We start from the raw sequence: 71,806 nt of genomic DNA, 5'->3' as shown, positions 1-71,806 counted from the left end.
GCAGAATTGAGTTCCATTTTTGAACGGGCACATGTGCTACCTTTTTTATTTCGGCAGCTAGTCCTTTTATTGTCTCTCCATAATCATCTATTTCCATGCAACACTCGGATTCATTGTATTTACCGCATACTCCTCCTTCCTCGGCTAACAAATAATCGAGAGCTAATCTGTTTTGGTACACAAAGGCTCTCATTTGTGAATGTTGTTTCGCTAGGAGTTCTAGGGCCTCCGAGGTGTGGTTGGAAACCACTTCTACTACCGCTTGTAACCTGATAAGTCTGTTGAGAAGGTAAATGGGAGTCCTGTAACCCCAACTGCCATCGTTTGCCCAAGTGGCAGGCCCATAATACTTAATGATCCTTTCGGCAGGCCATTCTTCTTCTTTCCATTTCTGACTGCCTCCTGCCATGGGTAGTTCCCGTTTTAATTCCCTTTTTTGTCTATTTAATGTTTCAAAGAGGGGAGCTCCCAGCAATTTACTTTCTGTTCTGGGTAGAGTAAAGAAAAAGGGTCTAATTATTCCGAGAGTGCAAGACCCCTTCCATTTCTTAGGTAGCTCACTATATGCTTTTTTGCCACATAACCAGTAAATGCCATCGGGAGCTTCCCAGCCTTTGTTTGTTCTTGCCGGATCATCCCAATATTCTTTCAGGCCTTCTAGTGCTTGGAAGGGATTGGCCCCGGAGCTTTTGTACCAACATAGTTCAATTATTTCAACCCATTCGCAGTGATTACCCCGGGTGTGACTCCAATAGCCCGCGGGTGGTTCAGGTTGCCAAGTTTTTGATTTACTGTCAGAATTCACTGTGAGTGTGCTTACACACGGGGTATAGCCTACTAAATCAGTGAATTCTTTTCCTTCTCTGCTAATGCAGACGGTACCGATTATCCTTTGGTCTATAACCCATCCCTCTGGTCTTCGTTTTGTTTTTGACATTTTAGAGCCTTCCCATTTTAGGAGTTGCTCTGGGGTGAGTCCCTCTCCCTTCGAAGGCCACCTTTCAGCCGATTTTAAACCGCCACAGATCCAACAGTTAGATAGACCTAATTCTGTGGCTATTTCTTGCATTAGGTCTATGAAAAGATTCTGGTTGGGGGCTGGCAATCCCCAATTGCTGTATTGTCTCTCTAATTACTCATAGTGCTCACTAAGAGAGTTAAGCCTCTCTTGTTCTAGTCTCTTTTTCCGAATTTCCACTTCTCGCCTCTTTAATTCTAGGGTTAGTTGTTTTATTTTGTTTTTGGGGTCCATCCCTTCCTCATCTCTGGAGAAGCAGAACACTTGGTCGAATTGCAAACATACTCGGTCATCATCACTTTTTAACAAATCAAGAATTATCGGTTCATTACTAAAGGAGGCTTTCTCTTCATGTTTTAAATTTTTACTTTCTCAATACACTTTTCCCCCCTATGGTACACATTTTTAAGTTTGCTTTATTGTAACATAAAGGGTTGACTTTATAATATGCTAAAAAGGGTGGATTGTCTTTTTCCTCCTATCCAGACAGTTTTGTTACATTGGCTGCAGATTGGAATTGGAGGGAGCATTCCCACTTCTCTCCTATACCTGAAGTGGGTAGCTTTAGTTTTTCTTCTCATAGGAGTTTTAGACTGCCCGTCCTTAAAACTTGCCCTTGAGTGATAACACCAGACCTCCCCCTTTAGTTCACAGAGATTATACCGAGTGCCGTTGGATAAACAAAACCCCTTTTGTTGTTCTGGAGGACAGTCAATTATTTGTCCGGCATCTGTGGCAGTCTGACACTGCTCACACTTCCCTAGGGGACGCTCCCCCAGAGGTACTTCGGGACTCATTCCCTTGGTCAAGCACATGGCTAGATTCAGGACTATCAGGATTCCCCACCGGTGTATCCCTCTGCCTTGCCCTTCGCCCATATAAAAATATACGGCGGGGATTACCATCTTCTCAGCAGCAAGGATATTCTTCAGGGGCCCTTGTAGTCCTTATGGCGTACCTTCTTTTGAAAGCAGCCCACCGAGACGACTTAATCGTGTCTGTCCTGCACGGTACCTTTACTGTCTTTCGGCACTTGATTTCCAAAGCTTCTGCCTTGGAGTCTAGCTTCCCCCTTATTCCTTTTTGAAAAAGTAGGAACCACTCAGGAGAGTCGAGTTCTAACAACCCCGCCCTGGTGGCAAGTATTAAGAGACGGCTAGTCAAACCCTGTTCTTTTTCTAGACACTTTGTACACAATCCCTTAGGTTTGTACCCTCCTCAACAGTGGGTTACCCAAATCTGGTTACAATAAGCGCACTTAAAATGTATAAACGGAAAACAATCACACTCAGGGTTGATACAACTTATCTGGTCGTCACTGGTCATTTGTGGTGACGCTGAAGTCTAATTTTCAGTTCTCCCGGAGGGGTGGTGACTTTCCACTTGGAGGTGTCGTATTCCTTGACTTTTTTTACTCGAGATGCATGTGTCCAACTTCTCTCTGCGGTCCGGACAGCTGTGTCTGTGGTCAGGAGAACCAGGAAAGGTCCTTCCCAATGGGGGGTGAGGGGAAGCTCCTTCCAAGCTTTGACGAGGACTTTATCCCCAGGCTGTATCTGGTGTATTGCGAATCCCAGAGTGGCGCTTTGGGGGATCAGTCCTCGTTTTCGCAATTCTTGTAAATTTTTGTTGATAGCAATGAGATATGGTTGTATTTGCACATCCTCCACTTGAGGGTGTCCTACTGGCATTCCATGTTTGTATGGCATCCCATACAACATTTCAAAAGGGGACAGACCCGTTTCAGAATGGGGCATTGTTCTAATATTTAGCAAAGCAAGGGGGAGACACTTAATCCATGACATTTTCGTCTCTATCATGAGTTTAGACAATTGGGATTTAAGTGTTTGGTTCATTCTTTCCACCTGCCCTGAACTCTGAGGATGCCAGGGAGTGTGGTATTGCCACCTAATACCCAGGGCCTCTGAAATTTGTTTTATAATTTTTGAAGTGAAATGAGTTCCTTGATCCGAATCAATACAATCCACTATCCCATACCTAGGGATGATTTCTTCTAATAGAATTTTTGATATTGTTTGGGCTGTAGCCCTTGCCCTGGGAAAGGCTTCTACCCAGTGCGTTAGTTTGTCAACTATTACTAATAAGAATTTATATCTACCGATTTTTGGTAATTCGGTGAAGTCCACCTGGATCCTCTCAAATGGTCTGTATGAGAGAGGACGCCCTCCCCAAACAGTTTGTTTGGAGTTGGATCTATTCACTTTTTGGCAAACCACACACCCCTGTACCTCTTGCTTGGCAATTTCAAAAATCCCCTTGCACCCGAAAAATTTCAGGAACTGATCGGCTAGTGCCCGAGTTCCCCAATGGGTCTGTTTGTGTAGTCTTTGTAATACTCTCCTTGCCGCTCCCTTCGGGATTAGTTCCCTCCCATCAGGTAACCACCATTTTCCCTGTTTCATGACTCCCCCTATTTTCTTGAATTCTTCAATCTCTTTCTCTGAAGGGAGCATGGGGATTTCAGGCGATTCCTCCGGAGTCACCTCGGGAATACTTACGGTGAGCAGAGCTGCTCGTTTTGCCTCTTTATCGGCTAGGTTGTTACCTCGGGTTTGAAACTGCAACCCTGTCTGGTGTCCTTTTACATGGACAACTGATATTTCTTTCGGTTCTCGGACAGCCTCTAGAATCTGTCGGATTATTTCCCCATGAATTAGGTCTTTTTCTTTAGTATTTATCAGACCTCTTTCTTCCCAAATTTTCCCAAAAGTGTGTACCACACCGAAAGCATACCGTGAATCTGTGTATATGGTCCCTCTCCTTCCTTTCAACCTCTGGAGGGCTCTCAGGAGAGCATAGAGCTCACAAGCTTGTGCAGACCAGCTTGCTTTCAAAGGACCAGATTCTACAACCTCCCCGGATGCACCATTTATTATCGCATATCCCGATTTTCTTTTTTCCCTCAATAATTTTCGAAGATCCATCTACAAACCACTTCTCTCCCCCTTCCAACTCCTGATCCTCTAAGTCCGGTCTTATTCTGGTCTGCAGCTCCACGATCTCAGAACAATCATGTACTAATTTCTCTAGAGGTTCACCGAATAAAAACTGAGCAGGATTTTGTGCAGAAGTGGTTTTCAATTCTAAACCGGGTGAGCTGATTAAGATGGCTTCATATTTTAGAAGCCTGGAATCAGTCAGCCACTTCTCTGCTTTTTGCTGCAATATGTTTCTCACATCGTGGGGAGTGTAAACTACCAGGGGAGCCCCAAAAGTTATTTTCTTCGCTTCTCCCACTAACAGAGCCACTGCTACAATTGCTTGTAAAAACGTAGGCCAACCCCGACTGACTGGATCTAAGATTTTTGAAAGAAACCCTATAGGCTTCCTTTTGCCTGCCTATTCCTGAGTCAGGACTCCCTGTGCTGTTTGTCCACTCACATCCACAAACAACTGGAATTCTTTATTCATATCTGGTAGAGTTAGTACCGGGGCAGTCATAAGAACAGTTTTCAATTTCTGGAAATTAGACTCATCCTGTTCAGTCCACTTCAGCCTGTCAGTGTTTAATCTTTCATACAAAAACTTCACTTTTTCACTGAAACACTCAATCCACTGCCTGCAATATCCCAAGAGCCCTAGAATTTGTCTAATTTGCCTTTTTGTTTTTGGTGCAGGCAATGCAAGGATGCCTGCTACCCTCTGTGGGTCCAATTTTTTTTTTTCCCTTGAGATATCTAATGTCCGAGGTATTTTTTTTCAGGCTCTGTGAATTGCAGCTTGGATTTTGAGACTTTCAAACCTTTCTTTCCTAGAAAGTTTAACAAGGCAATAGTGCTTTTCCTCACGCTCTCTTCAGTCGGTCCAGCTATTAGCAAGTCATCTACATACTGCAAAAGCTTTGTCCTGTCCTCAAGAGCAAATTGGGTTAACATTTGTTCTAAAGCTTGTCCGAAAAGGTTCGGAGACTCCACGAACCCCTGGGGGAGGACCATCCACCTTAGCTGTTGCTTACGGTTTGTATCTGGGTCCTCCCACTGAAATGCAAAATAATCTCTACTCCTTTCATCCAGAGGGCAAGTCCAAAAAGCATCTTTCAAATCAATCACACTATACCACACATCTTCTGGTGAGAGTCTATTTAGTAAAGTATAGGGGTTGGCCACCACCGGGAATCTAGTCCGGGTCCTAGCGTTTACCGCTCATAGGTCCTGGACCAATCGGAAGCTGCCATCCGTCTTCTTTACAGCCAGGATGGGGGTGTTGTGTTGAGACATGCAAGGTTCTAAAGTACCCCCTTTTAGGAGGTCATCAATTATTTGTTTCAACCCCCTTCTCCCCTCCATCGGGATGGGATATTGTTTAACCCTTATAGGGTCCTCAGAGTTCTCGATTTCTATTTTGATAGGTTTGATATCTAGCTTTCTTACCTCTCCCTTTGAATGCTATACTTCAGGCTTTATTTTCTCCTCATCTTTAGGAGTCAACTTAAATATTTTCACCACCAATTCAGAATTTTTAATCATGATATTAATTCTTAAAGCGACAGTCATGTCCCTTCCCAACAAATTGTAATCTGCTTCTTCCACTAATAGTAAATTCCCTAAGCAAATTTTATTTTCAGATTCTATTTCCACATCTTTTATTACAGGCACTTCAAAGGGGTCTCCCTTTGCACCGATTACAAAAACTTTTTCTCTGCTAGCCACACATCCGTATGGCAATTTCTGCAGGGTACTTCTCTCTGCCCCAGTATCCACAAGAAAGCTTACCTCCTGTCGTTGGGGTCCCACTTTTAATTTTATCAAGGGCTCCTTGGATGTTCCGGTCCCCAAATTAAAGAGCTCCTGACACCCCTAATCTTCCTGAAAAATTTTCTCGTCTTTTATTCTTTGTTTACAATTCCGCTGAACGTGTCCTACCTTTTTACAGTAGTAGCATTCAGGGGGTTCTCTCCTTGGGGCCGGGGCTGCTCGGTGAGAACCTCGACCTTTTCCGGGTAGTGTTTTAAACTTACCCTGCATCTGCTCTTGTTTCTGGACCTCTTTCACTGCAGTTACTAAAACTTTAGCTTGCAATTTCTGCTTCTCATCTTCTCTCTTCATGTATACTTTTTGAGCTTCCCTTAGGAGCTCCTGGAGGCTTTTATCTTGCCACCCCCTTGATCTTTTCTAATTTTCTCCTAATGTCCTCCCAAGATTTAGCAACGAATTGTGTTTTTAACAGAACCTCCCCCACAGGAGAGTTCGGGTCAGTCCCAGAGTAAATCTGTAAACTTCGCCGTAATCTCTCGATCCATTCAGTGGGTGGTTCCTCTTTCCCTTGACACTCTCCAAAAACTTTGCTAATATTCTGGCCCCTAGGGACCCCTTCTCTTATACCTTGTACAATTATGCTCCTTAAATCCATCATGTTCCATCTGCCTTCCTCCGTCTGTGCATTCCAGCTCGGGCTTACGCTAGGCCATTTCTGGTTACCTGGCATCCCCTGTGGATTGCGTCTGTCTCAGTCTCTGATACCGGCTTGTTTAATCATCTCTCTTTCCTCCTGATTAAACAATGATCTCAGGATTGCCATAAGATCGTCAAAGGTATAAATACTACTCCCTAAAAATTCGTCTAACCTCTCAGCCACACCAAAAGGATCATCCAACAACCGCCCCATCTCTTTTTTAAATGCCCTTACATCTCCAGAGTTAAGGGGTACATTCACAAAACCGATCACTCCCGGGGCCGTCGGTACTTCCCTAAGAGGGAACAACCGGTGCCCCTCTTCACTCTCTCCCCATTCATTATCCATCATTCTCGCTCTCAAACGGGTTCTACTTGTGGGAGGGGAGTTGGTGATTGTGGGTTGCCTCCCCGTTATCAATTGTGGGAACTCCGCCGCCACCCGGCTGATGGGAGGGATCCCCTCCATTGTATGGGAGGGTCCCGGTTGTGGCGGCTGGACCAGCAAGGACGGATAGAGTGACCCCCAGCCTTGTGCAGGAGAAACCTCCGAAGAGGCTACTGTGGCTACGGTGTTTGCAGGCGGGGAAAGGGGAAGGGCTGCCGGCATCGCTGCCGGCCCCGAGTCTCCCGCTTGAGACACACGTATCTCAGTGGGTTGGTCTCGGGGGCCCAAGGGTGCTGAAGGCACCACTTGATCTACAGAGGAAGGTCCCGCCGGTCTATGATATGGGGGTGGTAAGTGGTCGAGGGGTTCCCAGGACTCAGCTCTCGACTCACGTTTTTCTTTTTGTTTTATTGGGAATAGCCCTACTCTGACGTTTACTCAGAGCTTAGCATATTCCCTCTCCTCAGGATCTGAGGGGACCTTGTTCTCCACATAGGAGAATAACTTATTACACGTCCATTTTTCAAATGTGCCTAACACTGGCCAAGTGAGATGACTTCTCAACTCCTGTCCTCCCCAAACCTCCATACAATAATGTATCAATTTTGCCTTTGATTTCCCCTTCCTCTGGGGACAATCTTCCCAGTGTTTTAGCATCCACCCCAAGGGACTTTCCAGTGGGATGTCTGGTGATTCCTCCCCCTGATCGGAGGAATTTTTCCCTGTGCTTCTTCTTTGAAGCTTACTCTTTTTCTGCCCCATACTTCGCAAATATATATAATTTCCTACCTGTCTTCGACTTTTCCGTGAGTCGATATCAGTTTCTGCGTTGTGTACTTACTCTAGGAATCAAAATTTTGCCGATACTCACCCTTCAGCGAGCTGAGCTGAGGTCTCTTGTAATCGGTACTTTTGATCCTCTTCCGGACCTCTACCTGGGTCCGTTAACTAAAAGGGTTTACCAGTTCCCGAGCTCGACAGGACGTATCCTTCCCCTTTTAGTTCCTTGCGATCAGTCCCCCGAGACACCCTTTGGCCTCAGGTTTTTACAAGTGTGTGTCGAGAAAAAAAAGCTTTCACTCTGGATCGCTTCCTTCGCGGCCGGCCAATTCCCTCGCGGGAGGATGGAAACGCGGCCTTGAAGTCCACACTCGCCCCGTGATCAGATCACGTCTCACACACTTGCCCGATCGCCCACTCAACCAGCAGTACTTACAGCTATTTTCCTGCGTGGGTGTCTTTGTGCACAATAGACGTTTTACGAGCAAAACAAGCCGCGGCTTCCCGAAGGCTCCGTGCCTTCCCGAGCTCTCCGATCCGGATCCTTTTCCTTTTTATTGTGGTTTTTATCTCAGCCTAAATTTGGTTCGGACGTCGGAACGAGCTACGGGGGCTCTCAACTCACCAGGCCGCCAAAATCAGCGGGGGTACCCGTCCTGGGCAGTGAGATTCCCCGCAGTTTCTCCGATCCGAGTTCACGGCACCAATCTGTTATAAATACAAAGGCAAATTTAGGTTAAATAAAAGAACAGTTTATTATAAAACAATTTTTATAATAAAAATAAACAACGAGGAAAAACCACAATAAAATAAACAGCGCAGCGCTGGGTGGACAGGGGTCTATACCCAAAGGTATAGGTGTTCCCAAATCCATGAAGGAGGGTAGACTGTCCGGGGTTTTTATAGGGATTTTGTGTCCTGAGGACAAAACTCTGAGCAGTTACTTTTCAACAAAGAGTTTAGATGGTTGGTTGAATGAATTTCCTGGAACCGTGGAACTGAATCAATAGACGACTGGGCAGAGTCCTCTCGTATGTAAAAGTTCTGAGTGCTTCTTGATTGTATCTTCAGTTTTGGCTCTCAGAGTGAAGTATCCAAGTCCGGTGTGGAGTCGACAGATATCTCGGCTGGGCTTCCACTTATTGTCCGGCCTGATTGCATCTTCAGTCGGGGTTTGCAGGGAGGGGTGCCCAGGTGCGGTGTGGAGTCGATGGCCATCTCGGCCTGGCTCCTTTCTTTGTTTGGCTTAATCGTTCGTGTCCTGCTTTTTCTTTCAGGCTGATGAACGTCGCCTAGGGTCGTTACCGCCTGAATGGGTAGTTACTGCTGGGTTTGGGGAAATTCTTCGGCCACACTATATTTTATATACTTTTTACATTGTTACAAATCTAGTTATATACTTATTTATTCTTTCACGAATTTTTTATCCAAGGTTACATTTATCACAGTCCCCCGCCTAATAATTTATCACATTTAAAATTCGTGTTATTTCATTCATTTCTAGTGAGGGAGAACTGCGTAGTTTTAACTATATTTGTCTTATTCCCAGTCTGTAAGTGAATTCTCACAGTATTCTTGAGAAGGTTTGTTTTTATTTTCAAATTTCTTTAAGGCTTCAACTGCCTTCTGGTTCTCTCTTTTCTCCTCTAACTTCATTAGTTTAGAGAAAAGAGTGGGTTTCCCTGGTGCTTTTTCTGGGTCAATTGGAAGAGTGGCAATTTGCATTCCTTGCACAACAGAATGAATCAACCTGATGAAGCAAGGAATCAAACACGGGAGAAAGATGATTCCGGCAATTGAACAAGATATAAAGAACACTAACTTTTTCCACCAAGCCCCCTGTCCAAATATCTGGTCCCACCAGGAGGCTTGCAGAATTGAGTTCCATTTTTGAACGGGCACATGTGCTACCTTTTTTATTTCGGCAGCTAGTCCTTTTATTGTCTCTCCATAATCATCTATTTCCATGCAACACTCGGATTCATTGTATTTACCGCATACTCCTCCTTCCTCGGCTAACAAATAATCGAGAGCTAATCTGTTTTGGTACACAAAGGCTCTCATTTGTGAATGTTGTTTCGCTAGGAGTTCTAGGGCCTCCGAGGTGTGGTTGGAAACCACTTCTACTACCGCTTGTAACCTGATAAGTCTGTTGAGAAGGTAAATGGGAGTCCTGTAACCCCAACTGCCATCGTTTGCCCAAGTGGCAGGCCCATAATACTTAATGATCCTTTCGGCAGGCCATTCTTCTTCTTTCCATTTCTGACTGCCTCCTGCCATGGGTAGTTCCCGTTTTAATTCCCTTTTTTGTCTATTTAATGTTTCAAAGAGGGGAGCTCCCAGCAATTTACTTTCTGTTCTGGGTAGAGTAAAGAAAAAGGGTCTAATTATTCCGAGAGTGCAAGACCCCTTCCATTTCTTAGGTAGTTCACTATATGCTTTTTTGCCACATAACCAGTAAATGCCATCGGGAGCTTCCCAGCCTTTGTTTGTTCTTGCCGGATCATCCCAATATTCTTTCAGGCCTTCTAGTGCTTGGAAGGGATTGGCCCCGGAGCTTTTGTACCAACATAGTTCAATTATTTCAACCCATTCGCAGTGATTACCCCGGGTGTGACTCCAATAGCCCGCGGGTGGTTCAGGTTGCCAAGTTTTTGATTTACTGTCAGAATTCACTGTGAGTGTGCTTACACACGGGGTATAGCCTACTAAATCAGTGAATTCTTTTCCTTCTCTGCTAATGCAGACGGTACCGATTATCCTTTGGTCTATAACCCATCCCTCTGGTCTTCGTTTTGTTTTTGACATTTTAGAGCCTTCCCATTTTAGGAGTTGCTCTGGGGTGAGTCCCTCTCCCTTCGAAGGCCACCTTTCAGCCGATTTTAAACCGCCACAGATCCAACAGTTAGATAGACCTAATTCTGTGGCTATTTCTTGCATTAGGTCTATGAAAAGATTCTGGTTGGGGGCTGGCAATCCCCAATTGCTGTATTGTCTCTCTAATTACTCATAGTGCTCACTAAGAGAGTTAAGCCTCTCTTGTTCTAGTCTCCTTTTTTCCGAATTTCCACTTCTCGCCTCTTTAATTCTAGGGTTAGTTGTTTTATTTTGTTTTCGGGGTCCATCCCTTCCTCATCTCTGGAGAAGCAGAACACTTGGTCGAATTGCAAACATACTCGGTCATCATCACTTTTTAACAAATCAAGAATTATCGGTTCATTACTAAAGGAGGCTTTCTCTTCATGTTTTAAATTTTTACTTTCTCAATACACTTTCCCCCCTATGGTACACATTTTTAAGTTTGCTTTATTGTAACATAAAGGGTTGACTTTATAATATGCTAAAAAGGTGGATTGTCTTTTTCCTCCTATCCAGACAGTTTTGTTACATTGGCTGCAGATTGGAATTGGAGGGAGCATTCCCACTTCTCTCCTATACCTGAAGTGGGTAGCTTTAGTTTTTCTTCTCATAGGAGTTTTAGACTGCCCGTCCTTAAAACTTGCCCTTGAGTGATAACACCAGACCTCCCCCTTTAATTCACAAAGATTATACTGAGTGCCGTTAGACAAACAACGTTCCGGAGGACAGTTAATTATTCGTCTGGTATCCGTGGCAGTCCGATACTGCTCACACCTCTCCAGGAGACGCTCCCCCGGATGTACCTCGGGAATCATTCCCTCGGCCAAGCACACGGCTAGACTCAGGACAGTCAGGATTCCCCACCGGTGTATCCCTCTGCCTTGCCCTTCGCCCGTATAGAAATATACGGCGGGGATTACCATCTTCTCGGCAGCAAGGATATTCTTCAGGGGCCCTTGTAGTCCTGATGGCGTACCTTCTCTTGAAAGTAGCCCGCCGAGACGACTTAATCTTGTCTGTCCTGCACGGTACCTTGACTGTTCTTTTGGCACTCGATTTCTAAAGCTTCTGCCTTGGAGTCTAGTTTACCTCTAATCCCCTTTTGAAAAAGCAGGTACCACTCAGGAGAGTCAAGTTCTAAAAACTCGGCCCGGGTGACAAGTATTAAGAAACGGCTAATCTCCTCCTGTTCTTTAGTCAGACAATCGGTACACAATTCCTTAGGCTTGTACTCTCCCCAACAGTGGGTTACCCAAATTTGTTTACAATAAGCACATTTAAAATGTATAAATGGAAAACAATCACAGTTTGCGTTGATGTAACTTATCTGGTCTGCAGCTCTACGATCTCAGAACAATCATGTGCTAATTTTTCTGAATAGAAACTGAGCAGGATTTTGTGCAGAAGTGGTTTTCAATTTCAAACCGGGTGAGCTGATTAAGATGGCTTCATATTTTAGAAGCCTAGAATCAGTCAGCCACTTCTCTGCTTTTTGCTGCAATATGTTTCTCACATCGTGGGGAGTGTAAACTACCAGGGGAGCCCCAAAAGTTATTTTCTTCGCTTCTCCCACTAACAGGGCCACTGCTACAATTGCTTGTAAACACGTAGGCCAACCCCGACTAACAGGATCTAAGATTTTTGAAAGAAACCCTATAGGCTTCCTTTTGCCTGCCCATTCCTGAGTCAGGACTCCCTGTGCTGTTTGTCCACTCACATCCACAAACAACTGGAATTCTTTATTTGTATCTGGTAGAGTTAGTACGGGGGCAGTCATAAGAACAGTTTTCAATTTCTGGAAATTAGACTCATCCTGTTCAGTCCACTTCAGCCTGTCAGTGTTCAATCTTTCATACAAAAACTTCACTTTTTCACTGAAACCCTCAATCCACTGCCTGCAATATCCCAAGAGCCCTAGAATTTGTCTAATTTGCCTTTTTGTTTTTGGTGCAGGCAATGCAAGGATGCCTGCTACCCTCTCTGGGTCCAATTTTTTTTTTCCCTTGAGATATCCAATGTCCGAGGTATTTTATTTCGGGCTCTGTGAATTGCAGCTTGGATTTTGAGACTTTCAAACCCTTCTTTCCTAGAAAGTTTAACAAGGCAATAGTGCTTTTCCTCACGCTCTCTTCAGTCGGTCCAGCTATTAGCAAGTCATCTACATACTGCAAAAGCTTTGTCCTGTCCTCAAGAGCAAATTGGGTTAACAATTGTTCTAAAGCTTGCCCGAAAAGGCTCGGAGACTCCACAAACGCCTGGGGGAGGACCGTCCACCTTAGCTGTTGCTTATGGTTTGTATCTGGGTCCTCCCACTGAAATGCAAAATAACCTCTACTCCTTTCATTCAGAGGGCAAGTCCAAAAAGCATCTTTCAAATCAATCACACTATACCACACATCCTCCGGTGAGAGTCTATTTAGTAAAGTATAGGGGTTGGCCACCACCGGGAATCTAGTCCGGGTCCTAGCGTTTACCGCTCATAGGTCCTGGACCAATCGGAAACTGCCATCCGTCTTCCTTACAGCCAGGATGGGAGTGTTATGTTGAGACATGCAAGGTTCTAAAGTACCTCCTTTTAGGAGGTCATCAATTATTTGTTTCAACCCCCTTCTCCCCTCCATCGGGATGGGATATTGTTTAACCCTTATAGGGTCCTCAGGGTTCTCGATTTCTATTTTGATAGGTTTGATATCTAGCTTTCCTACCTCTCCCTTTGAATGCCATACTTCAGGGTTTATTTTCTCCTCATCTTTAGGAGTCAACTTAAATATTTTCACCACCAATTCAGAATTTTTAATCATGATATTAATTCTTAAAGCGACAATCATGTCCCTTCCCAACAAATTGTAATCTGCTTCTTCCACTAATAGTAAATTCCCTAAGCAAATTTTATTTTCAGATTCTATTTCCACATCTTTTATTACAGGCACTTCAAAGGGGTCTCCCTTTGCACCGATTACAAAAACTTTTTCTCTGCCAGCCACACATCCATATGGCAATTTCTGCAGGGTACTTCTCTCTGCCCCAGTATCCACAAGAAAACTTACCTCCTGTCGTTGGGGTCCCACTTTTAATTTTATCAAGGGCTCCTTGGATGTTCCGGTCCCCAAATTAAAGAGCTCCTGACACCCCTAATCTTCCTGAAAAATTTTCTCGTCTTTTATTCTTTGTTTACAATTCCGCTGAACGTGTCCTACCTTTTTACAGTAGTAGCATTCAGGGGGTTCTCTCCGTGGGGCCGGGGCTGCCCGGTGAGAACCTCGACCTTTTCCGGGCAGTGTTTTAAACTTACCCTGCATCTGCTCTTGTTTCTGGACCTCTTTCACTACAGTTACTAAAACCTTAGCTTGCAATTTCTGCTTCTCATCTTCTCTCCTCATGTATACTTTTTGAGCTTCCCTTAGGAGCTCCGGGAGGCTTTTATCTTGCCACCCCTCGATCTTTTCTAATTTTCTCCTAATGTCCTCCCAAGATTTAGCAAGGAATTGTGTTTTTAACAGAACCTCCCCCACAGGAGAGTTCGGGTCAGTCTCAGAATAAATCTGTAAACTTCGCTGTAATCTCTCGATCCATTCAGTGGGTGGTTCCTCTTTCCCTTGACACTCTCCAAAAACTTTGCTAATATTCTGGCCCCTAGGGACCGCTTCTCTTATACCTTGTATAATCATGCTCCTTAAATCCATCATGTTCCGTCTGCCTTCCTCCGTCTGTGCATTCCAGCTCGGGCTTACGCTAGGCCATTTCTGGTTACCTGGCATCCCCTGTGGATTGCGTCTGTCTCAGTCTCTGATACCGGCTTGTTTAATCATCTCTCTTTCCTCCTGATTAAACAATGATCTTAGGATTGCCATAAGATCGCCAAAGGTATAAATACTACTCCCTAAAAATTCGTCTAACCTCTCAGCCACACCAAAAGGATCATCCAACAACCGCCCCATCTCTTTCTTAAATGCCCTTACATCTCCAGAGTTAAGGGGTACATTCACAAAACCGATCACTTCCGGGGCCGTCGGTACTTCCCTAAGAGGGAGCAAGCGGTGCCCCTCTTCACTCTCTCCCCATTCATTATCCATCATTCTCGCTCTCAAACGGGTTCTACTTGCGGGAGGGGAGTTGGTGATTGTGGGTTGCCTCCCCGTTATCAATTGTGGGAACTCCGCCGCCACCCGGTTGACGGGAGGGATCCCCTCCGTTATATTGGAGGGTCCCGGTTGTGGCGGCTGGACCGGCAAGGACGGATAGGGTGATCCCCAGCCTTGTGCAGGAGAAACCTCCGAAGAGGCTACTGTGGCTACGGTGTTTGCAGGCGGGGAAAGGGGAAGGGCTGCCGGCATCGCTGCTGGCACCGAGTCTCCCGCTTGAGACACATGTATCTCAGTGGGTTGGTCTCGGGGGCCCAAGGGTGCTGAAGGCACCACTTGATCTACAGAGGAAGGTCCCGCCGGTCTATGATATGGGGGTGGTAAGTGGTCGAGGGGTTCCCAGGACTCAGCTCTCGACTCATCTTTTTCTTTTTGTTTCATTGGGAATAGCCCTACTCTGACGTTTACCCAGAGCTTAGCATATTCCCTCTCCTCAGGATCTGAGGGGACCTTGTTCTCCACATAGGAGAATAACTTATTACACGTCCATTTTTCAAATGTGCCTAACACTGGCTAAGTGAGGTGACTTCTCAACTCCTGTCCTCCCCAAACCTCCATACAATAATGTATCAATTTTGCCTTTGATTTCCCCTTCCTCTGGGGACAATCTTCCCAGTGTTTTAGCATCCACCCCAAGGGACTTTCCAGTGGGATGTCTGGTGATTCCTCCCCCTGATCGGAGGAATTTTTCCCTGTGCTTCTTCTTTGAAGCTTACTCTTTTTCTGCCCCATACTTCGCAAATATATATAATTTCCTACCTGTCTTCGACTTTTCCGTGAGTCGGTATCAGTTTCTGCGTTGTGTACTTACTCTAGGAATCAAAATTTTGCCGATACTCACCCTTCAGCGAGCTGAGCTGAGGTCTCTTGTAATCGGTACTTTTGATCCTCTTCCGGACTTGTACCTGGGTCCGTTAACTAAAAGGGTTTACCAGTTCCCGAGCTCGACAGGACGTATCCTTCCCCTTTTAGTTCCTTGCGATCAGTCCCCCAAGACACCCTTTGGCCTCAGGTTTTTACAAGTGTGTGTCGAGAAAAAAAAGCTTTCACTCTGGATCGCTTCCTTCGCGGCCGGCCAATTCCCTCGCAGGAGGATGGAAACGCGGCCTTGAAGTCCACACTCGCCCCGTGATCAGATCACGTCTCACACACTCGCCCGATCGCCCACTCAACCAGCAGTACTTACAGCTATTTTCCTGAGTGGGTGTCTTTGTGCACAACAGACTTTTTACGAGCAAAACAAGCCGCGGCTTCCCGAAGGCTCCGTGCCTTCCCGAGCTCTCCGATCCGGATCCTTTTCCTTTTTATTGTGGTTTTTATCTCAGCCTAAATTTGGTTCGGACGTCGGAACGAGCTACGGTGGCTCTCAACTCACCAGGCCGCCAAAATCAGCGGGGGTACCCGTCCTGGGCAGTGAGATTCCCCGCAGTTTCTCCGATCCGAGTCAAGGCACCAATCTGTTATAAATGCAATGGCAAAATAGGGTTAATACAAAAAGGGATTTATTATAAAACAATTTTAATCACAAACAACGAGAGAAAAAAAACACAATAAATCAGCGCAGCGCTGGATGGACAGGGAGACGTCTATACCCGGAGGTACAGATTTACCCAAATCTACAAAGGAGGGTAGACTGTCCGGGGTTTTTAAAGGGATTTTGTGTCCTGAGGCCAAAACTCTGAGCAGTTACTGTTCAACAAAGAGTTTAGATGGCTGGTTGAATGAATTTCCTGGAACCGTGGAACTGAATCAATAGACGACTGGGCAGAGTCCGCTCGCATGTGAAAGGTTCTGAGTGCTTCTTGATTGTATCTTCGGTTGGGCTCTCAGGGTGAAGCGTCCAAGTCCGGTGCGGAGTCGACGGATATCTCGGCTGGGCTTCCACTTATTGTCTGGCCTGATTGCATCTTCAGTCGGGGCTTGCAGGAAGGGGTGCCCCGGTGCGGTGTGGAGTCAATGGGCATCTCGGCCTGGCTCCTTTCTTTGTTTAGCTTAATTGTTCGTGTCCTGCTCTTTCTTTCAGGCTGATGAACGTCGCCTAGGGTCGTTACTACCTGAATGGGTAGTTACTGCTGGGTTTGGGGATATTCTTCGGCCACACTATATTTTATATAATTTTTACATTGTTACAAATCCAGTTATAGACTTATTTATTCTTTCACGAATTTTTATCCAAGGTTACATTTATCACAGGATGAACCGGAAGTGGAAAGCAGCCGTATGGAGCCCCACACAACAGGTCGCGGATGCCACTGAAGGAGAAGGTGGATCAAGCCAACTTGATGAACTCAAAGCTGTTCAACTGGCCCTGGACATTGCTGAAAGAGAGAAGTGGCCAAAGCTCTACCTCTACACTGATTCATTGATGGTAGCCAATGCTCTGTGGGGATGGCTGGAAAGGTGGAAAAGGGCCAACTGGCAACGCAGAGGAAAGCCAATCTGGGCTGCTGATGAGTGGAAAGACATCGCTACCAGGGTAGAGAAACTGTCTGTGAAAGTCCATCATGTAGATGCCAATGTCTCCAAGAATAGAGCTAATGAGGAGTACCGAAATAATGAACATGTGGATCAGGCTGCAAAGACAGAGGTGTCAAAGATAGACTTAGACTGGCAACACAAGGGAGAGTTGTTCCTAGCCCGATGGGCTCATGATGCCTCAGGTCATCAGGGTAGGGATGCCACCTATTGTGGGTGCGGAGGAGCCCGCCGAGCCAGAGATCCTGGCTCTCCCCTGGAGACAAGATACTTCTCTGTAAGAGAGAGACAATGTATCGCTCCCAGGGATCTTTGAGTTAGTTATGTTAAACTGTTGTGCCCCACTGGTGTTCCCCCATGCTGTCCCACCCCGATACAGGTATCTCGGGCTCCCCCCGCCCCTCTCCTCCCCTATAAATATCCTGGGTTTTCCCCTGTTCCGGAGATTAGCTGTTGCTGGCTCCCTTCGACAAAGCCCTGCCTGAATAAAGGTTTGCGCTTAGCGGAACGCTGGACCAGCTTTCTCGTCCCTTCTTCCCGTGTCGCCTGCCCGCCACCACTGAGCCGAGCTGAAATCACTCGACTGCCCGAAGCCGCACACATGTGCTTCGGCCCAGCCCTTTTCAGGGCTGCTTCTCTAGAGAAGTCACGGTACTCCGGCCCTTCCGTCACCGTGGCAACTGGCGCCCGACCGTGGGGCATTCGAAGAAACCCTGAAGAAGCATCTGCCTGCAGCTTTAACTGCGAGGCACACCGCCGCTCGAGCCGCTGCCCCTCGAAGAAGCTTCCTTGCATTTTAGCATGAGGCTATCCAAGAGGCTGTGACCGAGGCCCTCACTGACCATCCGGGGAAAGGAAGAGCCTCTGAGGACCGGCCGCCCAGGTGACCACCCACCCACCCAGCAGCTTTTTTTTCGCCCACGGGCATCTGCCGAAGAGAAATTGTAAGTCGATCCCGTGAAGGGTTTTTTCAGGCTTTTTTCTTTTTCTTTGCTCTTTTACTGCTGGGCAGGGAGTGAAAAAGGATGGGGAACCAGTCCTCTGCATGGAGGCTGAGCTGACCTGAGAGGGACTTTTATATCCAAGTTGTAAGCACCCTAGAAGTGGGAAATTTTAAGTTTTCTAAAGGGGATTTAAAGAGATTTATTCATTGGGTTTTTAAAAATTTTAAGATTAATTCAGATTCTGCTAAATCGGGAATTTTTTGGGATAATGTGGGAAGAAAGTTATATACAGTTCAAGCTAAGGGAGATTTTTCTGTTGCAAAATTTTTTCCTGTGTTTCAAAATATTATTTTCTCATTGGAAAAAGAGGGAAAAAAAGAAGAGGGAGTTTTGGGTCCCCAGTTGAACCCCCCAACCCCGTCAACCTCTCCAAGTTCCCCTAAACCCTCTTCCCTATCTGAGAGCCAGTCAGTGGGTGGACATTGCCCCCGGGCACAGGTCTGCTGCCGTCTCCCTGACATCCCCCTACCGTCTCTCTACCCTTACCAGGGAGGCAATGGCCATGCCGCTCTGGGTCTTTCCTCTAACCCCTCTCCCATGCCCTCACACCCGGTTGTGTCCCCCCCAGTTCCTAGCGTTAGCACAGATGGCGCCGGCAGTGTGGCCAGCCCCACCATTTTCTCCCACTCCCACCCCGGTTTTCCCGCCCTCGATGCCCAAAATGGCCACTTTCCCGCCTTCACCCCTTCTCTTCCTGCTGTGCCCTGCTCCTCCTCCCCCACCACTGCGTCGATGGGTGTAACCGCATCAGGCCCCGCCCCATCCATCGGGAAACCCCTCCCTGTCGCGGACCCCGGTCCCACGCCTTTGCGCCGGGGCCCCGCCCCCCCGGCACGCCTGCTTCAGGGTCCCAGTGCCCCGGAGGTCGGGACGGCTCCGGCCGGAGCGGGGCCATCTCGGCTTCCCCACCCAGCCACAAAAGGGCCAGCTCTAGGCACCCGAGTCGGCCCCGTGCTGCCACCAAGCGCCCCCCATCTCCACTAGGAGATGAGAGCAGTGAATCTTCTTATTCAGATTCTGAGTACGAAGACCACTGGGCTGAGGTGCAGAGGGAAGCCACACGAGCGGGGAACTCAGCTCTGTCCCAGAAAATACTTGCCTTTCCTGTAATAATGAGGAGAGACAGGGCAGGGGCACAAGTTGCCACATGGGAATCCCTCCACTATAGGGAACTGCAGGAACTTTGTAAAGCTGCTGAGGAACATGGCAGGGGTTCACATTTTTTTAAACACTTGCTGGAAGCCTCCTTCTCTGCCCACGTCATGGTCCCACATGACATCAAGAATATTATGAACTGCCTTCTCTCCCCAGCAGAGTACATGTTGTGGGAGAGGCAGTGGAAAAAACATTTAAAGCAATTGGCAGATGTTTATGCTAAAGATGCTAACAGACCTAATTTTACTTTAGAACAATTAGCAGGAGAAGGAGATTTCCAAAAGCCCTGAGATCAGGCCCAGGATCTGCCTGAAGCAGCTTTACAAGATATAGCTAATGCTGCTAAGATATCTCTTTTTACCACCCCTGATGATAAAGTGCCAATGCAGTGCTTCACCAATATTAAGCAAGGGGCAACTGAGTCTTTTATTAAGTATATTGATAAGTTAAAAGTGGCCATTGAAAAGCAGATAGAGAGCCCTCAGGCACAAAAGGAATTATTAGTAAAAATAGCAATGGCCAATGCTAATCCGGAGTGCAAAGCAGTTTTGCTAGCCCTCCCACTGGACCCCGAACCAACCACAGATGGTTGAAGCCTGCACCAAACACTCCTCCGCCTCAAGTGAGAATACAGTGGCACTTGCAGTGGCTAAGGGAGTGGCAGAAGGGATATCTGGAGCTTATGCTGCAGACCCCAATACAGGTCGTTGTTTTAATTGTGGCGAGCCTGGACATTTTTTCAAAGACTGTCTGGAGAGACATTCTATACAACCGCCAGCCCACCAACGGTTTCCCAGACAAAACTGGCGTTTGGGAAACTTCAAGCAGAGCCCTGAATGGCCCCGCGCTTTGACATCAAATCAAATGCCGCACCACTCCACCCCTCCTGCCAAACCCACCACCCTGCCTCCACGGGGACCACGATATCAAGCCCAGCAGGTGGAGCGCTTCAGATGGGAACCCGGCATCAACTGGTAACTAGACTCTCTTTACATATGAAGGGTGACTGTATTTACAAAGTACCCACAGGGAAACGTGGACCACCAGGCGGTCCCTCCAACATCTTAATACTTGGGGATCCAACCAACTCTCCAGGGCAAATTCATACTGTTCCTGAGGTTCAGACTATATACCCTGGAGATGAAATTTCCATCTCTCTGACCTGCATAGACCCTCCTTATTATTTAAAGGAACAGACTCCCATGGCACAGGCCTTTTTACTTCCTAGTGACTGCCCAGATCAGGTTCCACTCAACCCCAGCACTATGTGGACTCAGGTTGTGGGCTTCAGCAAACCCATCGTGGACTGCAGCCTATTTTGTTATGGGGAAAGGATTCAGCGCCCAGGAATGCTAGACACTGGAGCAGATGTTACCATCATCGCCCGCTCCGAGTAGCTGGACAATTGGGAATTACAACCTGTGACAAGCATGATTTCAGGAATTGGAGGGATGACAGCTTCCATGAGGAGCAAACGGAATATTATCATTGAAAGACCTGAGGGACAAATGGCAACCATCATGCCATTTGTGGTGAGAGCACCAATCACCCTCTGGGGACAGGATCTCCTGTCCCAATGGGGGGCTTCTCTGCAGATTCCCAGCAGGGATTTTTAGTGGGGGTCACTGAGAAGCGCACCACCCCTACCATCCCCCAATTCACCTGGAAACAGCACCATCCAGTGTGGGTTGATCAGTGGCCCCTATCTGAGACCAAACTGCGCGCACTGGAAGCCTTTGTGGAAGAGCAGCTTGCCAAGGGCCACATCACTGAGTCCAATAGCCCTTGGAACTCTCCTGTCTTTGTCCTACGCAAACCAGGAAAAGACAGGTGGAGACTCCTTCATGACCTCCGGAAGATCAACGATGTCATTGAAGACATGGGATCCCTTCAGCCTGGCATGCCCTCCCCTTCAATGCTCCCTCGGGATTGGAAGCCGGATGTCATTGACATAAAGGACTTTTTCTTCAACATACCCCTCCATCCTCTGGATGCCCCCAGATTTGCATTCTCGGTTCCCTCTCCAAACAGACAAGCACATTTAAAAAGATACCATTGGCTGGTCCTTCCCCAAGGGATGAAAAATTCTCCTACCATCTGCCAATGGTACGTGGCCCACATTCTATCACCTGTGAGGACCCTGTTCCCAGATGCCGTCATCCTCCACTACATGGATGACATCCTGGTTTGTGCTGCTGACGATGACTATCTGCACCGGACTTTACAAAAAACTATCCAGACAATTGAGGACGCTGGATTTGAGATACGTGAAGACAAGATCCAGCACACCTGCCCTTGGACCTACCTGGGACTCCGGATCCGCGAGCAGACCATCGTGCCCCAGCAGCTGACCATCAGAGATGACCCCAAGACCCTGCGAGACTTACATCAGCTCTGCGGGTCCATCAACTGGATACGCCCTCTGCTTGGGGTAACGACAGAAGTCCTTGCGCCCCTCTTCAACCTGCTCCGCGGCAGCGAGGACCTCGATTCACAGCGCTCCCTCACGCCGGAGGCCCAGGAATCCATCACCAATGTCCAGGAGGCCTTATCTTTGCGGCAAGCCCACTGCTATGAGCCCAGCCTGCCCTTCCAACTAGGTATCCTGGGTAAGGCCCCGCGCTTACACGCACTCATTTTTCAATGGGACATGGCATTGAAGGATCCACTCCTTATCATCAAGTGGATCTTTACACATAACCAGCCCACTAAGACTATTACCACTCCGCAGGAAATCATGGCTGAACTCGTTAAAAGAGCTAGAGTCCGTCTCCGCACTCTTGCAGCCTGTGAGTTCACATGCATCTTCCTCCAATTGGCAACTGGAAGTTTGGAGCCTTTGCTCCAAACCAATGAGAGCCTTCAGTTCGCTCTCGATAGCTATTCAGGTCAAATTTCTATATACCCACCTGGCCACAGACTTTTCAAAACTACATTTAATTTGGTCCCCAAATCATTTCAGAGCAAAACACCGCTCAAGGCTCTGACGGTTTTCACAGATGGCTCGGGGAAATCCCACAAGTCAGTCATGACTTGGAAGGACCCCAGGACACAGAAATGGGAGTCTGATGTCTAAGTGGTCGAGGGATCACCACAGATTGCTGAATTAGCAGCCGTCGTCAGAGCTTTTGAGAAATTCCAAGAACCTTTCAATCTGGTTACTGATTCGGCTTATGTGGCTGGAATAGCTATGAGAGCAGAACATGCATTTCTAAAAGAGGTCTCTAACCCAAATTTATACAAATTGCTTTCTGAATTAGTATATCTTATCTCCCACAGAAAGCAACCTTACTATGTCATGCATGTGAGGGTACATTCTGACCTCCCAAGTGCCATTGCCAAAAGAAACAGGAGGGCAGATGCCTTAGCCATGCCTGCTGAAGCAGCCAATGTCCCTGACATTTTCGCACAAGCTAAATTGTCCCACCAGTTCTTCCACCAAAACGTGCCTGCACTGATGAGAATGTTCAGACTACCCAGAGACCAGGCTAGAACAATAGTTGCTACCTGTCCCAATTGTCAATCTTTCCAAATACCAGTCGTTAACTCTGGGGTTAACCCCCGAGGACTTAACAGCTGCCAAATATAGCAAACCGATGTCACTCACGTCCCGTCCTTCGGGAGAGACAAATACGTACATGTGTCAGTAGACACCTTCTCTGGTGCAGTGTTTGCTTCAGCCCATGCAGGAGAAAATGCCAAGCACACCATCCGACATTTTCTCCTTGCTTTTGCTACCCTGGGAGTCCCAGAACAAATTAAAACAGACAATGGACCTGCTTACACCTCTCACAAATTAAGAGACGTTTTCAATGAATGGGGAGTGAAATACACCACGGGCATTCCTCATTCCCCTACAGGGCAATCAATAGTAGAGAGGACCCACCAAAACCTGAAAAGAGTCCTTGATCACCAGCGGGGAGGAACAGAAATCATTCCCCCCATTGAGAGGCTCTGTAAGGCTCTATATGTCATGAACTTTCTAAATTGCTCATCTACAGAGCCTGACCCCCCTGTAATACAGCACTTCTCTAATTCAAATCATGCCAAACTCACGGAGAAGCTGCCGGTGCTGATCAAGGATCCTGAATCACAACGGACATCAGGACCTTTCCCATTGATTACCTGGGGGAGAGGGTATGCGTGTGTGTCCACACCATCAGGACCTAAGTGGCTCCCAGGGAAAAATGTAAAACCTTATTTAGGCCCTACAAACCCTGCAACAGACTCAGAACTTTTAAAGTCTCCTGAGACCCACACAGGTCCAGAAAAACAGCAGTCCACTGCAGCCTGGAAACGGAGACATCGTCGGAGTCCACCGAACCGACCTACCACCAGACCAACAACCAGACAGAGGCCAAACCGTCCTGGTACCAGGGCCACAACGAGACGACTGCCAACATCACGCCTGACACCGTGACAGTACACAAGTCTTCTTAACTCCCTCCCCCTTCCCCTTCTTGCCCTCGTTGGCTAGTTCAAATTGCCAGTTTACACCAAAATGCACCTCTGTGCTGCTGGTGGTGTCGGGTCATGTGTCCCCAGTACACAGAATAACCTTGCTTATAATTGTTGTTTTTTTTTTAAAGAGGGGGGAGACGGGAGAGAAAGGGAAAAAAGAAATTAGCCCCCACCCCCCCCCTCCAAAAATCAGAGCTAATCTTTTATGTCCTGTTGTAGAAAATGGAGAGCAAAACCATCCTTGAGTTCCTGATGTTCCTGATTATCTGGATGCTCCTGAAAACATCAGCTGTAGAGGCCTGGCTAGTAGCACAGCCCCAGGAGAAGGTGTGGATCACCCTTGCAAAGACGCTCCAACAAGATTGCATGTGCTTGTCCATGGGCAGCGCTGCCAACCCTCTGTCATCCTGCCTGGTAGGGATTCCTTTAAAGCCCCATGAATATCCTTTCACAGGGAAAGAACCCAACCCGGTAGACATTTGGGATGAGTGGACAAAGATCTTGCCCCATGCACCTGAGGAACCCCAGGAATTGGAGCTTTTGGGATCCTCCAAAGCTACCTATTGCATAAATTTTAATTATCACCCAGTAGCCAATACATGGCCTGCCTCAAAATACCAAAGGGCAATTAAATCAAGGAAAAATGTGACTCCCAACAGTAAAATTTACAATCAGTCCAAATGGTGCAATTACACCAGCAGCACACGATCCTCCTCCTCTCACTATCCCAGAGTGCTGCCCCGGGGAGTGTTCTTGATCTGTGGGGATAGAGTGTGGGCAGGAATCCCTTCCCGACTCCGGGGAGGTCCTTGCACGATTGGACAGCTTACCATCCTCACTCCAAATTCAACTCTAATACATGATTGGCTGAAAAAGAATGAACTGGCCCGCCAAAAGAAAGATCTCACCCAATTAGATGAAAATTGCGATAGCCAAATGAAAGATAAATAAAGGTCCTACACAAAGAGGGTGGTGATGTCAGTATTTTTGCCGTGGGCAGCTGCTGCTAAAGCCCTTGGTGAGCCTTCTCACCTTGAGTTCTGGCTTGGTAAGCAGGCCAACTGGCCCTCCTCTGTCCTGGGTGACCTCCTGACAGATGAAGAGACTGTTAGGCATGCCACGCTACAAAATCGAGCTGCCATAGACTTCCTACTCCTGGCCCATGGACACGGCTGCGAGGAATCGGACGGTTTGTGCTACTTTAACCTCTCCAGCCCCAGTGAAGGCATCCACGCCCGCATCCAGAGACTCCAACATGCAGTCCAAGAACTCCAGACTGAAAAAGAGCCCCAGTGGCTTGAAGACCTTTTTGTGAGCTGGGGACTCGAGAGATGGGTTGCGTCCCTCCTCAAAAACATTTTTTGGGTTTTCTTAATTGTTATTATCTTCCTAAGTATGTTTTCATGTTTTAAGAAGCTATTAGCTAACTCTCTAGGAGATGCCTTTTTAATAAGTAAAGAAGGGGGAGTTGTGGGTGCGGAGGAGCCCGCCGAGCCCAAGATCCTGGCTCTCCCCTGGAGACAAGATACTTCTCTGTAAGAGAGAGACAATGTGTCGCTCCCAGGGATCTTTGAGTTAGTTATGTTAAACTGTTGTGCCCCATTGGTGTTCCCCCCTGCTGTCCCACCCCGATACAGGTATCTCGGGCTCCCCCCGCCCCTCTCCTCCCCTTTAAATATCCCGGGTTTTCCCCTGTTCCGGAGATTAGCTGTTGCTGGCTCCCTTCGCCAAAGCCCTGCCTGAATAAAGGTTTGTGCTTAGCGGAACGCTGGACCAGCTTTCTCGTCCCTGCTTCCCGTGTCGCCTGCCCGCCGCCGCTGAGCTGAGCTGGAATCACTCGACTGCCCGAAGCTGCTCACACGCGCTTCGGCCCAGCCCTTTTCAGGGCTGCTTCTCTAGAGAAGTCGCGGTGCTCTGGGCTTTCCATCGCCACAGCAACCTATAAGTGGGCATGAGACCGAGGGGTGGACCTATCCATGGACAGCATTTCTCAAGTTATCCATGACTGTGAGACATGCCACAATCAAACAGGCCAAGCGGTTGAAGCCCCTATGGTATGGTGGGCGTTGGTCCAAATATAGGTATGAGGAGGCCTGGCAGATTGACTACATCACACTGCCTCAAACCTGCCAAGGCAAGCGCTACGTGCTCACAATGGTAGAAGACACCATGGGATGGTTGGAAACCTACCCTGTGCCTCATGCCACTGCCTGGAACACCATCCTGGGACTTGAAAAGCAGGTCCTTTGGAGGCATGGCACCCCTGAGAGGATTGAGTCAGACAATGGAACTCATTTCAAAAACAGCCTTATAAACACCTGGTCTAGGGAACAGCACTGAGTGGGTGTACCATATCCCCTACCATGCACCTGCTGCTGGGAAAGTGGAGAGGTACAATGGACTGTTAAAAAACATCTTGAAAGCATTGGGTGGGAGATCTTTCAAAAATTGCGAGCAGCATCTAGCAAAGGCCACGTGGTTAGTGAACACCTAAGGTTCCACCAACAGAGCAGGCCCTGCCCAATCTGATCCCCTGCATACAGTAGACGGAGACAAAGTCCCAGTGGTATGTGTCAGAGGTTTGTTAGTAAAGACAGTTTGGATCAATTCTGCTTGGAGTACAGACCAACCCATTTGTGGGGTTGTCTTTGCTCAGGGACTAGATTGCATGTGGTAGATAATGCAGGAAGATGGAACAACACAATGTGTAGCTCAGGGAGGTCTGATTGTTAGGTGAGAACTATGAGTAAATATCACTGCTGAATATCACTTCCCTTGTCTGTATATAATGCATGTGTTTGTAGAGTTAGAATATATATTAGTTTTGGTAATAAGTTGACGATATAGGGAAAAGTGGTGGAATGTCCTGGGGTGACTTTATGATGCTTGTATCCTCAGCTGCCTTGTTTATGTTACATATTAAGTTCTGAACCTTTAAGACTGGCTCTGAGAGCAAAGGGGGGGAAAAAGAAGCCCGCAGTTTGTGTTGAGAAAGAACACTCACTCCCCCACATCCTGCTCCTGGACTGTGGTGTCTGCAGCACAGACAGACAGCGGAACAGAGTTTTTTTTGCTTTTAGTTAGTTTTTAGCTAGCTGAGGCAGACAAGTTCCCTGGACTTTGTTTTCCTTTTTCTTGGATCTGTTCAAACCTGCTCTGGACTGAAAAAAAACCAGCCAAACCTTAGGAGTTCACGCCTGTGGCCCACCGGGGCTTGGGCCTCGGCACTTTCCAACACTGGAGGGACTGATAAGAACCTGAGGGAGCTGAGCTACACCACATGAAAAGGACTTTTTCTGGATTTGCCATCTCATCGAACATTGAGTGGTTTTATTGTTTAATATTATTCGATTTCTGTTAAATAAACAGTTTTTTCTACTTTTCTCCAAGGAAATCCTTTTTCCTGAACCAGTTGTGGGAGGGGCTGCTTGAATTTGCTTTTCTGGGGGTACCCCCATTCGGAGGTTCTCTCCCAAATTTGCCCTAAACCAGGACACCCAGAAAAGAGTGCTCCTGTCCAAGGCGTAGTCATCCAGCTTTTCCAGGAGTATGCTGTGGGAGACAGTGTCAAAGGCCTTGCTGAAGTCCAAACAGACAACATCCACAGCCTTTCCCACCTCCACCAGGGGGGTCACATGGTGATAAAAGAAAACCAGGTTGGTCAAACACAACCTACCCCTCATAAACCCATGCTGGCTGGGTCTGATACCCTGGTCATCCTCTAAGTGCTGTGTGATGACAATATAAACTTCTCCATTACCTTAGTAGCTACTGAGGTCAGGCTAACTGGCCTATAATTACCAGGATCCTCCCACCCACCCTTTTTGTGAATGGTTGTCACATTGGCTAGCTTCCACTCTTCTGGAACTTCACCAGTGAGCCAGGACTGTTGGCAAATGATGGAGAGCAGCTTTGCAAGCCAAACTGCCAGCTCCCTCATCACCCTGGGATGGATCCCATCTGGTCCCATTTATGAACATCCAAGTGGCTCAGCAGTTCTCTGACTGCCTCCTCTGGGATAACAGGGGGACCATTCTGCTCTCTGACACCATCTACCAACCCAGAAGGACAGTTGTCCTGAGGACAAGCCATCTTCCCATTAAAGACTGAGGGAAAGAAAGTGTTAAGCACTTCTGCCTTCTCTTCATCTGCAGTTCCTAAGTTCCCTCCTTCATCCAGTAGAGAACAAAGGTTGGTCTTATCCATCCTTCTACCATTAATATGTTTGTAAAAATATATTTTATTATCCTTTACAAAAGTTGCCAAATTAAGCTCAAACTGAGCTTTGGCCTGACTAATTTTTTTCCTATGTGTCCTAGCAAGCCCATTAAATAGTTCCTGAGAAACTGGACCCTCCTTCCAAACAAGATACCTTCTGTTTTTATTCCTAAGTTCCTTCAAAACCTTGTTGCCCATCCAGGCTGGACTTCTGCCTTGTCGACTCATCTTTCAGCACACAGGGACAGTCTGTTCCCGTGCCCTCAAGATCTCTGTTTTGAAGCACACTCACCTTTCCTGGATGTCAGAATTCCAAGCACAGAAAATTCTCAAAATCTTTTGCATGTAGGCTCAAACATAGACATGAACACAGGGTTTGACCTGAGACCTTGGAAAAAGCTTCCAAATTTAAAAACTATGGGAAAGAATGTGGGTGTAGTAGTTTGACATTGACTGATATTTAAAAAAAGAAGTAAGAAACACTCACATAAGTGATTTCTTTAAGAGAAGCTCCTGGAAGATTCCTCTGAGCCTGAGACAGGCCAATAGCTGGTGTCTTGGTATAGGGTAAATTTGGGAGAAAACCTCCAATGCCCCCCCCCCCAGAAAGCAAACCCATGTGGCCCCTTTCTCCCACCCCCCAACCGGTTCGGGAAGAGATTTCTCTGAAAGAAGTGGAAAAAACCTGTTTATTTCACAGGCAAAACACTACCCAGCACAAGAATGAACAGTATCAAATTACAAAACCTCTCGCTGTTCTGAAGAGATGACAACCTTCAGAGGGTCTCTTTCCTGTGGGTGTTTGCTCTGTTATCAGTCCCTCTGGTGCTGGAAAATGCAGCTGCCCAGGCTGGGCTCCCAGTAGTCCACGGGTGCAAGCTCCCGGTGCTCCCCCAAGTCCCCAGTTCAGAGCAGGTTCAATCCGTTTCAAAAAAAGGGAAAGAAAACAGTCCAGGAGGACGTCTCTGCTTCAGCTAGTTGGAAAGCCAAGGCGATCTGTGTCTTGTTGTCTGTCTGTGCTGTAGTCAAAACCCTGTCCCGGGATGAGGAGGGAGCAAGTACAGTCTCTGATAACAGACTCGGTGCTTCTTCTCCACTCACTCTTAGATGAAGTTTTAAGGATACAAAACCTATTTCTGGGCTAGGTGGACGAATGGGGATACAATTTAACATCACACTCACCCCAGGACACCTAGTAATTTTAGCCAACACTAAAACCCACCACATTATTTAGTGCGTTAGCCAAAAAACTCAAATTAGCAAATCTAAACCACTACAGTGGTTTTATAGTTTAGACAGAAAGACATTAAGCTACATAGCAGAAAGTTTTAAGGTGTCTCGGTTTTAGAAGACAGGTGTCTGCTAGGGAGGGCAGGAGCCTCCCTTGGAATGAAAGAATGTAGACCCCTTCCCTCCGAATTATTATAATTCTGAAATTAAGGGGCTTTCAGTCAAAGGTCTTGGGATAAGAATAACAGTTCTTTACTAGTATAACCAGGCAAACAAACAATAATAACTACAGCATTAGCAAGAAAACAGAACCAGGGACCCCGTGACAGCTTTCTCGGCTGAGACGGGATGGAGGAGAGGCTTTGTTTCACAAACCCCCTCGGGCAGTCAGTCCCGGTGCTCCTGCAGGGCTCTGAGGAACAGTCGGCTGGAACAGCAGAGGAATGATCAGAGATACTGGGCTGGTGGCTGAGGTGTATCAGCAGCTCCGCGGCGGTGCCTGGCACTTCCACACGTCCCGGCAGGACAGGGGGTGCGAGGCCACCAACAAAGAGGGAAGAAGGAGAAGAAGCAGCAGCTCCGTCTGGGTGATGGCGAAATTCTCTCTACCGCAACAGCTCTGTGCCCAAAATGTCTTTCTCCGAAGCTGAAGAAAGCCCGCCAAAACTGTCCCCACCCTCCTTTTTTCCTGCCCCCTTTCTCCCCCTGATCCTGGCCAAACTCTTTATCTTTTGTCAAGCACCCACCAAGTACCCACAGTTAAGTTTTCCCCGCAACTAATGGGTAAAAATTCCACGGGCAAGCCAGAACTAAAAAAAAGACACCTAACCCCTAACATAAGGTTCTAACGTTAAGATATAGAAGTAGTTATAAAGGTAATAAGTTTTAAAGTGTAGCAAATAGTTTTGTGTGTCATTATATGACTGGTTAAGAAAATCTGTACTGTGGAGGAGACATATAAAGCAAAAGAATTACCTACTGGTATAAAAATAGAAACATTCTTTTGTGGCAGTAGTTTATTGGCTAATTAGCCTTGAAGAGACCTTGTAACCTGTGGTCTTGTGACCATTGACCATGAACATCTAGTGAACATGGTGAAGATGTTCTCACTCCTTCATGAGATGGTAGAAGAATAATAAATAAATCATGCTTTAAGACGTCTCCCAGTGGTCTCGTCTCTCTTAAAATCCTTTTAGTGCTTTGTCATTTATTTCTCCTAAATAATCTTTATTTTATAGTTTTCATCAATTTTATCAATTGTCCATATTTTCTACTAGAAAATGTGTCGGTTTCAGCTTAAATATGGGCAGAAACACCAATGTAGAGTAGTGGTTTAGATTTGCTAATTTGAGTTTCTTGGCTAATGTATGAAATAATGTGGTTGGTTTAGCACTGGCTAAAACCACCAGTGTATTCTTTTTTTTTTTTTGCTGTGAGATATGGATTAGGAGGTGGGTAAAACAGGCTCTAATCTTAAAAGGTATGAAGAAAACTTCATTAATAGAACTAAAAGAATAATTAGAATAGAACTTGTAGAACACTTATCCTCCTCCTGCCTGACTTTTTTTCCCTAATTGACAATGTAGAGATAAAACTTGGGATTTTAAATCAGTTACTACTTTTACAATAGTTCTTCATCAATTCTTGCAGGGAGAGGAGTTTTTTTTTGTTATGCCATGAAGACTTTTCTACAAGAAAAAGTTCTCTTGTGGCTTTTAATTTATATGAATAGCAGCTGCTTGGGAAAAAAAATTTGCAGTCTTGAAACTCTTCTTATTTTCACAGTGTTATAAATTTGTATTGTGATATTGGCTTTCGCAGATGAATATTATATGTTAAATACTTTTTAGCTATGTATGTACTTTTTTCTTGCTAACAAGTCTTAAGCTTAAAAGAATTTCCTAGGTACAAGGCAAGGAAACCCCAGAGGGCAAGGACAGTGGGGCCCAAACTCTTATCAAGAGAACAATAGAAGCCAAACTGTTATCAGCAGAAGATATGAAACCCATCTGCCCTCAGAAGAAGGATGAGAGGCCCAGACCCTTATCAACAACTGACCATCTGCAGAAAAAAGGAAACCAGACTCCAAAAGAATGCTGACCAGCAAGAATAATGATGACCAGCAAAAAAATTATGATGACCAGCAGAAACTGAGACTGTGCAAAAGCATGATCTAAGAAGGCGGAACCAGGGAGGGGACATGCTTGAATATGCATTAACCCCTCACAGCAAGGATGGGATAAAAGGGGTATCCATGGGATACCAGGTGTGCTCTTGGCAGCGCGCCAAGGCACCCGGCCGTTTTAACCCTTTGCTTTATTTCTTATGTCTCCTAATTGTCTTTTATTTATATTAAATTCTTTTTATAAATTATTAAGTTAATCTCGTTTTTAAGAATTTTGGGGGCTCTTTCTGGGATAAGCACCTCACCTCTAGGACCACCGGAGATCCAGAACGGGGAAACAGGCGCGCCCCTGCTGAGTTCAGCAGACCCCGCTCCGTTTCTCCTAGCGTGGGCCAAGCGGCTGCAGGTCAAAACCCCGAGGACAAGAAGGAGAGGAATAAAGCAAAGGAAAGGGGAAAAGGCTCCCTAAAAAAAAAAACGCGGTATTTTTGCTCCATAATTCTTGTGCACGAAGACCCAAAGAAGAAAATGGATTGTAAGTAATCTTTGGGGGAGCGGGAAGCGGGGGTTGCAAGATACCCCCGGGGTTACTGGGACTGGGTCTCAGGGGAGGGGTTAGCCCCTCGGGAAAGGGAGCCCAAGGTTTTCCTGGCACAATCCACTGGGAAAACAGAGTAAAATGTGGATTCTCTAAAACTTTGTCAAGTTGAGGATTAAATCCAAGAAATTTGGACTTAAAACTGCCAAATTGAGGAATAATCCAAGAAACTTGAGATATTTGACATATTACAGTGCCCATGGGCGTATATTAACAACTGGGAAGTAAAGAGCACCTTATTGTCTTGCTGTGACTGGGTGGAGTTGAATGAACAGATGTGAGAATGCGTAAATAGGTGTGATTGTTGCGTTAAAGTTTGTTTGTTTGTTTTTTTTTTTTTGGAATTGTGTTGCTAAAGAGGAAAGGTTTCCTGTGCTGTGCTGGAGTAAGAGTGAACACGGGTCGATGTTTCCACAGGGACTAGATCACGGTGGGGACACATGGAGTGATTGGCTTCCTCCCTGCGAGCTCCTGTCATGGAGCCCCGGGGGGGGATAAACCAGAACTGGGGCTTGTAGCCCAGGAGCCGCGGGGGTGCTGTAAGAAATCTGTTCTCAGCGGGATAGCAGCTCTGGTCTCAGAGCAAAGCCAAGGTTATCTTTTGTGGAGATCTTCCCTCCGCGCCTTTCCTCCCCCCCCCCCCCCCCCCCACCCCCCGGGCAACAAGAGCTGCTTGCGGGGGAGGGATCGCTTTGGTGAGCTGGTATGTGGTTCAGCGTTTGAAGTTGTTTGTTTTTTGGTTTTTTTAGAAGTTTTTTTTTTTCCCCACTGTGGCGGCGGTGAAAGGTTTTCCTGGGAGATGGTGCTCCCAGGGCTACTCCCTGCAGAGCTATTGGGACGGAGAGGCGGGTCAGCCTCAGGAGTGCAAGGGAACTCCTGGAGCTCCGGCTGGCGGTGAGTCGGGCCGAACCCTGATAAGATCAGGCACGGAGGGTGCCCTGAGGGGATGAGTTCAGCCTATCCCTTTTGAGTAAAGTGAGGGCAGGGGGCCGTCTAAGTCTTGGTGCCTCTGGATTGTTTAAACTTATTTTGGAGCTCTCAAGCCGCAGAGCTGTGTTTAGGTGGCTGCCGGCAGGCTGGATTGAACCACAGATGCTGGTTCGGGTTCCCTGCTCCAGGCACAGGGGGATCAGAGGAGCTCTCAGTGACTCCTGGAACCTCCTGAAGCTGTGAAACAGGCCGGGAACATGCCCAATGGTGTGAGAGCCAGGTGAGTCCCTCTGGGACCCAGGTTTTCTATGCCGGGGTCTTATGAGACCTTAGGCACATTAAGTTCTGTGATTCCGAGAGTAAGGACTGGTGTCAAACTGTCTCAGCGAGCTTTTTCTTAGCCAGATGTGTGAGTGAGATATGGAGCAGTCCTGGCGTATGGTATCAGCTCTGTTATAAATGCAAAGGCCGATTTGGGTTAAATAAAAACCAATTTATTATAAAACAATTTCTATAAAAAAATAAACAATGAGGAAAAACCACAATAAAACAAACAGCGCAGCGCTGGGTGGACAGGGGTCTATACCCAAAGGTATAGGTGTTCCCAAATCCACGAAGGAGGGTAGACTGTCCGGGGTTTTTATAGGGATTTTGTGCCTTGAGGCCAAATTCCAGGCAGGCACCATTCACCAAGGGTCCTTGATTGTTGTATGAATTGATTTCCTGGCGTTGGAGAATAGAGTCAAATAGACGTCCGGACAGAGTCTCCTCATATGTAAAGAAGTTCTGGGTGTTTCTTGATTTCATTGTGGTTCAGGCCATCTGGATGGGATGGTTGGATCCGGGTTGGAGCTGATGGATATCTCGGCTGGACTTTTTCCCTTTGTCTACCTGATGGCTTCCCCCAACGGTGGCCTGCAAGGCGGGGTGTTCAGGTCCGGTGATGAGTATCTCGTCGGAGCCTTTCCCTGTTAGCCTGATGATTCATGTCCTGTCCATTCTTTTCCGTTGATGGGCGCCGAGCCTGTCCCTGTCAGCCTGATGATCCATGTCCTGTCTATTCTTTTCCGTTGATGGGCGCCGGCTAGGATCGTTATCCTTTGAGTGGGAATTCGCGACTAGATCTGGGAAGGGCTTGTGGGCCACACTGTACTTTATATTTTATATTATTATTGCTACATACATTTATTTAGATTTCTACGAATTTTTACAAGTTCATTTCTCACAGCTCCAAACCAAGGGAGCTGCAAGTTGCAAGCCTTTGTTTTACCGGGTTCTGAGAGAATTCCGTGTATGATGGTGCTGTAAGCTTCTCCAGCAGTAAGCTGTGTCGGTAATTAAAATTTGAGATTTCAGGAAGAGCAGAGAAGCTTTAGAGAGAAGCTTAGAAGAATTCCAAGAAATGCATCCTGGGAGAAAGTGGAAAAAGAAGTTCTGTTTGTTTTGTTGTTTTTTTTTCTTGAGTGACTGCAATATTTATTTTGTAGAAAAACAAACCCATTTCTTAGTATGCCTTCCAATTTCTTTACTTTAGTGAATATCGTAAAATTTTGTGGTTGATTTTAATTTTAAAGGCAAGTTACAGTAATTTGCATAGTAGTCACTTCTTAAGGTGAAAACTTATCAGGTTGTCAATAAGTGTGAGAGCTGTTAGCTCTAATGTTGTTTGTGTCCCGTGCTCATGGGCGCAGCCTGTAATAAATAGAGACCCTTTTGTTCGCCTAAACATGTAAGATACGATGCTTTGCAAAACTATGCTTTGTGTAATAGGGATGAGGTTGAAGGCTGCTGCTGACGTCTGTATAATTATGAGAATAGCCTTGCAAGCTCTCTTGAATTCCAGAAAGTTAAGCCACTCAGATAAGCCTTAAAAGGAGAACAGTGAGGAAAGGTCAAAAGAGGAAGACTCCTGATCTTCATCCTGCGACCACCAGAAGGCAGAAAGCGACCACCAGTGACCGGAGGCACATGCGCAGAGACACCCGAGAAAGGACACGTAACCCGGAAGTCGGACCACTTAAAAGGGAAGACACGGAAATCGGAAGCGCGGCAGCCAAAGGAGCAGAGACTCCCCTGCCGCCCAGCGCTGATTTTTTTGCTTATTGCTTGCTTGCTGTAATTAATAAAATTTTTACCATATCACTCTCTTGAGTGCGTTCATAACAATTTGGTGCCCGTGACTCGGATGCAATCTGTAGGACAGATTCTCGGCACTACCGGGGGGGCGCCCCGCTATTATTTAGCGGCCCGGGGGGGGGGCCGGTTTCTGCCTCGGTTGCACCGACGAACCTAAAATTAAAGCAATAAGCAAAAGGGAGACCGGTCGACCCCTTAAAATCTGTGCACAGAGTCCGGACGAAGACGCGGGACGTGGGACGCGTGAGTATAACGGGGAACTGTTCGGTCGGGGTCGGGATCCCGGAGTGCGGCGACGTGGTGTGTGTGTGAGAGGGGAACTGGCAGCCAGATTCCCCAAGTGAGAGCGGACCCTTCATTAGTGCGTCTCCCATTAGCCCGCGAGGGCGTGGGCCACGAACAAGGGGAAGCGAAAGAGACTGTGTGATTTGGAAGGCACTCCGGAAGAATGGGGCAGGGGAAAAGCAAGCCCCCTGTATCTATTAAACTCCCACCGGTACCTAGAGATAGTCCGTTAGGTTATATGTTAGAAAATTGGCAGTATTTCCCGGGAACAGAAAATAAAGATAAGGCGAAAATGATTCATTATTGTGTAGAAGTATGGGGAGGAAAGGAAATTTCAAAGAAGGTATTTTGGCCTATATTTAGATCAACCGAAGATTGGGTTAGACAAAAGTTAAATTCCTGGGTAAACAAAAAGATCCCCTTTAGTTCAGAGGAAAGTGCTTATGCAGAGATCTGGGTAGTAAATCCCGAGGTTTTTATATTTAAGCTGACAGAGAATTCGGAGGAGGGGAAGAGAAAGAAAAAGAAACCTTGGAAAGAAAATACTTTGATAATTCCCCCTCCATTTGTACCACCACCTCCTCCACGGGTCCCTCCCCCTCCGAACCCCGAGGAGGAGGATTTAGATGTGCCAGATGTGGGACTGTGGAAAGAAAAGACACTTTAAGAAAGAATGTAGAGTAAGAATCCAGGATGAAAAGATGTTTAAAGAAGATTAGGGGGGGTCAGGGGCTCTTTATTATGGGGACCTGAGAACATCAGAAAGAGCCCTTGATAAAGTTAAAAGTGGGTCCCCAGCACCAAGAAATAACATTCTTGGTAGATACTGGAGCTGAGAGATCAACAATTCAGTTTTTACCTAAAGGATGTAGTATATCCAAAGAAACTACTATGGTAGTAGGGGCAAAGGGGGAACCCTTTGAAGTGAGGGTTATTAAAAATGTGATGATAGAATCAGAGTCAAAAATTGAGTTGAGGAATTTTTTTGTTAATACCAGAAGCATTAAGAATAAAGTAGGAACAACACACCCCTTGGCACCCTCAAAGTTCAGAGAAAGTGGAAAGGTGGAAAAGATGAATGGAGAAATAAAGAAGCAACATACTAAGCTAGTAATGGAAACAAAACTATCATGGGTCAAGTGTATTCCACTGGCCCTTCTGAATATTCGAACCCAGCCAAGGGCAGATTTGGGAATTTCCCCTTTTGAGATGCTATACGGTATGCCCTATAATATAGAAGAAGTTCAAACACATCCAAATGTGAGTGATCAATACATCAATGAGTATTTGATAAAATTAATGAAGTTTAAAAAGGCATTGTGGGAAAAAGGGATGCTAGCTCAAAGACCACCATTGGATTTTATATTGCACCAGGTACAACCTGGAGAGTGAGTGCTGATAAGAAGTTAGAAAGAAAATCCCCTAACACCGAAGTGGGAGGGGCCGTATCAAGTCTTACTAACAACTGACTCTGCAGTTCGAACAGCGGAAAAAAGGCTGGACACATGCGAGTCGAATAAAAGGACCTGTGAAACCACCAAAATCTAATAACTGAGAAGTGGGTAGCCCGGCTGGGACTTGAGACTTAAGATATCCTGAACAAAATAACATCCCAAAACTATTAATTTGCTTAGAAACTTATGAATAATAAATTCCATAAAGGCTTTTATATAGAATATAAGATACCTCCATCTAGTGGTGAAGAAATATATAATAGAGGTGTTAAAATAGGCTGTACGTTATGCCAAAATTGTTACCCTTTTGTCTGTTTTAAATGTATAATATGTGAAGAACTCTGGTGGACCCACTGTCATAGAGGCTACCCACCAAGAGGCGTGTGTAACTCTTGCTACACTGCCCAGAGGGACCTCACTGATTAGGCTCTAGTAACTAGAATACAAGCAGGAAAATTTGAAAAAGGATCAGAGAAGTGGTGGGCCATCTACTCAAAAGGAGTCAATCCCTTGTATTATTGTTATCATCCAAACGAACCTACACCTTTTGTAGTAAATATAGTAGCTGGGTTGTGCAGACGGTGGCTCCAGAAATTAGGGTGTTATACCCCTTTAATAAAGCATAAAAGTTGGGAAAAATACATACAAAGAATTAATAAAAGAGGAAAAAATTCCCCTCCTGAAGAGTACTCTTGCTGTCGAGAAGATGGTACACCCCGTGTCCCGAGGCAACCGGGTCGACGAGGGAGGCAGAGGAGTAAAAAAAACGTGGAGGGAAGCATTCCAATATACATAAGACCAAAGGATCATGGTTCTGGAAATGCCACAAGAGTGGGAATGAGACAACCCAGCGAAGTAATTTCTGGGGAATCCAAATTGACACCTCACAAAGGAAAAGCCTCTATTATAGTAGGGGAAGCCAATGCTCATTAAAGAAGTCAGTAACAGTTATAATCTTAATTAGCACATTTAATATTAGTACAAGCAAGACTCCCGAGCCCTTCAATTGGTCCTTAATCCGATGAGAAGACCAGGTCGTTATCCAATCACAGATCACCTCTGAAGCCCCTAGCTTTCAAGTTACACTAGACTCTCTCATTGAGTGGAAGGGTACTAGTTATAAACCGCCTGGGTATAAGGTACTATATATGTGCCCAGCTTCTAATCCAGGCAGAGGATATTGTAATTACCCTGGTGAATTTTATTGTAAATATTGGTACTGTGAGACAATTTCCATGGGGTGAAAGGTACAGAACCCAGTAAGTATCTAAAGGTTGAAGGAGGCCCACACGGATGCATAAAGCCCTGGATAAGTCCCTCGGGAGCAGTAACATATGTTGAGACTTGCAAATTTCACTACATCAATATAACACAATCCCAAGACCCTGGGTGGTTATTAGGACGAACCTGGGGTCTCAGGGTGTGGGAACCCGGAAGGGATCGGAGAGTGTACATTCTTATAAAGAAAGAAGTAGTTCCCCATGATTCGGGATTTGTTGGACCGAATCCAGTGGTGTAGGGATCCGTAGACCCCAACGTAAGGAATCAAAATAACCATTCAGAAAAACTAGAAAATAGCACCCAAATAACAATCACGATAAGGACACCCCAAGAATATGGAAACAAGGCTTTTTGGAAAATTTTGCAAGCTACCTTTAAAGTGTTAAATGACACACACCCAAATTTAACTAGAGAATGTTGGTTATGCTATAACATTAACCCACCCTTTTATGAAGCCATAGGCTCCATAGCAGAACCAAAAAGAGCAAACGGCACTAATCCTGCCACCTGCTCATGGAAATCAGAAAGAGAAGACACCCCAGGAATAACATTATCTCGAGTTACTGGAAAAGGAAAATGTGTGAAAAATGTGCCCCCAGATAAAATTCATTTATGTCAAACAAAACTACAGATTAATGACCCTCGTAAGCCAGCTCAGTGGCTAATTCCAGCACCTAATACTGAATGGGTTTGTAACATTTTAGGAATAACCCCATGTGTTTTTATAACAGCCTTTAATGAAACCTACGAATTTTGCATACAGGTTATAATAGCTCCCCGGGTTATTTATCATTCTGAAGAATATATGTATACACAAATCTTAAGACTTATGTTTGGACCTTGTATTTTTAACAAAATCATTAGCATTGTGAGAAGCAGGTTAGAAGCAGCTCACCTTATGCTAATACGAGCCAAATATGAAGCCTTAAATGAGGAAAAGACAGAAGATTATTTAGAGTTAAGTAAAAGAGAACTACAAAGATTTAACGAACAAAAGTAAGCAATAGAAAAAAGGGAGAATTGTAATAAATAGAGACCCTTTTGTTCGCCTAAACATGTAAGATACGATGCTTTGCAAAACTATGCTTTGTGTAATAGGGATGAGGTTGAAGGCTGCTGCTGACGTCTGTATAATTATGAGAACAGCCTTGCAAGCTCTCTTGAATTCCAGAAAGTTAAGCCACTCAGATAAGCCTTAAAAGGAGAACAGTGAGGAAAGGTCAAAAGAGGAAGACTCCTGATCTTCATCCTGCGACCACCAGAAGGCAGAAAGCGACCACCAGTGACCGGAGGCACATGCGCAGAGACACCCGAGAAAGGACACGTAACCCGGAAGTCGGACCACTTAAAAGGGAAGACACGGAAATCGGAAGCGCGGCAGCCAAAGGAGCAGAGACTCCCCTGCCGCCCAGCGCTGATTTTTTTGCTTATTGCTTGCTTGCTGTAATTAATAAAATTTTTACCATATCACTCTCTTGAGTGCGTTCATAACACAGCCCATGGTTCTTAACAGCAGAACCTGGTACCAGCCTAAAAGCAAAATCCTATGGATTGTTGTAAATCTTTTTACTGCTGCTGAAAATTATTTTGTCTCTCTTTTCACAATATGAAATGCTGATCATCTCTCTGATGATTTCTAAAAAGAGTTATTGTGATGGTGTGTTTAAGTGAAGATCAGGCTCAGAACTGCCATGATTTCTTGTTCTTTTGAATTTGCCAAGAAAGTGCACATGTCTCTAGGAGTGCTTGTGTTGTTTTGCAGCTGTGCTTATTACAGAAGCAGAAGTGGACCCAGTTAAAAGATTAGAATTAAGATTGTTGGTGTTTCGAATTGAGAAGAGAACTGTGGAGACTCTAAACTTGGTCTATTTTAATAAGTACATGTGTTTTTAGAGATGAGTCTTATTTTGTGAAAGAAGAGTTTGAAAACAATTGTAAGACTGGTTCTTGCTATAGATTGTTCATAGTATATAAGCTGCAAGTGTTGTTGAAACATAAAGATATTGTCAGAAACTTGTCAATGTATCTAAATTCCTGTAAAAATAAAAGACCTGATCATATCTTGTCATAAAAAAAAAAAAAAAAAAGTTACACTAGAGATTATTCACATTAAGCAGCTGTGTGAAGATGGATTCCTTTGTACTTGTAGAAGAAAATTTAGAGAAGAATGATGTCTGTGTCTTCATTTCTAGCTTGACTGAAGATCTGTTCAAGGCAGTAGAAATAGTAATTGCAGGTTTGTTTTAGTTGGTAAAAGTAGCTGGCTAGCTGACTGGTCTCTGTGTCTAGCGCCTTTGGGGTTTTGGGGAGGATCCCCAAAAAGGAGGTGTTAGGATTTTGTAGTTGATTCTAAAGCAAAGTAATTTGTGTAGTGAAGATTCTGGAGGGATGTGGTGTAAAGAGTGCGAGATGATAGTGGCAGAGAGAGAGAGAGAGGTTTGCGATGCCTTTCATTAGAGTTGTAAAGATTTTTAGAAAGAGAGGTGAGAATTGTGCCCGAAATAGGAGATGTTAGGAGCATCTGGAGCGCTGGGTTAGGAGTTGCTAGGTTTAGGTGTTGTTTTATTGCTTTTATGTAAAGTGGCTGCAGCAGGACCCGGTCCCTGTGAGTGGCGAACAGCGGGGCCCGGTGTGGCGGCTCCCGGTCCTCTCCCACCCGATGTGAAGGGTGCAGAGCGCGGTTCGTGAGGGGCGCTGCTGGAGCGGGACCCGCCGTGTCTGTGCCGGGGTCTCGAGGGGTGCGGGGTGCCGGGAGTGCTCGCCGGCCCGGCAGCGGTGCTGGGTGAGGTTTGCTGCTGAGGAGCGAGCTGGCCCAGCAGAGGAGCCCCAGACCAGAGCACTGTGGACTCCGGGCTCTGCCCCTCGGCTGTGGTGGGAGCTGAGTGTGTTTGAACATGCCAGTCCTGTGTGTGAAGGGACGGCACAGCAGGGAAAGAGGGGACACGAGCTTTGCCCCAGGGTCAGCACGCAAGTGACAGCCTATGGGCCCTCCCTGCAGAGCGAGCTGCTGAAACAGCCTGCTGGCCCAGAGCTGCGGCAGCAGGAGGGGGAGAGAGAAATAGCCTGAAAAACTGCTGTGAATGGGAAAGAAGGAACGGAACAAAGGACGAAGAAACAGACCGGTGTATGATGAGACCAAAGCAAAAGTAGTCTAGCTCGTTAGGTTCTGAAAACCTCATCAAAGTGTTTAATTTCTTGAAATAAAATCTCTTTTTCTTTTATTTTTTTTTCCCTTTCTTTCTTTTACTCTTGTTGTTAAAAGGAAGGGGTTTGTTCTAAGAAACCGATAAAAGAAGTTTGTGAAGCTAAACAAGTAAATATTAACCAAAGGGTAAAAAGGTAATGAATGTAATTTATTTGAAGTCAAAACTAACCTAGCCTTTCTTGTTTAACTAATTTGAACGCGCAGAAAGAGATTGGCTCCTATGTTAACTGTTAAATTTCGCTTAACCCAAGAATTTTAAAGAATACTGATGGAAAATTTTGATGTGATGTTTTCATTCTCCCTGTGTTATTAAGAAATTGTTTTCAGGTACTACTGATAATTAAGGCAGAGAAGCTGCAATCTGGACCAAAGAGTGAAGTTGGATTCACACCAATAAGATCAAAAGACCTGAGGATTGGACTGTAACACCCAAACAGAGTGATACAAACTGGACTCTTGGATAGAGGCCGGCGGTAATGAACTGAAACAATCCAAATGACCCAAGGAATGAGCTAAGAATCACGCCTAACTGAGAAGTAAGACCAAGCCTGTATCAGTAGTTTCAAGTCCTGCCTGGACAAGTTCTGGGACACTTTCGATATCCACCTTGGGAAGGAAAAATCCCACTCCAAACAGGAGGACTGGGGCTGTTTTAGTCGGGAAATCCTCGTATATTTTTGCTTTTGCCTGTGATTTGTATAAAGGAGGGGGGGAGAACCACAACTTCCATCAGTGCCACATCATATACCTTGTCTAAATCATCCCAATATGGGACATGCTATCTGGATTAAATATAAGTGTTTAAATTAGAGAATAATAGGTATTATGGTTCACAAAGTTAAGCCTCTCGTTGCAGGAAGTGTTCGGTGCCAAATCTATTAAGAATAACTTAAATGATAACTTTTTTTTACAGATGGGAAATTACTAGTGCGTGTTGAGTGGGAAGTACCTGAGGAACGGTGGGAAACTGCTGCTAAAAGGTGTCAAAAGAAATTTGCTTGGAAATTACAAAAGAGGAAGTGACAAGGAAATAGGGGGCAAGACCAGACTGACCACTACAACTCGCCACCGAGAAGAATATAAAACACCTGCTGTGAGCTGCAACCTCATAGGCAGGATGGGTGGGGGTGTAAGTCATACTGGACCCCTATTATTCCTTCTTCTGTCACTTATCCTTTTCCCTTTTGGGACACCAGCAAAGCCATGTTACAAATGCTATCAAAAGCTCTACATGGAATGACACCGGGTTTTCTTTCATATTACCCACACCAATATCAATAGTCACTGCTATAACCCATCCAAGTTAAGTGCCTGTATACATAAATGGGAAAAATATTGGATCACAGAAAACTTAAGAGTCAGTGGTACTAGATTGGGAAGCACTTGCCCAAAAGGGGAAAAATGGATTTGCTTCACGGGGGCGGTCAAGGGAAAGACCCAAGATTTGATAAAAGAGCAAGTGATAAGAAAAAAAGATAAAACCAACACAGAAACCTAAACCTAACTTAACCTCACGTCAGGACCTGTATGCAAGGCTCAAACAGCAATTAAAAGGGGAAATAGATATCTCAAGACTAGGGAAAAACCTGTTTGTGGATTTAGGGGAAAGGATAAGTAAAGAACTTAACATAACGAACTGCTGGGTCTGTGGAGGAGCCTTGATGATGGAGGAATGGCCATGGAAAGGTAGTAGCATAGGCCCGGTGGAACTCCTTAAGTGGAACCGGACCAATATAAGAGGGGGGACTCGACCAGAAAGATGGATTCTAAGTTCAACAGTGATAGGGGAAGAATGTTTATGGCGAACTGGTAAGGAATTTATTAAAGAAATAGGGAAAACTCCCTGTAAAAGGTATAAGGTTAGCAATGGAACTTCTACATGGTGGATCCCAGAGGAGCCAACTCTGTATTGGACTCAAGGAAAAGTAAAAGAAAAGAATTGTGTGTATGATAATCGAACCAGACTCTTCAGATGTAATGATAAAGGGAAAAATCCTTACTCTGGAATCCCAGAAATATCTAAATTTGGGGAAAATATAAATCAACAGAAAAATGACTATTGGAAGGCACCAGATGGCTTATTTTGGATATGTGAGAAAAGTGCATACCCAAAGCTCCCTTCGCAATGGAAGGGGAGTTGTACTCTGACGAGACAGAAATCAGTTGGGGTGTTAGTTTTGGAGGTCCTAAAAAGAAATAAAAGAGAATGGTTTTGAGCACCTCAAAAATGGGGAGATGAGAAATGGCCCCTGAACGCATATTGGAAACATTCTTGGGCACAAGATGGAAGTTGGGGATATCGAACCCCAATTTTTGCATTATGAAACTCCAAGCTGTTGTAGAAATCATAACCAATAAAACAGCTGGGGCTATGGAACTAATAGCCAGTCAGAGATGAAAAGCCAGAGCTGCAATATATCAGAGTAAAGTGGCTTTAGACTATTTATTAGCTAAAAGAAGGGGTGTTCTGTGAAAAAAAAAATTAATACATAAGATTGTTATTTTCAATGACAATAAAAATGCCATTCTAGATATCGCCAAAGATATCAGAAAAATGGCCCATGTGCCGGTTCAAAAATGAAAATCAGTAATGACCACTAATTGATGGGATAATGTATTGGGGATAGAGTAGTAGAAGAAGCTAAGCTTCTTCCCCTTGTAGCAGTGCTACAGCTGGTTTAATAGTTCTTCTTTGTTTAATCCCCTGTTTAATTTGGCTGATCACCAATATAGTTCAAAGCATAGCAAATACCTATAGACCTGAAATTAGCTACATCTAGAATGGCAAAAACAAAAACAAAAAAAAAAAATCATAGTATTAAGAAAACAAAATAATGTGAAAAATCTGTTGGAAGAAGCTAAATTGATTTGTGAATAAATGAACGAGTGCTAGAAGCTAGAAAACAAGAATTATTGCTCAAGCCAAATGATTTATAAAAAAAAGAAGAGGAGGGGTTTGTTATAAATTTGTATTGTGATATTGGCTTTCGCAGATGAATATTATATGTTAAATACTTTTTAGCTATGTATGTACTTTTTTCTTGCGAACAAGTCTTAAGCTTAAAAGAATTTCCTAGGTACAAGGCAAGGAAACCCCAGAGGGCAAGGACAGTGGGGCCCAAACTCTTATCAAGAGAACAATAGAAGCCAAACTGTTATCAGCGGAAGATATGAAACCCATCTGCCCTCAGAAGAAGGATGAGAGGCCCAGACCCTTATCAACAACTGACCATCTGCAGAAAAAAGGAAACCAGACTCCAAAAGAATGCTGACCAGCAAGAATAATGATGACCAGCAAAAAAATTATGATGACCAGCAGAAACTGAGACTGTGCAAAAGCATGATCTAAGAAGGCGGAACCAGGGAGGGGACATGCTTGAATATGCATTAACCCCTCACAGCAAGGATGGGATAAAAGGGGTATCCATGGGATACCAGGTGTGCTCTTGGCAGCGCGCCAAGGCACCCGGCCGTTTTAACCCTTTGCTTTATTTCTTATGTCTCCTAATTGTCTTTTATTTATATTAAATTCTTTTTATAAATTATTAAGTTAATCTCGTTTTTAAGAACAGCCTTCTTACAGCTGGGTTGATGGGCCATTTCAACTTATGGGGTATTATTTTAAGGATGAGCTGTTTAAAGGTAAAGGGGTTTTTTATTTATTTCTGTGATTATTTTTTTTTCTGGGAACAGAGGTCTTCTCTCCCTGGGGACAAAGCGTCTTCATCACTCTTTTTTTTTGTTTAAGCTTCTTATGGGATCACAGTGTTTTTTAATATCTGCTTTGTTTAATTATGGTTGCCTCTGCTCACATTTATAGTTTGAACACTCCATCCCCCCATACTTTCTCATTAATTAAAGGGGATATTTTAGTATATTATAGTTTATCTCTATGGCCTTACTAAAAGAACTGTCAGCCCCATTACTAGGGCATCTTTTTATTTTCTTTCTATCTGGGACTTGACTTTTTTTACTGACTTTGTTGTCTTTATGTTTTTTTTCTACGTGTCTTTACTTTGTCTTTTTCTCTCCCTTGAGAGAAGATTAAGGTGTGCAGGTTTCATCTGTGTAGTGAAAGGGTTAATATCCTGCCTAGGCCTGTAGATAGTCATGATGGTTTCTGCCAGGCAGTGGCTGAAAGAGTCATGGTGATGGATTTCAGGCCGCACTGGGCCCCTCCCTTTGCCTGGCAGCTGCTGGGGTGGGGAGGGGCCACAGCAGAGAGGGCCTGGCCTGGCCCGGCGGACCCTGGCTCGACGCAGCCTGGTGGCAGGGGGACAGGGCTTGTTGTCAGTGAGATGTTAGCAGCCATGGCCTAGCCTAGTTTCGACTGGGATCCCGTAGCCTGCTCTGCCCTGCCCAGGAGCCACTGAGGTCCAGCTCAGCCCGGACAAGCCACGCAGGCTGTGGCGGAGCAGCACCAGCCCCACCAGAGCTTAGTTACCTTTTGAGGCCTGAAGCAAGAGAGATATTTCCCGGGCTTGCCTGTTTTTAAAATGTGGATTTTACAGAGGTGGACCCAGCTTCTAAAATTTTTAATAGGTTGTTAATTCTCAGAACTAGTCAGCTATTGTTTTTTCTAAGCACAGAAGCTCTTAATAGCTTCTCCCAAAAAAATAATTTTCTGTAAGCAGTTTCTTCTCTCTTCACTAAATGTCAACTAATGGAAAACCATCACACAAAGACTGCTTCCCAAGGAACTCTCTGAATAAGTCTCCTAAATAGGCCAAAGTCTACCCTCCGGAAGTCTAATGTAAAAGTTTTATTGATGCTCCTCCTGATTTCACCAAATATCAAGAACTTAATAATTGCATAATCACTATGCCCCAAACAGACTCCAACCACCATATCTCCCACCAGCCCATCTCTATTTGCAAACAACAGGTCTAACATAGTCCCTTCCCTTGTGGGCTCACTCACCAGCTGCAACAAAAATTTGTCCTCCACACACTCTAAGATCTTCCTGGACTGCCTCTTTCAGCTGTATTAAGTTCCCAGCAAATGTCTGGTAGGTTAAATTCACCTACAAGAACAAGGGTTGGTGATCCTGAAACATTCTCCAGTTACTTATAGAATAACTTGTACAACTGTTCTTCCTGCTTGGGTGGACGATAACAGACTCCCAGTAGGATGTCAGCCTTGTTTGTCTTCCCCTTAATTCTTACCCATAAGCATTTCAACTTGACTGTCATTAGTTTCAATACCTGTGTCATCAAGAGCCTCCCTAATATAAAGGGCCACCTCTCCACCTCTTCTCCCTTTCCTGTCTCTTCTGATGAATTTGTAGCCATCCAGTGCAGTGCTCCTGATATGTGAGTTGTCCCACCACGTTTCCATTATGGCGACCACATCATAGCTTTGCTGTTGTACCATGGCTTCCAGCTCTTCTTGTTTGTTACCCATGCTGCCTGCATTAGTATACATGCACCTCAGCTGGGCTCTTAATTTCACCCCTAACTCGGGTTTACCACCCTTGGGGCTGCTTCCAGAGAGCCCAACTGCATCCCCTTCCCCCTTCAAACCTAGTTTAAAGCCCTGTCAATGAGTTCCACCAGTTCATGAGCTAAAATCCTTCTGCCCCTAACAGAGAGATGGAGCCCATCTAGTTCCAGCAGGCCAGGTGCTGAAAAAGTTGCCCCATGATCAACAAATCCAAAATTCTGCTGATAACACCAACCCTTGAGCCATTTGTTAATAATGTGGGCTCTCCTATTCCTTTCATCATTTTTCTCCGCCACCAAAGGGACTGAGCAGAACATTATCTGTGCTCCTGCCCTGTCAACCACTTGACCCAGTGCCCTAAAGTCCCTTTTAATTGCCCTGAAGCTCCTCTTTTCAATCTCATCACTGCCAACCTGGAGTATCAGCAGTGAATAATAATCAGAGGGCTGAATCAGCCCAGGGAGTCTCAGTAATATCCTGTACCCGGGCCCCAGGGAGGCAGCAGACCTCCCTGTGGGATGGGTCCAGTTGACATATGGGGCCTTCTGTTCCCCGCAGAAGGGATTCACCCACTATGACTACCCTTCTTTTCTTTTTAATGTCAGAGGTGGTGATCCGTCTGCCAGATGAAGCATAATTGAGAGGCTCACTGGGCAGATAATTTCTTCTATGTCATCTGGCTGACCCTCTAGATCCAGGGCCTCATACCTATTCTGAAGTGGCACCTGGGTAGCTGATGGGGGTCAGGAGGAATTTTTATTACCTCCCCAAGTAGGAACCCATTTCCACTCCATCCACCAGGTGTCCTCCTATTGCCTGACAGTGGGAGACATCAGAGTCCTCTGACTCCTGGTGGGCCTCCCTCAAGGATGGAAGGATGGAACTCCACCAATCTAATTCCCTTTCGCTTTCCCTGATACTCCTTAGTCTTTCTACTTCCTCCCTAAGCTCGGCCACCAGCAAAAGGAGATCATTCACTTGTTCACACCACAGGCAGACTTCTTCTGCAATGCCCCCTGGTACCACTGATAAGCTTAAACACTCCATGCAGGAATGGGTCTGGACAGACATCCTTCTTGGAGGGTTCTACTTGGCTACATACACTTTTACTGACTGCAGTTTTTGATTGTGTAAAAGCCATTACTAATAAAAAAACCCCAACCAAAATCAACTAACCAATAGAAACAACAAACTAAAATTCCCAGTAGCAGAAGAAAACCTGCAACCCTGCCTGCTTGCCCTGCCTGGGTAAACTGCCATGCAAACTGATGTGCCACGCGCTCAGAGCCGTGCCATGCTCCTGTTTGCCCGCTCCTGTTCACTGTGCTCCCTAGACCGCTCTTTTAATCAGCCCGCCGCTAGCTGGAGGAAAACTCCACCCTGAGCTTGTGTGGTTAACGAGAATGAGGAACCCACCTGCTCAGTGCTCTTTTAATTAGCCCACCGCTCCACGGGCTACAGAAAGAGGGATTCTGATCAGATACCACCTAATCTGTAGACAGTGTAGTTAATTTGGGGGAGCCTCCAGAGATGGAGTTTAGGACAGCCCATCAAGCACTGTGCCCACCCATCTCTTTGCAGACAGCCTGGCATGATTCAATGTGACAATATGGAGGCTCTCATTCAACAGTTCTTCCTAAGGTCATGCTGTTCTGTTCCATGAGCTTATATATCAAATAAGTCAACTCAAATGAGTGTTAGTTCTTTTTTTTCTTATATCTGGGATGAAGACAGTGCCTTTATCTGCTTGGCAAATGGTTGCAATAAGTCCATTTGGGTTTGCTATCTTTAATGTAATAAAGACAGTCAGCAATCCAGGAGAGCTGCGGGCATTTATAATGGTGTCCTTCTTGCAGAATGAGGTCTCTAACATTAAATTATGTATTTTAATTAAAAGCTGAGCTTATAGATCTTAAGCTACTAAATTTCGTTTTCAGCTGCTGTGAGCCTGGTGAAAAAGCCAGTGGGCAGTGCTGCCATTTTCCCTTCTGTCACGGGGTGACTTTACCTTAAAGATAGCTTTGTGAGCTAAGGAAGTTGAAGCTGCTGGTGGCTGATGGGAGTCTTTTCTCCTGACCAATTATCAGTCATTTCTAAGAATTGACAGCAGTTTTGACCATTGAAAAGTGAGATCAACTTGTGAACATCACCTTAAGATGTAAAGCTAGAGTTCTCTTGTTCTCTTTGGGGTTTCCAGCTTCTGACAAGGTAACAAGTCTCTGTCTTGGCCTCCCCCCCGCCTCCAGGCTGGACAAGGCTGCGGGGGGGGGGGAAGAGAAACGGAGCCGGCCAGCTTGGCTTAGTTTGTAGTTTCTGCTGCTGAACTGAAACCTGACACTATGAACATCTGCAGCTTTTCCAAGACTTTAATTCTTTTACTACCTGGATAAAACGCACAGATTACTCTTTTTTCCCAGAGAGGCAGAGAGAGAGAGAGACAATCAACATGACGAAGACAGTGAAGAAAAGAGTTAAGTTTTAGATGGGGAAGAGAGAATAAGGAGATGCTTTATAAGTTGAAATATTTTTCTGTTAAAGCTATGGAGATGGACAATAATGCTCTGAAAAAAACTCCTTTAATTCATGACAGATTATATTGGGAGGAATGGAGTGTTCAAAGTGTGGATTTTGAGCAAAAAGTAGAGTCATTGTGATACAGTGAGGTGCTGGAACAGAGTTGAGCGAAGATTTGAGGCCTTGAGGGCAATGAGAAAACTGTTTTTCCAGCGAAGCTCACAGAGACAGATGAAAAAGACTTTTGCCTTTGAATAACTCATCCTTAAAAAATGATATCCCTAGACTCATGGCCCATACACACCTCAGAGTGATGTGAAATGGGAGGAGTGAACTGATGGCAGATTTCCGGGCAGCTGGCATCAGAGAAATAGAAAACTATAACAGAAATAGTTTTCTCGTGAGAAACTCCATAGATTAGCAGAAGAAGACTTCTGTTTCTCTACAAAGGCTGATGAAAAGACTCTAGCAGGAATTGGGACTGTTTTAAACACTGAAGTTCCAAAGTTTTTTGTCTCTATGTTGTCACGTGTACAAGGGAATGGTGGGTAGTGGGGGATAAAAGTGTTTTCTGGAAGTTTATTCTGGTGTTCTTATTCTTGTAGTTTTGTTAATAAACTTTCTTTATTCCTTTTAAGTTTTAAGCCTGTTTTGCTCTTGTTCTAATCCATATCTCACAGCAAGAAATAAGTAAGTTTTCTAGTAATTTTTTAGTTACTGCTTTAAAACCACGACATTTATTTGGTGTGTTCGCCGGGAAATGAAATTAGCAAATCTAAACCTCTACACCTTCTTGAGCTTTTCACAGTCGCTCTGCTGAGGAAACCTCACTTTGGAGCTGAAAAGACAGCCTGGTAAAATGCATGTTTGAGCAATTTACCAAAAGCACATCAAAGAGGACTATAAGAGCAAAGGCATCAGAAATCTTATTCTGAAATCTTTCTTCAGTGATGCATTGTACTGCTTCCCCCAGATGGATCACCTGCAATTGTTAGGGTAAAGGCAGACTTGCCTGGAGCTGCAGGATGAGGTTTATCAGCTCTGCCCTGCCTGATGGAAAGCCTGTGCTATCAGATGGGAGAAGCCCAAGGAGTAAGCAAGCTCAACACACCAGCTCCTTGTGCTTCAAGAATTTCAACATCTTCCACAGCAGGTCTCTTAGCATGAGCTAGCTCTGCTTGGCTTCATGGGTAGGTGTCCTGGGGTGACTTTATGATGCTTGTATCCCAAATCACCTTATGTTATATATTAAGTTCTGCACCTTTAAGACTGGCTCTGAGAGCGAAGGGGGAGAAGTGCACAGTTTGTGCTGAGAAAAAGCACTCACTCCCCTGCAGCCTGCTCCTGGACTATGTTGTCTGCAGCACGGACAGACAGCAGGACAGAGCTCTCCTTTGCTTTTAGTTAGTTTTAGCTAGCTGAGGCAGAGGAGTTCCCTAGACTGTTTTTTTTTCCTTTTTTCTTGGCTCTGTTCAAACCTGCTCTGAACTGAACACCCAGCCAAACCCTGGGAGCTCACGCCTGTGGCCCACTGGGGCCTGGGCCTCGGCACTTTCCAGCGCCAGAGGGACTGATAAGAACCTGAGTGAGCCGAGCTACACCACATGAAAAGGACTTTTCTGGATTTGCCATCTCATCGAACAGCGAGAGTGAAACAGAGAAATTAAGAATTAGGAATCAAGCATCAAGAAAATGCTTTGACTAAAAGAGGGGGGCCTGACAAAACTGCATGAAATGCTTACTGCTCCCACAAGAGCAGGAAGAGAGCAAGACTACAAGACAGAGAGCTAGAATGCGCAAACAGGATGCAAGGATAAAGGCACCACAGGATAAGGAGATTCTTTGGACCCCTAAGTCAGAAGGAATGATACCAAAGTCGGAAAGGTGGTCAAAGGGCTAAAAGGAGACAAGGTGCAAGGAGACAAGGTGAAAAGTTCAGCTGAGAGGAAAATTGCTAACTTCATCCCACAGACCCCCAGACAACCACCAGAGTGACCAACAAGGAGCAGTGCACAGCCGCAAAGAGGCGCGGAGCTAATTTTAATATGAAGCGGGGACAGGCAGGGTTAGGAAATTAATATGTATTAGGCATATTGTGTAACCTTAGTTTGTAGAGAATAAAAAGAGAGGGGCAAGTCTCCAAGGTGTGCATGTCTTTGGAGGAGTTATCTCCCATGCACCTCAGAGCTGAATAAATACATACCTACTCTTATAACTTACTCTGTGGGTTACAGAGTTTTCTTTTCGCATATCAAGACGTTTTATTGCTTAATATTATTCAATTTCTGTTCATTTTTTTCCACTTTTCTCCAAGGAAATATTTTTCCCAAACCAGTTGGGGGGGGGGGGCACTTGAATTTGCTTTCTGGAGGGATCCCATTTGGAGGTTCTCTCCCAAATTTGCCCTAAACCAAGACAGAGGGGTAGGGTGGATGGCTCTGCCTTCCGTTCCCATGGGGTGAAGGGCGGGTCTGCCCCCTGTTCCCATGGTGGTGAGGGGCTGTCCCCACCCTGCTCCCATGGTGGGAGGGGTGAACCACGGCCCGGCTCCCATGGGGGTAAGGCTAGGCCCCTCTCCAGACCTGGTGGAGGGGCTGGGCACCCTGGCCCCCACAGGAGTGGGCGGGGGGACCCAGGGGCTGGGGACTCTGGGGATGATGAAGAAGAAGTTATACTCTCAGCTGCTCCTGTCATATATGTTGGTAAAAGAAGGATAAATAGACACTATCAATCTTTCTCTTACCAAAATATAAAAGAAATCTGTAAATCCCAAAGAGAGTTTGGTAGAATGTGGCAGTGTGCCTCAGGGAGACAAAGAGTTAACATTGTTCCACCCCAAACCCCTTGTGAAGGGCGGCCCAGGTGTTCTGATTGGGTTTGAGTCCCTGGGGGGTTCTCCCTTGGTGTGTTTCTAATGGTCCCTGACTCTGAACTCCACCCTCAAAGGTGGAGACCCTTGGGAGTTCTGTCCCTCAAAAACCCCTGCTGTGCCTCTGTTCGGAGCTCTCTGTTCTGGACCTGAGTTTGTTCCCATGTTGAATAAATGGTTTCATGAACGGGAGCCCGTCTCGGTTGGTGTTTCATGCTGGTCCCCAGAATCATGCTGCTTCCCTGGACGAGATCCTGAGGTTGCGGACTGCAACAGTAGAAATAGTGAAATCCTTAAGGGAATGGTAAGACCTAACATCCAATGAGTTAGTTCCAGCTGATCTCAGAGACCTCTTCTGGTGTCTCCTAACCCCCTCAGACTTCGATCTTTGGGAATGCACATGGAAGAGATCTTTAAAAAGGCTCCTGGTTGAGCTCAAGCAAAGCACCCAGGATGCAAAAGATGCAGATGATAATGAGATGACATTTGAACATGTATGCAGTGAGGCAATGTGGGCTAAACCTGAGGACCAGGCTCGGGTGCTAACAAAATCCATTTTACATAAGATCTGTGGCAAGGCAGAAAAGGTTTTTAACCAATTGACAACAGTTGAAACCCAAATCAGCTATGTTAATATTAAAGTTTCCATCAGAAAGCTTTTTGCAGTTTGTTGACCAGCTTTGAGTGCAAATAGAGAGGCAAGTGGAAGGACCAGTGGCACAGGCAGAGCTGATTAAGGAGATGGCTCAGAGGAATGCCAAGAAGGCCTGTTGCAGGGTGATCCTGGGACTGCCCGTTGATCCTCCACCTACCATAGCGCAGATGATCAAGGCATGTACCAAGAAAGCAGAGCTGTTTGGTGCACAAGACAGGAAGCGGGGACTGACAAACCCAAGGACTGTAGCAGCGGTAACACCAGGAATGAAGAAGCCACAGATGTCATCAGAGCAGCTCCAACATATCATCTGCTTCCAGTGCAAAAGGCCAGGACACTTCGCCGGAGACTGTCCTCAAAGCCAGCATTAAAAGAAATACCAAAAAGAAGCAGCAGACAACCAACAAAAACCTGAAACTAGAGCGCAGCCCCTCCCAGAGCAATGATATAAATGTAGCTGGCCCCAGAGTGGGAAAAGCCTCTCTCTTAATTAAAAAGGGAGAGGAAGGGAAGCAGGATGCGGGACGGCGGAAAAACAATTTTGGGTAACACGTGCCTAACAAAGTCTGGTAACCTCACAAATGATCCAGACTTGTATCTGCCAAAGCTTTTCTTTTCAGATTTACTCATTGAACAGTCATTGGAGTGGACCTGCTGGACAATTCACGAGACATGACAGGACTGGATAGTGAGTATTTTGTTATTGGGGGCACAGCACACACACCCATGGAGATGGAGGTGGCTCCCGTGACAATCAAGGGAGACTTAACACACATCATTCTCCTGGCACGTTGCCCTCAGCCACCCTTTTATTTGGCCAAGGGGCTGTAGTGGTTTTAAAGCACTAGCTAAAAAATCACCAGAAAACTTATTCATTTCTTGCTGTGAGATATGGATTAGGAGAAGGGCAAAACAGGCTTAAAACTTAAAAGGAATAAAGCAAGTTTATTAATAAAACTACAAGAATAAGAAAGCAGAATAAAACTTCCAGAAACCCTTCTTCCCCACCACCCAGCATTTCTTTTGTCCAACTGACAACATAGAGACAAAACCTGGTGGTTAAAGCAATCCCAACTTTGCTATGGTCTTTTCATCAGTCTTTGAAGAGAAAGGAGTCCCCTTTTGTCATTCTATGGAGAGTTTTCCACAAGAAAAAAAAAATGTTTTCTCATGGCTTTTCATTCCCCTGATGCCAGCCGCCTGGAAAACTCTGCCATCAGGCCTTCCTCCCATTTCACACCACTCAGAGGTGTGTCCATGGGTCATGAACTCAAGGGGTATTACTTTAAGGATGAGTTATTCAAAGGCAAAGGTTCTCTTCATCTGTCTCTGTGATCATCTCTGGGACCAGAAGTTTTCTCCTTTTCTCCCTGGGGGCGACGCATCAACAACTCTCACTTCCCTTTCTCTGTTCTAGCATCTCATGGGATCACAACTATTTCACCATCTGCTCAGCTTCATCACAGTCCTAGTTTAGGGCAAATTTGGGAGGAAAACTCCAAATGGGGGTTTCCCGAGGGAAATGACCCCTCCCCCCCAACTGGTCGGAGAAAGGAAAAAAATTCCTTAGAGAGAAGTAGAAAAAGCTGTTTATTTAACAGAAATTGAATAATATTAAATAATAAAACCTCTCGCTGTTCGATGGGATGGCAAATCTAGGAAGAAACGTCCTTTTCATGTGGTGTAGCTCGGCTCGCTCAGGTTCTTATTAGTCCTTTCGGCGCTGGAAAGTGCCAAGGCCCAGGGCCCGGTGGGCCATAGGTGTGAGCTCCCGGGGTTTGGCTGGATGTTCAGTCCAGAGCAGGTTTGCACAGATCCAAGAAAAAGGGAAAAAAAACCAAAGGTCCAGGGAACTCCTCTGCCTCAGCTAGCTAAAACTGACTAAAAGCCAGAGAGAAGCTCTGTCCCGCTGTCTGTCTGTGATGCAGACACCACAGTCCAGGAGCGGGATGTGGGGGAGTGATGTTTTTCTTTAACACAAACTGCGTGCTTCTTCTTCCCCCCACTCTCGCTCTCAGAGCCAGTCTTAAAGGTGCAGAACTTAATATATAACATAAACCAGACGATTGGGGATACCAGTATCATAAAATCACCCCAGGACATTCCACCCCTTATCCCCATATCATCAACGTATTATCAAAATTAATATATATATATTTTAACTCTACAACACATACATTGTATACAGACAAGGGCATTCATTCATGATCCTCACCCAACAATCAGATTTCTTTGAGGTACACATTGTATTGTTCCATCTTCCTGCATTATCTACCACATGCAATCTAGTCCCTGAACAAAAACAACCCCACAAATGGGTTTGTCTGCAGTCAAAGTAGAATTGATCCAAACTGTCTTTCTTAACAAACCTCTGAGATGTACCGCTGGGACTTTGTCTCCATCTACCTTATGCAGGGGCTCGGATTGGGCTGGGCCTGCTCGGTTGGTGGAACCTCGGGTGTTAACTATCCATGTGGCCTTTGCTAAATGCTGCTCCAATTTTTGAAAGATCCCCCACCCAATGCTTTCAAGGTAGTCTTTAACAGTCCATTATACCTCTCCACTTTCCCAGCAGCAGGTGCATGGTAGGGGATATGGTACACCCACTCAATGCCATGTTCCTTAGCCCAGGTGTTTATATGGTTATTCTTGAAATGAGTTCCATTGTCTGACTCAATCCTCTCAGGGGTGCCATGCCTCCAAAGGTCCTGCTTTTCAAGTCCCAGGATGGTGTTACGAGCTGTAGAATGAGGCACAGAGTAATTTTCCAACCATCCAGTGGTGGCTTCTACCATTGTGAGCATGTACCGCTTGCCTTGGCGGGTTTGGAGCAGTGTGATGTAGTCAATCTGCCAGGCTTCCCCATACCTATATTTGGACCAATGCCCACCATACCATAGCAGCTTCAGCCGCTTGGCCTGTTTGATTGTGGCACAAGTCTCACAGTCATGAATAACTTGAGAAATGCTGTCCATGGTTAGATTCACCCCTCGGTCCTGTGCCCACTTATAGGTGGCATCTCTACCCTGATGACCTGAGGCATCATGGGACCATCGAGCTAGGAACAACTCTCCCTTGTGTTGCCAATCTAAGTCTATCTTTGACACCTCTATCTTTGCAGCTTGATCCACCTGTTCATTGTTTCGGTGTTCTTCATTAGCCCTACTCTTGGGGACATGGGCATCTACATGATGGACTTTCACAGACAGTTTCTCTACCCTGGTAGCGATGTCTTTCCATTCATCAGCAGCCCAGATTGGCTTTCCTCTGCATTGCCAGTTGGCCCTTTTCCACCTTTCCAGCCATCCCCACTGAGCATTGGCTACCATCCATGAATCAGTGTAGAGGTAGAGCTTTGGCCACTTCTCTCTTTCAGCAATGTCCAGGGCCAGTTGAACAGCTTTGAGTTCATCAAGTTGGCTTGATCCACCTTCTCCTTCAGTGGCCTCTGCGACCTGTCGTGTGGGGCTCCATACGGCTGCTTTCCACTTCCGGATCATCCCTACAATGAGACAGGAACCATCAGTGAACAGAGCATAGCATGTTTCTTCTGCTGGAAGTTGGTTGTACGGTGGAGCTTCTTTAGCTCGTGTCACTTGTTTCTGCTCCTCTTCATCAGTGAGACCCAAGTTTTCACCTTCCGGCCAATTTGTAATTATTTCCAAAATCCCATGGTGATTCAGTTTTCCAATACAGGCGCGCTGCATGATGAGGGCAATCCACTTGCTCCATGTAGTGTTGGTGGCGTGGTGGGTAGCAGGAACCTTTCCTTCGAACATCCACCCCAGCAATGGCAGTCGGGGTGCCAGGAGGAGTTGTGCTTCTGTGCCAATCACCTCTGAGGCAGCCTGGACTCCTTCATAGGTGGCTAAAATTTCCTTCTCTGTGGGAGTATAGTTGGCTTTGGACCCTCTGTAGCTTCACCTCCAGAATCCCAGTGGTCGGCCTCGAGTCTCGCCAGGCACTTTCTGCCAAAGGCTCCAGGACAAGCCATTGTTCCCAGCTGCAGAGTAGAGCATGTTCTTCACATCTGGTCCTGTCCTGACTGGGCCAAGGGCTACTGCATGAGTGATCTCCTGCTTGATCTGAGCAAAGGCTTATTGTTGTTCAGGGCCCCACTGGAAAGTGTTCTTTTTGTGGGTGATCAGGTAAAGAGGGCTCACAATCTGACTGTACTCAGGAATGTGAATTCTCCAAAACCCTATGGCACCTAGGAAAGCTTGCGTTTCCTTCTTGTTGGCTGGTGGAAACATTGCAGTGATCTTGTTGATGATGTCAGTAGGAATCTGACGCCGTCCATCTTGCCACTTTAATCCCAGGAACTGGATCTCTCAAGCAGGTCCCTTAACTTTGCTCTTCTTGATGGCAAAACCAGCTTCCAGGAGGATCTGGATGATTTTCACTCATTTCTCAAACACTTCTGCTGCTGTGTTCCCCCACACAATGATGTCATCAATGTACTGCAGATGTTCTGGAGCCTCACCCTTTTCCAGGGCAGCCAGGATCAGTTTATGGCAGATGGTGGGGCTGTGCTTCCACCCCTGGGGCAATCGGTTCTAAGTGTACTGCACTCCCCTCCAGGTGAAGGCAAGCTGAGGCCTGCATTCTGCTGCCAGGGGAATGGAGAAAAATGCATTGGCAATGTCCATAGTGGCGTACCACTTTGCTGCCTTGGACTCCAGCTCATACTGGAGCTCCAGCATGTCCGGCACAGCAGCGCTCAGAGGTGGAGTCACTTCATTCAATGCACGATAGTCTACAGTTGATCTCCATTCTCCTTCAGGCTTGCGCACAGGCCAAATGGGGCTGTTGAAGGGTGAGTGGGTTTTGCTGACCACCCCTTGACTCTGTAGTTCTCAGATCATCTTGTGGATGGGGATCACAGCATCTCAATTTGTCAGATACTGTCGGTGGTGCACCGTCGAGGTGGCAATTGGTCCTCGCTGTTCTTCCACTTTCAGGAGTCCTACTGCAGATGGGTTCTCTGATAGTCCAGGCAAGGTGTTCAATTGCTTAATATCCTCTGCCTCCACAGCAGCTATTCCAAAAGCCCACCTGAGTCCCTTTGTGTCTTTGTAATAGCCATTCCAAAGGAAGTCTATGCCCAGAATACACGGGGCCTCTGGGCCAGTCACAATGGGGTGTTTCTTCCATTCATTTCCATTCAGGCTCACATCAGCTTCCACTAAAGTCCTGTGATCCCTCTGTCACACCAGCAGTAGAAACAGATTCTGCCCCTACGTGTCTTGATGGGATTAGCGTGCACTATGCACCAGTGTCAACCAAGGCCTCATATTTTCGTGGTTCTGATGTGCCAGGCCAACGAATCCACACTGTCCAAAAGACACTGTTTTCCCTCGCCTCTACCTGGCTAGAGGCAGGGCCCCTCTAAGCCTGCTTATCCTTCTTTCCTTGGGTATATGTCTTGGAGGTTCCTTCAAGGGAATCAGACATGTCATCATCATCATCATCATCATACTTGTCAGTTTGACTACAGGCTATTGGAGTGGCTTTCTTTTTGGTGGAGTATCCCCTCTGAGTCTTGCTGTCTTCCAATTCAAGCATCCGTTTTGCCAGGGCAGCAGTAGATTTTCCATCCCATCTTTTCATGTTTTCTCCACAGTCACGTAGGAAAAACCACAGCTCAGCTCATAGCTTTTTCTCCCTATCTGGAGAACTTCTGCGTTGAGTACCAGGGCTCCTGGTCTGTTACTGCTGCTGTGCTCCTTCAGGAGAACAGCGTGCGTGGCTGCCGGTGTGGGGCCTGGGCCCGGCCCGTCCCCCACCGCGGGGTATGGCACGGCCCAGCCGCAGCAGGGACACGGCACTGACCCTGAGGCATCCCCCAGGGCCGGCGCCACCCCCAGTTCAAGCACCCCCCATCGGTCTGTGCCGGGAGGGCACACGGAAGAGGTGACCTTGCCCCGGGCTTCCACCGCCAGGGCGCGGGCCGAGGCAGCGTTACACCCCCCGGGTCCGCGGCGCCCCCGACGGCCCTTTGGCAAGGCTCCAACCCCGCCTCAGGCTTACATCGCCGGGGTGCCGGCCGAGGCGGCGTTACACCCACCGGTCCCGCGGTGCCCCCGACAGCCCTTTGGCAAGGCTCCAACCCCGCCTCAGGCTTACATCGCCGGGGTGCCGGCCGAGGCGGCGTTACACCCACCGGTCCCGCGGTGGCCCCGTTCAACCCGCCGCACCTTCTCCAGATCCCGAGCAGCCGGAGCAGCTGGGGCTCATAACCGACCAGCAGAGCCTCGATCAGGGAATCGCCTAAAGCGTCCCAAGCTGACTGCGAAAAAATCGCTTCAACCACAGGGAAAAAACCCTCAATTCTGCCATACTCACACAATCACTGAAAGTCAGCATATGACACATCAATCCCCCTCTGATCAGACACCGCACACCATATTTCCATAACCAGGCCCTCCGTAAGAGAAAGCCCAAAACCTTCCATAGCCACAGTCCAGACAGCACCCTGCAACACACGTCAGGGTTCACCAGATGTTACCGCTGAAGATGAATAGATCATGCGGACACAGGTCGAGGTGCGGTGGAAAGAAGAAAAAGGTTTATTTTTCCCCCCAGGATTTATAGGCTCCTGACCACGGCCAGGGATTGGATGGTCAGGATAACACTTTGTCACTGCACTGGCCATGAGAGATGCCCATCACAAGACGTGTAACAGAAAGATTGTACACATATCTATGTTTACAGTTACTCTCCTGGGAAAGTCCTTAGAAAACTACGTTAGCAAGCTCAGAAGCTGAGTTTTCAGGGCGACACTGGTCTGTACTGCCAAGACTGGAAGAAGGTCCTCCCTGAGTTTCTTGAAATTCTCCTCCATTTTGTCTTGGAAGCTTTGCATGCGTGTTCCCATAACTGCAATCGTTGCCTGTATGGGGCCATGCACGGTATCTGCATATGCTCGGAGCTTCTTCGCCATATCCAGCACGGTCTCCTCCCGGTCATCTCGCTTCATTGTTGCTAAAGCAGAAGCATATTCTTGTGGCCCAAGTCGAACAAGTTTTTTCCACATCACAGATGTACATGGCACCAAGTCTGGATTTCTAGTACCTAAGTCACCCACGAAGACGATCTCTACTATTGCCATTTCTCTCAAGCACTGAATCCCTTGTTCTATGGTTTTCCAATGAATTTGCTGTATATAGAGATCGTCTGCACACAGATATCTTTGTGCCACACTTCTTAGGACCCGTTCCCAGAGAATATAAGGGTCAGCCCCCCTCATCATTCCTTGGTCGATAACCGGATCACGTGACAGGGACCCCAGATGCCTCGCTTCCGTACCATCCAGAACTGTAGCCTCACCTGCAGCATCCCACAGACAGATTAACCAACTAATTATAGATTCATCAGGTCGTCGAGTGTAATCTTTTCTCAGGCCACAAAGGTCCTTCAGGGAGAAAGGCTCACCAGTGCTTTCTGATTTTTGATCAGTTGCTGGTCTTGAGGGCCCTTCCCCCACATCGCCATTATCATCATCTGCTGGCCGATCGGTTTTGATTTTGAATTTCATGCCTCTCGTGGTAGGAGCAACTGACACTGGCTTAGGCTCACTGTCTGGTTTGGCTGCTGGCTTAGGCTCACTGTCTGGTTTGCCTGCTAGCTTGGCTGCAGCCTGAGTGACTGGGGTAGCTGCTGATTTATCTCCCTGCCCTACAGTATCTAGCAGCGTGCGATAAGCATATGCTAGGGCCCAGCTTATTGCAATGATATTTTTCTCCTTAGAATCATCATAGCAATTCTGTTCCCGATATTTCCCCACTTTGTCTGGGTTCTGAATTTGTTCACATGACAATTCCCAGGCTGGGGGATCAGAAAATTTCTTCAGAGTTCTGCCCATTCTCTCCCATTTTCTACACCACTCAGGATTTCCTACACCTGAGTCTACTTCTGGGGCAGGGGTCTCATTGGCTCCTCTGGATATCTCAGCCCTCACTCTAGAGAAGTTGCAGACCATATAGAGGAAGCTTAACAGCTGAACTACCAGGAAAGTGGTATCCTTAACACTCACAGGAAACTGGATATTCTCAAAGGGGGACATAACAGATTCAAAGGAGAAGAAGGAAAGAAAAGGCTGAAAAGCCTCATCCCCTGCTCTTCCTCTAACAAACTGGGTGCAATTACCAATAAACTCCCAAAATGTGCTACTGGGACTGGGAGGCAGGGTTGGGCGAAGAAACCATAAGCCAAACATACCTGGCAGAAACTTCAGTAGTTTTATGAACTTCCTATAAATAATTATCACCAAGCCCAGCACAATAACCATTCTAATTCGTACCCCTCTACTGTAAAAGAGGGAAAAGACAGGTATTAAAACCTCAAAAAATTCTAGGGACCAGATCCACATGAAGGCCTCTACCCCGAGAGATATTATGCATCCAAACAACGTGGCTACTGACTGCTTTATCCCAATACAGAATAAATACAACCAAAAATACAATCAATAATCAGTACAGGTTTTTCCACTTTCTCTTTGGCCCCACATTGGGTGCCAAAAACTGTATTTGTCTTAGTTTAGGGCAAATTTGGGAGGAAAACTCCAAATGGGCGTTTCCCCAGGGAAATTACCCCTCCCCCCCAACTGGTCCGGGAAATGGAAAAAATTCCTCGGAGAGAAGTGGAAAAAGCTGTTTATTTAACAGAAATTGAATAATATTAAATAATAAAACCTCTCGCTGTTTGATGGGATGGCAAATCTAGGAAGAAACGTCCTTTTCATGTGGTGTAGCTCGGCTCGCTCAGGTTCTTATCAGTCCTTTCAGCTCTGGAAAGTGCCAAGGCCCAGGCCCTAGTGGGCCACAGGTGTGAGCTCCCGGGGTTTGGCTGGATGTTCAGTCCAGAGCAGGTTTGCACAGATCCAAGAAAAAGGGAAAAAAAACCAAAGGTCTAGGGAACTCCTCTGCCTCAGCTAGCTAGAACTAATTAAAAGCCAGAGAGAAGCTCTGTCCCGCTGTCTGTCTGTGATGCAGACACCACAGTCCAGGAGCGGGATGTGGGGGAGTGATGTTTTTCTTTAACACAAACTCCGTGCTTCTTCTTCCCCCCACTCTCGCTCTCAGAGCCAGTCTTAAAGGTGCAGAACTTAATATATAACATAAACCAGACGATTGGGGATACCAGTATCATAAAGTCACCCCAGGACAAATACCTTTGCTCAAATCTACACTTTGAAATACTTCATTCCCCCCAAAATACTCTTTCATTAATTAAAGGACTTTTTCAGACCATTATTTTCCATCTCCATAGCCTTAACAAAAGAATATTTCAGCTTATTAAAGCATCTCCTCATTCTCTTCCCATCTGAAGCTTCATTCATTCCTTCACTAAATTTGATGGTTTATGTTGTCTCTCTACATGTTAATCACTCTCTCTTTCTCTCTCTTGAAAAAAGATTAAATCTGCTGGTCTCATCTGGGTAGTGAAAGAGTTAAAATCTGGCTCAAGCTGCAGCTAGGTATTCATGGTGGTGGATTTCAGCTCAGCAGCACCTAGGGCCAGGGGCCCCCTGGGAAAGGCTTCAGCCACACCGCTGGAACAGGAACGGGAGGCTTCCTGGGAGGGCTGCAGCAGAGCCCAGCCCCAGCCCAGGAGAGGGGAATCCCCGCAGGCTCCATCCCTGCAGGCTCCATCCCTGCAGGCTCCATCCCTGCAGGCTCCATCCCCTTCCCGGGAGCTGCAGCAGGCCGAGCCCAGTCCCTGTTGAGCTGCATGGCCTGTGGCAGGGGGGAAGACAAGAGCCAGCTGGAGTTCCGGTACCTTTCAAAGGCAGAAACAAAGAGAGAGGGAAACTCCCAGGCATAGGTTTAAAAGGTGGTATTCACAGGGTTGATCTCACTTCTCTATGGTGAACAACACTGTCAGTTCTCAGAAATGTCCAGCTATTGTCCAGCTCTCAAGCAAAGAAACAGCTCCCATCAGTCCGTCTCTCAAAGTCTTCACTTCCATGTTTTTTACTTTTTCTTTCCTAAGTGCCAAACCATCATAGGGGCAAATCATTGCCCAGGCCATTCCTGTTCCAGCAGAGGTCCCAGTAGATGACAAAACACCTGGCATCTACTGGGCAGAAATGGTTGGCGAGGATAAACCCATCATGGGATGCAACCTAACCCGTGGATCAGATCATCTTCATGTGGAGGGGTTGATTGACATGGGGGCAGATGTGACTATCATACTTGAAAGGGTGTGTCCATCACATTGGGACTTGCAACCTCTGGCTGGCAAAATCCAAGGTGTAGGAGGAGTAAAACTGGATAAAGTCTCTAAGAGCATCGTTCAAATTAAGGGGCCAGATGGCAAATTGGCCAATGTTCATCCATTTGTCACTGACTACAAGTGCCCCCTGTGGGAGAGAGACACCATGTACCAGTGGGGAGTCAAACTACTCATCCCTGAGACTCCCCAGGATTTTTTGAAGTGCCCACGGTGGAGCGCCCTACCCAAAAGTTAATGTGGCTGGATGATAATCCAGTCTGAGTAAACCAGTGGCCAATCAGTAAGGATAAGCTTAAGACGCTCGAAGAGCTCATGGAGGAACAATTAGCCAAAGGCCACATAGAGGAAACAACCAGCCCTTGGAATTCACCGGTCTTTGTAATAAAGAAGCCAGGGAAAGATAAGTGGTGCCTCCTTCAGAATTTGAGAAAAATAAACAAAAAAAAAGATTGAGGACATGGGGTCACTCCAACCTGCAATGCCCTCCCCAACGATGCTCCCACAAAATTGGCAATTTGTGGTCCTAGACATCAAGGACTGTTTCTTCCAAATTCCCCTACACTCAGCAGATGTGCCTCGGTTTCTTTCTCGATTCCTACAATCAACCAGGAGGCCCCAATGAAACAGTACCACTGGAGAGTTTTGCCTCAGGGAATGAAATGCAGTCCCTCCATCTGCCAGTGGTACGTGGCTTCATTGCTGTCCCCAGTGCGTGCTGAAAAACGGTAAGCCATCATCCTACACTACATGGATGATGTGCTTGTGTGCACCTTCACTGACACTATACTGCAACACTCACTTGATCTAGTGGTTAAAGTTTTAACCTCTGCTGGATTCCAACTGCAGGAAGACAAAGTTCAAAGGATGCCACCTTGGAAGTACCTGGGCTTAGAGATCACTGGGTGGATCGTTGTTTCGCAAAAATTAGAAATTATTAGTGATCCCAAAATCTTAGTGGATCTCTGTTCCCTGTGTGGGTCTATGAACTGGGTCAGACCCTGGCTGGGTTTCAGTAACGAGGACCTTTGATCCCCTGATCAATTTATTGAAGGGGGAGAGAGAACTGCTTTCTCCCAGGGAACTGACCCCAGAGGCAAAAACCACAATTGAAAAAAGCACAAAGGGCTTTGATTGAGAGACAGGATTATCGCTATAAGCCTGAGCTGCCTTTCAAATTCATTGTCCTGGGAAAGCTACCACACTTACATGGGTTGGTATTCCAATGGAAGGGCAGAGAGATTCACTCTTAATCATAGAGTGGGTCTTCCTCTCCCACCAACGATCCAAAACCATCACTAAGCCACAAGAGCTGATGGATCAGCTGATCCGAAAGGACAGGGTGAGATTGCGGGAACTGGCTGGTTGTGACTTTGTGTGTATTCACCTCCCGGTCAAACTTTCTGGGGAAGGAAAGTACTCTCCTGAGACATTGACCAGGGAGATGTTCGAGCACCTGCTGCAGAGCGATGCTAACCTCCAGTTAGCTCTGGACCATTACAGTGTACAAAATACCAGTCCATGCCCTGTCACACAAATTGTTTCATGAGGAATTCCACCACATTCCTTGTGAAAAAAGGAGCCGTAGGCCGGTCAAAGCTCTTACAGTGTTCACTGACATATCTGGGGTATCCCACAAGTCAGTGATGACTTGGAGAGATCCCCAGACTCAGCATTGGGAAGCTGATGTTGAGTTTGTGGAGGGGTCACCTCAGGTAGCCAAACTGGATGCAGACATGAGAGCCTTTGAGAAGTTCTCAGAGCGAATCAATTTGGTTACAGACTCAGCCTACGGTGCTGGGGTAGTGTCCAGGGCAGAGCAGGTAGTTCTCAAAGACATTGAGAACGAGCATCTCTTTAGGTTGCTCTCAAAACTAATTTATTTAGTTTCAGCTTGAGAGCATCCTTTTTATGTGATGTGAGGTCACATACTGATTTTCCAGGCGGAATCGCAGAAGGGAACCGTAAAGCAGACTCCCTTGCCGCCCCAGCTGAAAGGGTACATCTTCCAGCAGGCTAAGCTAAGGCACCAGCAATATCATCAGAATGTGCCAGGTCTGATTCGTCAGTTCCAGCTAACACGAAGTCAGGCTTGAGCCATTGTGGCCACCTATCCCAGTTGACAGCTCCAGGCCATGCTGTCGCTGGCTATAGGGGTTAACCCTCAAGGCCCTGGGAGGGGTGAAGTGTGGCAGACAGACATCACACACATTCCCAGTTTTGGTCGCCTCAAGTATGTACACATGAGCATTGACACATACTGAGGAGCAGTTTATGCCTCTGCCCATGGAGGGGAAAAGACTCTGCATGCCAAACACCTGGTACAAGCCTTTTTAGTGCTGGGCATCCCTAGGGAAATTAAAACTGATAATGGCCCAGCGTATAAATCCAAGGAGTTCCTAGGGTTTGTCCAGCAGTGGGGAGTGGAACATAAGACTGGCATCCTACACTCACCCACAGGTCAAGCTGTGAGTGAGCATACCCACCAGACGCTCAAACAAGTCCTGGCCAGGCAGAGCAGTGCAACTGTGTGGACCTCAACAGAACAAAAGCTCTGCAAAGCCATGTTTACCATCAATTTCCTGAACTGTTCATTTGAAAACATGAGTCCTCCGGTGGTTTGTCACTGACAGTGGTGATCAATTTAAGTTGTCACAGCGTCCACCAGTCCTAATCAGGGACCCAGAAACTTGGCAGACCAAAGGCTCCTATGAACTTGTTACCTGGGGGCATGGCTATGCTTGTGTCCAGCCCTGCAGGCCCGCGTTGAATACCCCAAAAGTGGGTAAAGCCTTTTGTTCCCAAAAACCCAGCTCCAGCAGAAGGGGATGAAAAACAAGTAGCAGTTGCTTCCAAAAGAAGGCACTGCAGGAAAGAGGGAGATGAGACCTTCCTGACATCTAGTTACTCTCTAGCAGACACACACTGACTGTCAATATGCTTTAAAAATGTTTGTTTTTTCCTTTTAGAGATAACCTACCTCCCACTCTACTCCATTATGAGCCCTATCCCACTTGACATCCTGCTCATGCTGAGCAGTCTGGCAGCTGCCTGGATCGTCCCTCAGCCACGCCAGAACATCTGGGTGACCATGGCACAGACACTCCAGCAAGAAAATATATGCCTGTCCAATGCAGTAGCAAAGGACCCTATGTCCACCTGCCTGGTAGGGATTCCATTGCAGGCTGGAGAATTTCCAGCCAGCTTTGACACTCCTATGCCTAACACAGCTCCCAAATCACACAGCATCCGACCACGTGAAAATTGTAGAAGGCAGGCAGTAATGATTAATAACCCTGTAGAGGAATGGTTACCAAACCTGCCCAATGCAGATAAGGAACCCCAAGAATCAGAGCTATTGGGCTCCTCCCCGGCACCTTATTGTATTCACTTTAATTACAACTCATTATCTGACACTAGAGCTGTTAACAACATATTAAAATTTAGAGAAGAATTCACTGCCAACAAATGGTGTGATATTCTAAGTCATGTTACAGAAGACAAACCACTCTGCTCACACCCAAAAAATCTCGCTAAGTGTTTGTTCCTAATTTGCAGAGATAGGGCATGGGTAGGAATCCCATCTTGGCTTTAGGAGGACCATGTACCATAGAGCAATTGTCCCTGTTAGCACCCAACCAAACCCTAATTGGCAAATGGGTTTGTAGAAACAATTCAGCCAACAAAATTCATAAAAGAAGCACTGACAATTTGGACCCAAACTGTGATTTTGAAATTTTTCATTGGGCAAAATCAAACAGAATTGCTGCACCCATATTTCTTCCATGGGTTGTAGCTGCCAAAGCTCTAGGTGAGTTAGGGCACCGAGAGTGATGGGTAGTCAAACAGGCAAACTTAACATCCACCACCCTCAGCTCCCTCCTAGAAGATGAGGAAATTACCAGACAGGTCACGCTCCAGAACCGAGCAGCCATAGACTTCCTTCTGCTGCTGCATGGACACGAATGCCAGGAATTTGAAGGACTTTGTTGCCTAAATCTAACCTCGAAAGCTCCCAACATCCACATAGCCCTCCAAGAGATGAAGAGTTTGGACAAGTAAAGCAAGAATCCGAGGACTGGTTTAGTGAATTGTTCAAAGGCTGGGGACTCACGGGGTGGTGGACTTCAATGGTTAAAACAATCCTGTTGTTTTTTTGTTGTTTTGTTCCTAATAGTGTTGGTGTTCAGGATTATATGTTGCTTGATTTCAAAAGCCCTCAGCAGATTAATCCCTACTACCTCAGAGGTCAACCACATAGAACTGACAGACCAAAAGCAATCTAACTGGCCCGCAAATCATGAGTGGTGGACAAATTCATGTTCTGTATCAGAATAAGCCTGACACCCTTCTTTTAACTTTATATAATTAAAAAGGGGGGAGATGTGTTGCACTATATGTTACACTAAGTGGTTTTTCCCTGCTCCCCCCTGGGTCTGCGGTGTGTTGGATCCTTCCCCTTGCCCCTCCCCTTCGGTTTCACCCCATTGGCTGTAGCCTCCTTTCCCCTCCCCTTTTTCCCTCAGTTTAAAAATCCCCATGATCCCTCCCTCGCTCTCTTTTTTCCATGGAGTGGTTCCATGAATAAACTGGGACAGTGTCCTGGAGAAAAGAGCCTCCTTCATCTTTTATCTTTGTCCTTGCTGGATCCCCTCCCACCCCCAGTGGACTGGAACTAGTCAGGCAATTTCCCAGTGCAGGGAGCAAAGGGATTTTGGCAGAATCAGATATGAGGAAAGAGCTACTGCTACCAATCCATGTCCTTCTGGACAGGGATTGCTTCCAGTCCAGTTTTGTTTGCTTTCTTATCATCTGAATGGGTCCTAACAGACATCTCACGTATGTTCTGCAACAGAGCTAGAGACTTTTTGGATGAAGAGCTAAACTGAAAGAGCCAAGGGAGTGACCTCCTGAAATCACAGGGACTGAGAAGGCATAGAAACAAGCTTCCCAGAGCATTAACTGAAGATCCAGGTCTGCTGCAGACAGAACAATTTATCTGACCTTTCATCTGGGTAATCCAAGCTGATGACACAATTTTGCCCATCTACACTCTGAATCATGATCAGAAATTTCCTGGCTTAATGCACTTTTCATAAGGTCACAACCTTGCCTTGAGATATCAGGGGATAGAATCTATATCAACTTTTGCTCAAATAATCACATCACCCTCACTCTTCAAAATGTGTTTACCAGCCCTGACACGGCCTGGCTGGTTATAACTTCTATTCACTCATGCACCTGTCTCTTCCAGGTATGAGGTTCAACAAGGCCAAGTGCCGAATTATGCACTTCGGTCACGACAAACCCCCTGTAGTGCTTCAGGCCTGGGGAAGAATGGCTGAAAAACTGCCCAGCAGAAAAGGAACTGGGAATGCTGGTTGACAGCTGGATGAACATGAGCCAGCAGTGTGACTAGATTGCCAAGAAGCCAATGGCATCCTGGCTTGTACTGGCAATAGTGTGGCCAGCAGGACCAGGGGAGTGATTGTCCCCCTGTACGTGGCACTGGGGAGGCCACACCTTGGGTACTGTGTTCAGTTCTGGGCCCCTTGCTCCAGGAAAGACATTGAGGTGCTGGAGTGTGTCCAGAGAAGGGCAACAGAGCTGCTGAAGGGTCTAGAGAGTAAGTCCGATGAGGAGTGGCTGAGGGTACTAGGGTTGTGCAGCCTGGAGAAAAGGAGGAGGTTGTAGCAAGATGGGAATCAGCCTCTTTTCCCAGGCAACTAGTGACAGGATGAGAGGACGTAGCCTTAAGCTATGCCAGGGGAGATTCAGGTTGAACATCAAAAAGAATTTCTTGTCAGAATGGATTGTTAAACATTGGAATGGACTGCCCAGGGAGAAGGTGGAGTTACCATCACTGGAGGTCTTTAAGAAATTACTGGATGTGGCACTTAGTGCCATGGTCTAGTTGACAAGGTGGTGATTGTGCAGAGGTTGGACTTGATGATCTTGAAGGTCTTTTCCAACCTAAATACTTCTGTGATCCTGTGATTCTGTGATATAGAAGAAGATTCAAGAGACAAGAGGCTGCCTCTCACCAGCTGAGAGGTACCATAAGGTAATGCCCTACAAGGAACAAATGTTTGAAATATTCAGCAGGAAAAAGAAGAAAAGACACTCATACACTGCCATTGTGATCTGCCCCCCCCCCCCCAGACCTCCTTTGTCTCCATAGCTGCCATCTCTCTCCATAGCTACCATCATCCCCTATAGCCCATTCTCTCTGTTTACTCCCTCCTTTCCCTCCATTAATTTTTCAAGAGTTTATACCGCTTGTTTAACTTGGCATGTGTCTAAGCAGATGTCCAAAAAAACTCACTTCAGCAACTGGGGGGGGGGAAATTCCTGCAATTCAACCCAGGTTCTTTCTCCCCATCCCACTCTGCACTTTCATTCTCCCTTTTTTTTTTTTTTTCTCCTTCTCTTTTAACATGCTGAATGATTGATAATGCTCACCTTTCCTCACAGCTGCCTGTTTAAGTCCTTTTTGCCTGGCATCTGCAGCCCCGTAGGGAAACTAACTCTCTTAGGTGATGGGATGCTGGGGACTCCCTTTGGCTCTTTTCATAAATTAAATAAATAAAAGGGAAGGGAAGGGAAGGGAAGGGAAGGGAAGGGAAGGGAAGGGAAGGGAAGGGAAGGGAAGGGAAGGGAAGGGAAGGGAAGGGAAGGGAAGGGAAGGGAAGGGAAGGGAAGGGAAGGGAAGGGAAGGGAAGGGAAGGGAAGGGAAGGGAAGGGAAGGGAAGGGAAGGGAAGGGAAGGGAAGGGAAGGGAAGGGAAGGGAAGGGAAGGGAAGGGAAGGGAAGGGAAGGGAAGAGAAGAGAAGAGAAGAGAAGAGAAAGAGAAGAGAAGAGAAGAGAAGAGAAGAGAAGAGAAAAGAGAAGAGAAGAGAAGAGAAGAGAAGAGAAAAGAGAAGAGAAGAGAAGAGAAGAGAAGAGAAGAGAAGAGAAGAGAAGAGAAACACAAGGGAGTCTGGCAAGTTTTGCAGGGAGGGAGGAGAGGGGGAAGGGAACAGCTAGGAAAAGGCCTTGATAAGGACAGGTCCAACATAAACAAACAAAAGCAACTCCTCTGCATGCCCCCTATTCTCTGTTTGCCATGGAAAAGTGAGTCGAAAGCTTTGTTCTCTTGTTTTACATTTTGGAGCCCAAACAGTAGGTTTGTGCAGAACTTCTAGCTTCTTGTGATGCTGTCATGATGAATGAGTGTTGTCTTAAAGTGACACTTTCTGGACCCATTAATTTACTTGAAAATCTTGGACTTCGTTTAAAAACAAATAAACCTGTATTTGTCTTTCCAATGGCAGAAAGAAGTTAGACAACATGAGTCCTAACACCTTATACTTCAGACACAAAAAACATATGCAATTTTAATGTGTCACTGCATTGTACATTATACTTGTACATATATGTAAGCATACTGTTTTCGGAGTTCTCAAAGTATCCACAGGATACCATGCTGTCGTGGTTTAACAATGGCACTCCTCAGTTTAGTGTTTCCACTGAGACTCTCCAAACCACATGATGCTTGTTTGCTCCCCTTTCCCCTCCACCCCTGTGGCAGGATGGAGATGAGAACTGGAGGCACAAAAGGTAAAGACATAAGAAAAATGTATTGGAAGCAGCAATGAAATAAGACAATGAACATTAATAGAAACAATATGAATAACAAAAGTATACCAAAAAGACAGTAATTCACATGCAAAAATGCTCACCATGCAGCTCAACCCACTCACAGCCATGCCACCTCAACTGTTCCCTCCGGCTCAGGACCAAAGCCATGTTTACTTGACCAGAAGGAACCCCTTCTCCCTGGAAGAGAGTACCTTTTCCCTACCCCCAGAAATGACCTGAGGTGGTATAGAATAACCTCCAGGTCCCAGCCATGCCTCCTCCTGGTAATAGTAAAAGATTTTAAAATCATAGAAAATTCAGGGAGTTAGAAAGAAAGTTAGGCTTGGCAAGCCCTGGGAAAAGTAGGCCCTGGGAAATGTTAGGCCTTGTGCTTGCTAAGATCATGTGAAACTGCACCTGTGTAGTCAGTATATGATAAATTATACAATTGTAAGATGTGATTAGATATAATTATTGTTAAAAGAATCATGAGAAACTGTTAGGGGGTTTGAAGGGGATCACGAGAAATCCATATTTGGATGAAATCAATGTATACAATAGAACAATGTAAGTTTAATAATTAATATGTAAGTTATATAACGATAGAGTATAAAAACATGTTCAGCTCGAAACCAAGTGGGGTCAGATTTGGGTATGTATACCCCTGACACCCAGAGCTCTTTAATAAAGGCACCTTCATATAATCATTCTGTGATTATGTGTTCCTGAGCGCTAACAGAATCATAGAATCATTAAGGCTGGAAAAGACCTGCAAGATCATAAACTCAAAGATTTGATCTAATACCACCATGCCCACTAAATCATACCATGAACATCATGTCCACTTATTCTTTTAATATCTCCAGGGATGGTGACTCCACCTTCTCCCTGGGCAGTCCATTCCAATGTTTAACTGCTGTTTCAGTGAAAATTTATTTCCTAATATTCAACCTGAACCTTCCCTGGTGCAATTTGAAGCCATTTCCTCCTTGTCTTATCTCTAGTTACCTGGGGGAAGAGGACATTTGCCTTACTAAAAACTCCTTCAGGTAGTTGTAGATGGCAATAAGGTCACCCCCGAGCCTCCTTTTCTCCAGGCTGCACAACCCTAGTACCCTCAGCCACTCCTCATCGGACTTACTCTCTAGACCCTTCAGCAGCTCTTTTGCCCTTCTCTGGACACACTCCAGCACCTCAATGTCTTTCCTGGAGCAAGGGGCCCAGAACTGAACACAGTACTCAAGGTGTGGCCTCCCCAGTGCCACGTACAGAGGGACAATCACTCCCCTGGTCCTGCTGGCCACACTATTGCCAGTACA

At 46.1% G+C, this 71,806-nt stretch overlaps 2 protein-coding genes across 2 annotated transcripts; both read left to right on the top strand.

Annotated features, from left to right (window-relative positions):
* Positions 1-23,963: 23,963 nt before the first annotated feature.
* LOC148183308 (uncharacterized) lies at positions 23,964-25,232 on the top strand. The gene is given in 1 exon segment (XM_088061391.1): positions 23,964-25,232. A coding segment is annotated over 1 exon segment (1,269 nt).
* Positions 25,233-62,725: 37,493 nt separating this feature from the next.
* Positions 62,726-63,106, top strand: LOC148183307 (endogenous retrovirus group K member 25 Pro protein-like). Its single transcript, XM_088061390.1, has one exon. It carries the CDS (start codon positions 62,726-62,728, stop codon positions 63,104-63,106), a length of 381 nt encoding a protein of 126 aa, XP_087917516.1.
* The last annotated feature ends 8,700 nt before the right edge of the window (positions 63,107-71,806 follow it).

The sequence above is a fragment of the Pseudopodoces humilis genome, chromosome 12 (assembly GCF_049639895.1).
Source record: "Pseudopodoces humilis isolate 2021_Gansu_Grassland_sample_001 chromosome 12, ASM4963989v1, whole genome shotgun sequence".
NCBI classification, from domain to species: Eukaryota; Metazoa; Chordata; class Aves; order Passeriformes; family Paridae; genus Pseudopodoces; species Pseudopodoces humilis.
Note: the sequence above shows the minus strand (reverse complement) of the source record. Positions and strands in the feature narration are given on the sequence as shown.

What these genes read in the sequence shown, in the direction of transcription:
- LOC148183307 (XM_088061390.1), top strand. Translation starts at nt 62,726, where the DNA reads ATGGTTGGCGAGGATAAACCCATCATGGGATGCAACCTAACCCGTGGA.